This window comes from Chelon labrosus (genome assembly GCF_963514085.1).
Source record: "Chelon labrosus genome assembly, chromosome: 2".
NCBI lineage: Eukaryota > Metazoa > Chordata > Actinopteri > Mugiliformes > Mugilidae > Chelon > Chelon labrosus.
Window position 1 is genome coordinate 7,282,268 of NC_140338.1, and position 72,089 is coordinate 7,354,356.

Below are 72,089 nucleotides of genomic sequence, written 5' to 3' on the forward strand. Positions count from 1 at the left end.
CTCCCGCAATCTAGCTACCTAAAGGGAGGTTGAGGATGAAAGTTGAAAAAGACTGGACGGGGTCGAGACGAGTGACTGTGACATTTGCCAGCGTGCTCACAGGCGCCGCAGTGGTCATAAACGAAGCAGATCATTTGACGGAGCCAAGCGATCATTATGGGACTCCAGGCCAAGACACCAGTGTGTGATTCTGACACAGTTTTGGGCCTGTCAGTCTGAAATAATCTTTTACACAGTGCCTGGCCAAAAAAAAAAAGGTCACACACTCTAATATTTTGTTGGACCACATAATGTTGCTGAACCTAGACCTGAGCAACTGCAGCAACCCCAGATCATAGCACTGCTCCCACAGGCTTGTACAGTAGGCACTAAGCATGATGGGTGCATCACTTCATCAGCCTCTCTTCTTACCCTGATGCCCCCATCACTCTGGAACAGGGTAAATCTAGACTCATCCGACCACATGACCTTCTTCCATTGCTCCAGAGTCCAATCTTTATGCTCCCTAGCAAATTGAAGCCTTTTTTACCGGTTAGCCTCACTGATTAGTGGTTTTCTTAAGGATACACAGCTGTTCAGTCCCGATCCCTTGAGTTCCCTTCACATTGTACATGCAGAAATGCTCTTACTTTCACTGTGGCCATAAGTTTGTCCAACAATTTTCAATTTAGTGGCAGTGTATCGATCAAAGCTCTCAAAACTGCTTCAGGAAACAAGCTGGATGCTGTGCTGTGATAATATTTGGGATTAGTATGTTAAATAACCTGGTCTTATCAAAACTAAATGACTTGTGGTGTATATAGGAAAAAAAAAATAATAATAATTAAATGTGTGAAAAAGTCAAAAATTGTAAGATATTTCATTGAATTAAACAATTGTAAGACAAACATTTGTATTGCTTTTTGAGTTTTCTTTTATTTCATCTATTCAAACAGAATTTACAATAAAAATAGATTTTTACAAAAAAAAGAAATTTTAAATTTTAAATTTCACTTATTGTGTGTCTTGTTCATGACAAGTCTCAGGTTTAAAGACAAATATGTTGTGTGGCTTTCACATTAACATACACCAGTCAGGCATAACATTATGACCACCTTCCTAATATTTTGTAGGTCTCCCTTGCGCTTCCTAAACAGTTGTGACTCATCAGAGAATGGACATGGGCCTTCTGAGGGTGTCCTGTGGTGTCTGGTAAGAGAATGACGGTAGCGCACTGAGCCAAAGTCACAAATCATAGTATAGACAACATACTAAAACACTAAGCATTTTATGTCTGGTTGGGAAGCCTTTTACATTGACAAACAGGGTGCCATTATCACCCCATATGCTACACATTACTCAGGGCATTTAGAAAGCTTTTAAACCAGAATGGGTGAAAAAAAAAAAAGTCTATTACTTCAACATCTGTTTTACTTGAATTGTTTATTGGTTATACAGCTGATTTGGTTTTACTTTGTCTACTCAGAATAGGCTCTGTCTAAAATGCAATGGCATGGCGGAGCAGGGTGGGTCTTTTGGGTGGGCAGTGGTGCTGTATGATGGGGGGATGGAAGCCCTATGGGCAGGCCAACTCCTGTGGATGTACCATCTGGTGCCCGTGGCAAGCAAGGGCAACGGCATGACCTGGACTGTACAGAGCGACATAAGAAACATGACAAGCTCAACACACAGAGAGATGGATAACGGCTACGGGAGTGCACATTCTTCTCTGAAATCAATTTTTATTATAGTGCCAGTGTTGAACTTGAGCATTAAACCAAAGATATGAGGCTGACCTCAGATATGTAAAGAAGACCTATAGCTAAGCGTCTCACATCTGATAGACTTAGCTCATAGATAGATAGATAGATAGATAGATAGATATTCAGTAAAACGGTAAAAATTAAAAGTATGATGAGGTAGAATGTATAAAAAGTATATATGTAAGATATGTCACTTGCAAGATATATAAGTTATTAAATATATAATTCTGTATAATAAGAGCATCCGTCCAAAATTTGTGACTGAAAGAGAAAAGTGTGTTTATCTGAGTCAGGAACAAAAGAGATAGCGTGAAAAAGGATCAAGGACCTGTGTGTGTGCGTGTTTATGTTCTTGTACAGCTATCTTTCTGAGGACCAGTTTGACTTTTACACCTTTGAAGTGAGGACAGTTGTGCAAAGTGAGGACATTTTGGCCGCAATCCTCACTTCTTTACAAGGTTGCTGAGGGTTAAGACTCAGTTTTACGGTGAAGGTTGCAATTAGGTTGTGGTTAGGATCAGGGTAAGGGTTAGGGTTGGTTACTTTGTTGACATGGTTTATGATAGGGGTCATCAACAACATTTGTCCAAGGGCCAGAATTTTTCTCACAGACACTGTGAGGGCCAGATGCTCTCATAAAATAAAATAAAAATAAATGCTGTATCCTGAGTAATATATTATTATTTGATATATTAAGTTTCCTTCCAAATTTATGTTATTCTTTTGTCAGCCTTAAGAGACTCAAATTACCTGTACTGCGGCAAGCCACTAGGGGGCGATTGCAATTATAGGCTTCACATCGGTGAGGCAATCAAACAGTCAATACAACTTTGCATTTTTTGACTTGCCCTCAAGAGTATGATACATGTATGTACTCACCATGTTCGGATCAACATACAGCTGTAAAGCTGCTTTCTCAAAAATGAACTGTATAAAAAGGCATTAGAGGAACCAACTGTCAAACCAGTCTTTGGAGGACTGCTTGCGCATTAAGCATCTGTTAATGCTGATGATTGCTAAAACAATAGTGTCGGAGGGGAAATGTAACTTCTCCCATTAACCTAATGTGAGTATTTCAGTGTTGTGATTTTCTTCGTTTTACTTTATTTGTATTTATTTGTTCACAGGCTACTTTAATTTGATGAAAAGAGTAACATTTCTAATAACTGTTTGCTGATGGGATACACTTGCACTTATGCATGCTCTTCTCTGTTATGTTGATGGTTGTTGCTGAGTATATTGAGTTTTGTCGTCATTTGTGACTGAAGGCACAAGCTACTTTTCAGAGGGCATTTGTTGCATTTGATTAAAAATACAAATAAATATAGTAACATATTCTTGAATTCAGTAATATTCTGGAGGCCGGATGGATTGGAATGCTTTGGCAGGCCGGGTGTGCCCCTCAGGTTCAGTGGTTTATGGTAAGGGGCTAGGGAATGCATTCACGTCAATGAATGTCCTCACAGACATGTGTTGGTGGGGTGTACGAAGTACACCCTCGAGGCTGGTGGCTGTTAAATGCAAAGCAGTGTGCCCATGGAGTGACATCATTACCCTGTCGAGCAAGGTGTCTGATGGACAGGCCCCTCTACTCCAGTGCTGCTGACTGAAAGCTGATTTGCTTCCACACATCTCATTTCAATCAGGATGTAGCGCTTCACTGACCCCTGCTGATCACTGTCAGTAGTGTCACAAATGATCACCTGTCTCCACATGTACAAAATGTCACATATTAATCTTCTTGAGAATGAATCCAATTTAGTAAATTCCCCATCCAGATCACATCGAAATGTGTTATCAACACCTTTTAATTTAGCTGTTTTATTTTATGATTGGCAGAGAGTCAATTAACTAATGCCTAATACTCGAAAGCCATAAATATAATCAAACAATGGGTTTCCTGCTTCGGGATGCATTACCAGGGCCTTCACTTCAGCCGTCAGCTGTTGTTTGTTTGAGTTGTCTTTTCCTGATTTAAGCTTTTTCTTTAGCAAGTAAAACAATCAACTCACTGAAATGATGGAGAATATTCCCCAACTTTACCCCAAAAACTGCTTTCACTATATCATTATATTTGGGTTCATTGTTCTTCTGTACACCCAATGTTCCTCCTGTCTCTCTGATAGAGCTGTTTTGGTTTTGCAGCCTGAGGATAGCCGGTTTCACTCACACTGAGAGTTTCTTTGGAATGCATTTTGTGTGTTCAGCGCAAATGCAAATGTATACACTTGGAATCAACTCAGAACTTTAACCTGTTTAATTGGTTAAGAAATAATGAATAGTAAACACCGGTCCAGTTATATTTGGGTGGAAAACGTAGCAACTACGCAATAAAGAGCTCTAATTTCTCCTCCATTCTGGCAGTTTGAAGGTGTATTTGTTATAAGGTACAAATAATGTGCCTAATGAATGGCCCTTCCCCGCAACTCCTCAGGACTGTTTAGGAGGCACAAGGGAGATGTACACAATATTAGGATAATAGTCCTATAACAATATAGGATTAAAGTGGTGACCGACATAACTTTTGAGAATACCGATTGGATGACAGCCACTTTGGTGAGTTTTCATTTGGTTTCCAACACAACGATGCATCAAAACCAATTAATCTAGGGCTCGTCCGGGATTTGAACCCGGGACCTCTCGCACCCAAAGCGAGAATCATACCCCTAGACCAACGAGCCCTGAACAACAGTTGTCTGTGAAGGAGTCTGGCCACGAGGCATATCCAGGCCACCTTTTCCCAACCCAGGCTTCTAAATTCCAAATTCCCTAGATCCCAAAACCTTTGGACCTGGCATGTTACTTAGACACATCCATCTAGACCAGACCAGGCACCCCCACCCCATAGCACTGACACTCCTTGATGGCAGCAGCCATCCCCAGCAGGATGCAGTCTGACACACAAAAACTCTTTAGGAACAACTCAAAAAAACATGAAGAACAGCACAAGGTGTTGACCTGGCCTCCAAATTCACTAGATCCCAAACTAATCAAGTATCTGTGGAATGATCCACAGAGGCCCCTCCCATCAACCCATAGGCCCCAAAGGCCCCCCACTAACAACATTCTGTTGCCAGACACCACAGGACACATTTTTTGATGGGTCACAACTGTTTTGGAGGCCCAAGGGAGACCTACACAATATTGGGAAGGTCGTCATAATGTTATGCCTGATCGGTGTATATACAAAGAGATTTATTTTAAGGTAGTCCTTTGCATGCTTTACATCTAAAGGCATATATGCGTATATCTGTCTCCATCACTTTGCTACACCCAAGCAGTTAAACTGAATTTCAATAATTAACAAAGTGGAAGCTCACTAATCAATTTTTAACCTCTGCCGTCTGAATTTGAAAATGGGAAAAAAATAACATTTTGACAGTTTGAAGGATTTCATTAAATCACAAATTGCATAATAAAATGTGAGTTGGGAGTTCTGGAACCATTTTTTTTCGAATTCATTTGTTCCTTTAAGTGTCTGAAGGAAAATACTTTCAGCAATCATCAGAGAAAACTTTTTTCTGCGTGGTGTGCTTTCTTGCTTGAGGCTCACAGATTTCTTTGAATTTCATTTGGGCAAAAGGGAAATTGTTGAAAATGGAAACGTTTTTTTTCTACAGCCCCATTTTATGGTTTGGACTGACAATTTGTCTTTTTACAAGCTCGAACAAATCTTTTCAAGGAGAAGAGGCCAAATGAAGACTTCAGTTTTTGTTAATGTGGCGACAGTAGTTATTGGTTGTAATATTTAATGTGGTTTCATCCTACAAATCACAAAATTCTTAGAGCATAAAAACAAACTGCTGTTGTCCATTGGTCACACAGCATGGGTCTGTGAAAAGCAGAACTGAAAATAGTTTGTCTGTCGTCTGCAGCTTTAAAAGTGTTTTAAAGTAAATAACACTGGAGAGGCCCTCTTCAAAATACCAAACACAGTAACTCTAATAAAGTGTTAATATTCCTTCTTGACCTCACCGCAGCCTTTAATAGATCTGAACACTGTCTTGAACTGTGTTCACCTATCCTATTTATGTGAGAGAAAATGTATTTGAGTGCGTGAGAGCACCAGGTTGGTGTGAATTGACCTACAAGCTAACCTAAAAATTAGAACCAAAGGTGCTACACTTGCTACTTATCAGCTGACGTGTCTAGACACAGAGTTCATTGTGTCATAAAACCGTGGCCAGTGGAGCGGGAAACAAGCAATGCAACAACAACAAGGGCTAACAAACTGTTTCTAGCTAGCTAAAAACATTGTACTATCTCAAAGGATCATTTGGACTCCAGATAATAGCTACGTGTAGCAATGATACTTGCAAACTGATTTCTGATTTATCCACATTTGGCATGCTGTCAAAATGCTTCAGCCCCACATATATAAATAGTAAAATCGCCTAAAACTGACATTTGGATGTCTAACTTCACGTGCTTGTTTTCTTTTATTTTTATGGCGCCTTATTTTGGTAAGTAAATGTTTAATAATTGCGGTGTGCTGACGTTAAAGTGTCACCTGTTGATAAACCAACACCCACTCCTTTTTATGAGTCACTTCCTGGTGCAACTCCTACCGGACCAAGAGCGATGTGAGTATCTCTTTCACCTAGTTTAGCTAGTTAGGATCAAATGTGCAACACTTGCTACTTATCAGCTGACGTGTCTAGACACAGAGTTCATTGTGTCATAAAACCATGGCCACTGGAGCAGGAAACAGATAATGTGTTGGCTATTGTACTTAGCCAAGATATAAGTAGTAAAATCGCCTAAAACCAACATTTGATGTTGATATGCTGTCATCCATCCATCCATCCGTTCACTTATCCATAGTCAGGTCACGTATGCAACAGGCTAAGCGTATTCCTGACATCCCTCTCCCTAGCAACGCATTCCACTTCCTCATGAGGAATTCTCCAGACATCTCCAGACAAAGTTATCCACTCCTACCTGAATGCATCATTCTGCAACCTGCCTATGATGCCTCTTATATTCAGTATCTTATAGCAGCCAACTCACCTGTGATAGAACTATTAATGTCACTAATAGTTTTATTTCTATTCTTTATCCATCTCTTGTGTTGCATGCATTACCTAGATCTTCTACTTAAATCACAATTAGACTCTACATGTACACTTTAGCCAGATCTTTTTCTTTCTGTACCCGACCGGCCTCAAGCACATGGGTCCTTCCATGAGTTGGGTTCTGGTCAAGGTTTCTTCCTGTTAAAAGGGAGTTTTTTTGCCACTGTCGCCTTACTGCTTGCTCTAGGGGTTTCACGCCGGGTTTTGTAAAGCATCTTGTTCCATTCAGATTCTGATTCGGAAAGCTTTATTTGTCCCTGGGGGTAGCAATTTAAGGCACATGTGAGCAGCATGACGTGCAAGAACAAGACACTTTTAAGGAACAAAAAATAGAACAATACACAGTATAGGGTTAGGGTTAGGGTTTATACACAAAACTATACCATAAGTGTTTGAAACTTTCGAAATGTCTGTGGAAGACGTAAACATGTCGGTATGAGAAAAGCAAATAAAATGCAAATGCAAACAGGAGTTAGAAGGATTATATATTTAGATCGTATTGGAGAGGTAGTATGGGTAATAAATAACAATAAATATCGCCGGGAGGCAGTTGTAGAAGAAAAGGCGTGTGAAAGGTGCTTAAAAAAGAAAAAGAGGGTTCTTGGGACAACAAAAAACTGTGCAGTGGAGGAGTGTCTGCGTGGGCTGCGACAACTGAGAGAGTTTCTATTGTTATTGAAGCTATTTAAATAAAGTTGAGTTGAATTCCTGAGGGTTAGAACTGATGCCTCACAGCAAGAGGGTTCTGGGTTCAAATCCATTGGCCGACTGGGGTCTTTCTGCGTGGAGTTTGCATGTTCTCCTTGTGTCTGCGTTTGTTCTCTCTTGGTATTCTGGCTTCCTCCCGCCGTCCAAAGACATGTTAGGTTAATCAGTGATCCTAATTTGGTGTGTGAGTGTGAATGGTTGGCTGTCTCTCTGTGTTAGCCCTGCATTGGACTGGCGACCAGTCCAGGGTGTACCCCACCTCTTGCCCGGTGATAGCTGGGATAGGCTCCAGTCCTCCTGCGACCCTCCAGAGGACAAGCGGTTACAGAAAATGAATAAATGAATGAATTCCAGACCAGTCGAGATATGAAAGCACTCCTAAACTGGCAATGCCCGGTAAACGTCCCAGGAGGCATCCTCACAAAATGCCTGAACCATGTCAACTGTCTCCTTTCAACCAAGACAAGCAGCGAATCTACTCTGGCTCCTCACCTTGTCCCTAAGGCTGAGCCCAGCTACCCTACTGATAAAACAGTTGTATCCGTGATAGCATTCTTTCAGTCACTGCCCTAGGCTCTTGGCGAGTGGCAAGGACTGCAATGTGGATCTACTGGTTAATCTTCACCACGATGGTCCAATACAGAACACTAACTCCTTTATTTTTATTTCTGATGTCTGAAATCACGTCTGGATGTCAGTGGATCTCTGCATGAAAACCGATGCACCACTGCATATTAAACTGTTGAGATGTGTTTCATCATTGTTTCACATGGTAGACCCTGAAGATATAGACAGTCAATGCACCAGTGCCTTCAGCAACACTTCTTTTTTTCTGCTGAATTATTCAACTCTGAGGCCTGCCAGGTTGTGTGTGTTTGGGTGCGTGTACATTCCCTTCTACACAAGCCGGAGCTCTGTATTCCTACATCCCTCCACCATCTCCCTGTGTCCCCACCCACTCTGACCGGGACTGTCTCTGTGTCACCCTCCCAGATGAGATGAATATGCATGTTATTAAAATGAGGGCCAGTGTTTGTCATGAGAGGAAATGCATAGGGACTGTTGCCATAGTGATGCGCATTTTATTTAATTGAACAAATAAAGGTTTACCATTAAAACAGACTGCAAACATGCAAAAATGCAAACTGGGATACAAACAGTAGCTAATTACAGTATGTATGTGTCCAGAGCAGAGGCGAGTCCTGTGGTGTCTGTCCTCTTTTTGTCGGCTCGTTGGTCTAGGGGTATGATTCTCGCTTTGGGTGCGAGAGGTCCCGGGTTCAAATCCCGGACGAGCCCTTGACCCCTTCTTTGTTGCATGTTTCTGTTGGAAACCAAATGAAAACTCACCTAAGTCTGCTTTAATCCAGTCGGTACACCCAAAAACCAATGTTATAAATCCTATGAGTTAAGAGGAGGATCATCTCACTCATACTGGATCAGTTCGGGATCTACTAGTGGATTCGAAAGCCAGATCAACACCTTGGGCTGTTCTTCAAGCTTTTTTTCAGTTGTTCCGAAACTGTTTTGTGTTTGTGTCAGGCTGAATCCTGCTGAGGATGGCTGCTGCCAACAAGGAGTGTCATTGCTATGGGGTGGGGGTCCCTCGTCTGGTCTAGGTGGGTGGTACAGGCCTGAGCAACATCCACATGAATGCCAGGTCCAAAAGTTTCCGAGCAGAACATTGTGTTGTCACAAAAAAGTCAATGTGATTTACTTCTTCTGTCAGTAGTTTCAGTGTTGTGGCTTATTGGTATATGTAATAACCAGAAACTAATTTTAGAGTTAAACATCCACAAGGCAGAAAGTCATTTGGAGTGACATACAATGCATTGCTTAAAAAAACAGTAGTCACTGACATTGTGCATCTTTAAGTTCTGTCCCAAGGTCTGTCTTCTCGGTTCGTTCATTCTGCCTCTCTCTTCCACTGCTCCCCCTTGTATGTTTGCCAAAACCTTTTCAGCAAGATGCTTTATGGTCTCCAATTTGTGCCTCTCAGTTTCATACTGGTTATGTTCTGGTATCTATTTGCACAGATCCTGTTCCTATATAATATTTCCTCTATTGGGAAATGGAGCGAAAAGCTTGTTGGGTAATTAATCCTATGTCACGTACACACACGTTGAAGACAGAAGAGTTGCATGATATTTCTAAACTGACTGCAACACACAAGGATGGATGAAGTGGTAATGCCAGTGAGCAGGAGCTGTCGCTAGAAGCTGCCAGAAGCAGCTAACCAGGGCCAGGGTGCAACGTTGAACGAAGCCAGATAACTCCTTCCAGGGTGTCAAACTGAATGAAGGAAAACTCAGTGTCTGGCTGAGCAACAAAATGCTCAGCCAGACGCAGTTTTCCTACATTTGGCTGGGAAACAATTTATTTTTTTTGAGGAGCAGAAGGTGCTTTATGCACTGCTGTACAAGCCCAAGGGTGCAAATGTGAGACCAAAGTTAAATGGCTATGTCAGCGCTTTGACACTGGCAGCCCACGGTCGTACAGAAGCAAAAGACATTCTTGATGAACTGAAGGACCTATTTGTTGCACCTATCTGGCAAAGTTCAGTCTAGTCCCAAAGATCACGTTATCGTAGAACTGCCGTAGACGTGCAGAGTACAGCAAAACCTGCAACAAAGAGGAGGAGAAGGTGGAGAATAGGAATATTGCTGTGGTATGGGATGTTTCGGAGAACAAGATGAGGTGAGCACACAAAGAGCTTTGTGTCATTCTTTATTGTGAACTGCGTCAGAGCTGGAGAGAAGTGAATTTGCTGACTTCAAGTGCTATAAGCCCCACAGTTAATCCACAATGTGGAGGCATATGTGTGTGTTTGAAAGTGACGCCAGAAATCCTCGCAGCTTAGCAAGCGAGCGGCGGAGAGGCCGACGAGCATGTTGTTTTCTGCACCACGTTCGATACGTGCTCAGGGACCTGCAGCCAGTCTCATCACCCCTCTATCCCTTTAAGCGCTTTCAGTAACCTCTGATTTACAAAGTAAGCCCCGGTAGTCCCATTAGTGACACACATTAAGCCCAAAACAGCAGAAAAGCAGCACACACTTCACCAGAAGAAAAACTGAAGTTGGCAACAACGTGAGTATGTTCGATTGGGGGCACTTAATGTGGATGACAGGTTGATTATTGAATCATTCTACTTCTAAGGGAACTTTTTCACTCCTGGTACATTATTGTTATACTTTTATGTTCACAAACTAGCCTTAGGCCTTGTTCTCTCTCCCATTTTTGTCATCCGGAAGACATGGCTCTAATCTTTGGACAGTCCATTTCAGTTTAAGTAAGCAATAAGGTACCACCCATTAGAGGATTATGCAGCAATGTTATCGTTCATCTTACTGTCGTTGAAAATTATTTGATTTTAAGACTTACACATGAAGTTTAGATTGCGACAGCTGGTTCCGATGCATTTTTCTAGAGGATCCTTGGTGGATATACAGTATACACCGATCAGGCATAACATTATGACTGCCTTCCTAATATTGTGTAGGTCTCCCTTGTTGCCTCCAAAACAGTTGTGACTCATCAGAGAATGGACATGGGCCTTCTGAGGGTGTCCTGTGGTGTCTGGTAACATAATGTTGTTAGTGGGGGCCTTTGGGTCCTGTGGAATGAGGGGAGGGGCCTCTACGGATCAGGCTTGTGCCAGTGCATCCCACACAGTTTTGCCAGATATGCGAATAATTATCGTATTTATACAATAGTTTCAGGGCCTATACGATACGAAAGGGTGTTTATTCCTTAGGTTGTTGCAGTGCCATGTGCATAGAATAGCTTTGATTTTAAATGCATTGTCCTATTGTGTGATTTTTTTTTTCAAGTTGTTTTTTCATACGTACAATATTTTGGTTCAGAATATGAAAAATTTAAAGTGACAGTACGCTAGTTATTCGTTTCCTGTCTGGAAACACTGATCCCACAGATACCTGATTGACTGAATTTGGAGGCCAGGTCAACACCTTTTGCTGTTTTTTATGTTTTATGAGTTGTTTTGTGATCCCTGCTGGGGATGGCTGCTGCCATCAAGGAGTGTCATTGCTATGGGGTGGGGGTGTCTGGTTTGGTCTAGGTGGGTGCTACATGTCTAAGGAACATCCACACGAATGAATGCCAGGTCCAAAAGGTTTCCCAGCAGAACCCTGAATTGTCACAAAATGGTCAATGTTATCAGTGGTCATAATGTTGTGGCTGATCAGTGTATCGGTGTACCAATGTGTGTGTGTGTGTGAGAGAGAGAGAGAAGAAAAAGAAGAATGGAGGAACAAGAATGATTTCAAGTTATTTGACTGTTTTGTCAAACAACTCCAAATCATTCTTTTTCGTCTTCTCTCTCTTTTACTCCCTCCCCCTCCCCAGATGTGCTGAGAGGTTCGGGAGAAGTGAGGTAAACAGAATGAAATGTGATGTTTGCTCACAGAATATTTATTACAGATATCAGTCACTCTGCTGTCATATACATCCATCTCGTTCTTGTCTGTGTGCACTCACTCACTCACTCTGCAGATTGTAAAGTCCCTCGATGCCTCAAAGATGCAACTGTCACTGCTGCACAGTTTTAAAGCCCACAAGTCAATGGGCCTCTTAATGCTGAATGGGGGCTCTGCTCTGAGATGGGCCCACCTGTTAAAACTGGATTTTATAAGCTCTGTCATTAAAGTAGAGGGGATATTTCATGGGTTCAGGCCATTAAACACAGCCAATAGTTGGTCAAACACACATACACACACACACAGCATCTTATTTGAATAGTTACAGTTGATCCCTTTTTGTTTCTTTGTTTTTTCTGATCCTTCCTAACAGGCTGCATCACAATAGATGCACGTACATCTGTAGGTCACCTTGGCAACCGCTACCAAGTGGCGAATGGTTCTTTTGGCATTACAACAAGCCAGGCCCGTAAACATCTACAAGGGTACATGGAGTCCATTCATCAGTCCCCTCATGGTGGGAATGCTGATTATTTAGAGCCTGCTTTTCTTTTCTTTTCTTTTTTTTTTTTTTTTTTGCTTTTTTCAAATCACATTTGCTTTTCAGCCCGGTGGCAGGATGAAGTCCCCACCGAACACCACATGGGGATCGGAGCATTCATGGCAGGCCAACCACGGAGACCGACAGAGAGAATCAGAGGGAGCGACAGAGCCAGAAAGGCTGGAGCGTCGGTGGTGGCAGTATTTGCCTGCATCAGCCTGGGCTGCATTTCCACTTACCTGCAGCACTTTGTTTCTGTCTCCCACTCTTATGGCTTTTTGTTTTTTAAAGATTTTTTTGCAAAATTGTGAACTTAGTTGTACTTGAAGGGTGTGATCGTATTCACAGTTTATACAAAACAAGGGATTATTTCCATTTCTAGTCCCTGCAAGTGTTAAGAGTGTTAAGAGTGACCAACACTCAGCTGGAGGAGTTATAAAGTTTGATGGCCACAGGCAGGAACAACCTCATGTGGCGTTCTGTGGTGCATTTGAATAGGATGAGTCTGTTACTGAAGGTACTCCTTAGACCTTTGCAGTGTGTTGTGGAGCGGGCGGAAGGAGCTGTCCAGGATGGTCTTCACAACATCACTGGCCTTGCGGATCAGCTTGTTGAGTCTATTAGTGCCTGATACTCTCAGCCTGCAGCCCCAGCATGCAGTGGCGTGCAGGAGCGCACTGGCCACCACATCCTCAACATTGTCCGGCAGATGTTGAAGGACTACAGTCGCCACAGAAAGTAGAGTAGACTCTGGCCCTTCCCGTAGTGTGTTCTTTGACCAGTCCAGTTTATTGTCAATGTGCACTTCCAGATACTAGTAATCCTGGACAATGTCCACATGGGCCCCCCGGATGGTAACGGGGATCAACGAAGCCTTTTTCATCCTCATGTCCACAACCAGTTCCTTTGTTTTTGTCACATTCAGCTGCAGCAAGTTGTCCTCGCACCACGTGAAAAAGCTTCTCATCACAGTTCTGTACTCAGCCTCCTCACCATCACTGATACATCCTACTACCGCAGAGTCATCAGAAAACTTCTGATGGTGGCAGGGCTCTGTCTGGTAGTTGAAGTCCGTGGTGTAGATGGTAAAGAGGAAGGGGGAGAGGACTGGACTGAGCCCCAGTGCTCCTGACCTGTCAACGATCCAGGACACATAGGGGGAATCAACCTGCATTGCTTTGAGCTTCTCGCCCAGAAGAGTCGGCCTGATGGACGATGGCATCCTCGACTGCAAGTTGTGGAGGTCAGGGCCACAGATCTGTAGTCACTGGGGCTGCTGGGGCATGGTGTTTTTGGCACTGACACAAGGCATGATGTCTTCCACAGCACAGCTACCCTCTGTAGATTCAGGATTCTTCCATATGCACTCAGTCACCCTCCAGACATAGAAGCCCCACAACACATAAAAGATGCAGTTTCCCCTTTTGCAGAATTAACACACACAGTCAAGCACACAATCAGAGTTAATGGGCCCATTAATGCTGAATGGCAGCTCTGCGCCGGGCCGTGTACAAGCGATGCATGAAGCATTAGGAACACATGAAGAAATCACCTCATCGTGTACCTTAAAGATGAACACTGTGACCGTGGAATATCGAGGAAAATATTTTTGCAATATCCACAGTGACTGTGATGTAGTGCTTGACAGACTGACACTTGGAAAGTCACCCAGGGGGTACCGTACCTTGTCACTGATGGATGATCTTTCTTTACAAACAATTCTTGAACAAATCTGTCCATGATAGCTGCATATGCACGGTTATATCAGACATAACATTATAACCACCTTCCTAATATTGTGTAGGTCTCCCTTGAGCCTCCAAAACAGTTGTGACTCATCAGAGAATGGACGTGGGCCTTCTGAGGGTGTCCTGTGGTGTCTGGTGACAGAATATTGTTAGTGGGGGACCTTTGAGGGCCTTTTATGGGGTGGGGGTGTCTGGTCTGGTCTACTAGGGTGCTACATGTCTGAATGCCAGGTCCAAACGTTTCCCAGCAGAATATTGCATTGTGACAAGATGGTCAATGTTATTCGCTTCTCCTATCAGTGGTGTAAATGGCAATGCACAGCAGGTCTGGCTTTCAGATTAGGTCTGAAGACTGAAATATGTCACCAACCAATGGGTGGGTAGGCTCAAAACTGTGTGCAGTTGTTGATGGTTCCCAAACGATGGATCTCAATGGCTTTGGCAATCTCCTGAATTTTCCCTTAACATGAGCTTGACATAAGACCTTGATCTATAAGACCTTAGCTGTACTTTGCATTTACTGCTAATCAGCAAAATTCACAAGAACATTGTGAAAACGACCGACAGATTTTGTTTTAACGATTAGCTTACCAAGCATTTCTAAGAGTTGACTCGGCAGCATCCGTCTCTTCATCCTCCAGATCTTCTGGTTTCGCGTCGTAGTTTAATTCCTGTCAGACAAGACTGCGGCGCCCTTTAAACGGACTGAGACAAATCACTGCGCCCGTCAGTGCAGCGATTTCATGCCACTTGAGTTTGGAGTCATTGCGCTCACCTGCCAAGCCGACCAAATTAAAAGGGTGGCCAGATAACCCTGCAAAAACGTCTGAACAGGCAGCTTCCCACCGCTAAAGCACACTGATTTGGTTCTTAATTTCCAGTATGCAAATGAAAGCACTCAGCAATTAGCAATTATACATATTTATGAGATTACACACCTGAAAAATAATCAGGAGTTACCTTGATTAGCATCTAATGAAGATACTGCTGCTGTTGGCTCGGTATTCATGACGCTACTACAGTATCTATTTAGGGAGTGGTTTTTTGTTTTTTTGGTGTGAGCATGCAATGTGCAGTAAAACAATACTTGTGATATTTAAAGCTATAGTGTGTGAAATATACAGTAAGTTACTGTACACTGCATTCAAGCCCTTACCAAACAATATTCTCACAACAGCGATTAAGCTCATAAATTCCAGGTAAATCTCTTTATTTCGTTCCTGTGGTCAACATTACCACAGTGGAGCACTGCGTAGCGACGCATTTTATGTCAACCAGCAATGACAGATTTAGAAAAAGGGTTGAAAACAGAGTGAGGAGTGTGGTGAAGCGTATTCGGCAGAGGAACGAGGGTTACGGATGTAAACCTGGGTTCTGTGAATTGATTTTCTCTGCCAGTCATGATGAAGTGACTGGAAAGATTCTAGATAAAAAATGAAACTGAGAAAAGATTACAAACTTTAATAAAAGGGAGGCAATCAACAGTGAGGACAAAAGCAGATTACCGTCAGTATAACTTTCTTCTTGTGGCGTGGTGAACGAAGAGAAGGGACTAATTGACTCCTCACCGCCAGAATCAGAGACAAATTAACACATTGTAGGTGTAAGAAATCCTCATTAACATGCTCTGACTCAGTGAATGCACTTGTCTCCTGTTTATTAGACACTGCTTTTTCAAATTGTTGAAGTGAATCCCATGTAAAAAATGATTTTAATTCATGACCTGTAATACGTATCTCTGACATTGTGTAAAGTCAGCGCCTACGACGACCTTTATAGGTTGGGGACAATAGACTAAACGCCTGCAGTATCAGAAACACATCTCAGCAGCCAATACAAAGTAGTTCCCTGCGGTCTGCTGCCATCATGTGGCAAACACAAGACTCAACCCCTAAATCAGGCACTCACACATGCACCACATCTGCTACTGGTGCTAAGCCCATTGCTCAGTTTGTAAAGATTTCAGTGGAATGAATGACAGAGGCATGACTATGAACTGATATTTGTGATAAGAGAGCAATAAGGAGAAAAGAAGCAGTGAGTCCACTGTGACATAAAACAGAATTAGCCTTTTTGTGCCACACCTAGTGTAATAAATACAGGTACTACAGCCTAACAGGTAAATTATGTCTGTGAGCACAGAAACAGAAAGATGCAGCCTTCCAGCCTTGCAAATAACTTCAGAAAACCACAACTCGCAACTGAAGAAATGTTTAATGTGAATTATTACCACACATTCTGAGTCAAATCTTAGTCACTTATAATCAGAAACATAAAGCCTACAGCCTACATGTATGTGGGGGCTTCCCTAACCCTGCAAACCTCTGGGAACTGATATGCTCAATGTTTTTTTGTCCCTAAGTCATCACCACATGCTGCTAAAAACATCACAAAAAAGCATGTTAAAGTTCACTATGTTAGAACTTTTGATTCAGTGCCGTTGCTTTTACCCAGAGCGACACTTTTTGCCCTCCTTCTTCAACTCCTTTATCAACTGAAGGGCTGCTGTCCTTGCTGTTCACGCTTCTCACCTCCGTTCTTTCCTTTAGCCACGACCATCTAATCTCCGGTTGCAGTGACACCCAGGAGGGCCTGATGTCACAGCTCGTGGGGACCGTTCTAATACGAAACCGTCAAAATGCGCCTCGTGGGACTTCTCCATATCTGTCAAATGCATTTTGTCTTTGTTTATGGGTGCTCAAAGGAGGTTGATTTGTTGCTCCTGCTGCTTCAGAGTAGCATTAGCCTACGTTCGGACTTCTATTACCCAGAATCAAATGTAGATTTCCTAATCGTCGTAATAACAACTCGTAATAATAACTCATATTAGCATTTCTGCGAGTAGAACACATGTTAAGCAATAAGATTTCTTGCAGAGGTTTAGTTCGTTACACTTTCCCTCATCCACTGCCTGTCTTTGTTAGTTGATGATTAGTTTTCTTAAGTTCCCTTTTAAGTCTTTGGTTTTGTCTTGTTCTTCTCAGACTGCACCTCTCTCGGCCTATCTCCCTCTGTCACATGACGCCGTCACAACGTTGTGGGCGATAACAAGCTATAATTACTACTATATCTAAACATACAGACGGATATATTTATAGCTATCTGACCCGCGTCACTTCCTCCAGAAGATGCACTCTCATTCTTAGACTCCTTTCTGCTTGGTCTGCCCATAGTACTTGCGACCTCCAGACTGACAGTTTCTTTTCTATTCAGCATTTATCAACTTTTATCCTTATATTTTTTGAGTTGTTCCTAAAGCGTTTTTGTGTGTCAGGCTTCATCCTGCTGGGGATGGCTGCTGCCATCAAGCAGTGTCATTACTATGGGGTGGGGGTGCCTGGTGTGGTCTAGGTGGGTGCTACATGTCTAAGTACAGTCCACACCAATGAATGCCAGGTCCAAAGGTTTCCCAGCAGAACACTGAATTGTCACAAGATGGTCAAGTGATCATAATGTTATGGCTGACCGCTGTAGTTCAACCGTCTCTTCCTATTTACATTCAGTTCCTGTCCACCTTATTGACATCCTGTCTCCTTCTATCTGTCCTGTAGTAGGATCATGGCTGTTTGTTCAAGGACAAAAGATTAACAGGCTTTCTAAATCCCACCATAAGCTTTAGTTTAAAAACCAGCACCGCAGCGACATCAGAGGATGGAGAGATTATCATAAAGAAGAAGCAGAAAGTAAAACACAGGTGTCAAACATATGGCCCGCAGGCCAAAAACAGCCCGCCGAAAAATCTAATCTGGCCCATCTGGGATAATTTTACGTAAAAGTGCAAAAATTACATTGAAGACATTAACTTCAATTTTTCCAATAAGAGTCATGGACATAACACAACACTGAGTCCTAGAACTATGCAGAAATGACATTTCTTTTTCTTAAGAAATGTCCGGTTGTTCATTACATGCGTTGTAATAGTGCAGTTTATTAAACGTAAACACTTCCATAATGTACTTCTTTGCACTAAAACAAAGGGAAACATATGGAGTTGTCGTTATTTATGGATTAATACTGGTCCAGCCCCATTGACATCAAATTGGGTTGTATGTGCCCCCCTGACCTAAAATGAGTTTGACACCCCTGCTGTAGAAGTACTGCAGGTATAATCGGTGCAGTATCTGACATTTTTTTGAAGAAATTGAAAACCTTGATATGAAAGGCAACTCTATCTCCAATCAGAGTCAAACATTCTTGCGGGAAACGCATCAGCAAGTAGGCAAACCTAACAGCTAAACAGGAATGTACACAGACAAGTAAGAGGCCCAAAAAAATCTGCCTGCTCCTCTTCCAACACTTTCGCTTTCCGACCAGCTACCTACCCCAGCACCCACCTAGGCCTTCAGTGACCTCCAACTTTATTTGAAACACGTCTTAATACAGTCGTTATGACGCCACAGCTATCGAAACCATCAACATCGTACGGATATGCAATAAAACGGGACTTGCATTGTAGACAGGTATCTCATATAGGGAGATGAATGCCATTTATAGAACAAGAAACTCACTTAGAACAATTCAAAAAGTCTCCTCTCACTCACTGCAGCCACATTACGTCAAATGGATACGTCAAATGGATACGTCAAATCCAGAAACATTAATGTCGACCCAATAGAACGCCAAAATATATATAAAAGATGTAAATATAATTAATTTTACTTTAAGAAACAATTAAGAGATCTCCTCAGAGCCTGTCAACCAAGGGTAGCGCTCATAGTTGCTGACCTGAAGAAGGCGGACACACGCTTTCCCAGGCTGGGTCAGGCTAGCTAGCTCCAGGATTGGAGGGCCATTCCTCACAATATCCAGCTTTTCCTTCAAAGTCTGCCATGAAAATGAGTTTCTAAGAAGATCTGCATCCAAATCAAGAGCCTCTCCTTTGTCCGTCATTGTTGGTTCAAAAAATAGCTATTAAACCGCTAATGGGGACAATTTGCTTGTGCAGCTCACAACAGATGAACGTGAACAACTAGCTTGGCTTAAACGGAGAGGCTCTCTGACTGTCCAATCAGAGGACGAGAAAACGCTGACGTTGCTGTAGGCCACGGGGAAGGCCTAACAATACGAACTTGAAACTTGATTGGTTAAAAGAACAGCGTCATTACAATGTGTTTCAAGCTTCAGCCGCCTGCAGTTTTAATTGCGAAGGCCCAGGCAGATTTCTTTGACGACAGCAACACGTGACGGCTGAAATATGATTGGATAAAAGCTCGAATGCAAAGTTACACTGCCAGAAGCGCCGCAGCTAAGAGACAGACAAGCTATAACACGAAAAGGATAGGCTACTGGGAATCATTTAATAAGATTAATGGGATAATATTAAAAGTCAGTGATTTTGATAAAGTTTAGGCCAGCGGAGAAGGCTTTGCTGGCCCTGACGGCCCGCCGCTGCCAGCACGTCAACAGGTAATCAACAGCTCTATCTGTGTGCATGTGTTTTAGTGTATACACACTATGACTGTCTTTCTGCTCGGCCCGTTTGACTTTTCACTGTGTGCACAGACTGTGTGTCCATGGATCTGTCATACCTCCTTATTTGCATTACTTTAGACTTTCTACCGCTAAATTTGACATAAAACTGTCAAGAAATCTCTGTCTGTAAGGTACAAAAAGTGATTTCTGACCATCTTGTAAAGGTGAATAATATCTAATTAATGGACTGAATATTCATGAGACTTCCGTCTTGTGACAGAGAGCGTCAGCTGCCATGTCGACTTCAAAAATGAAGACAGACTTGTTGGTTTAGACACACACACGCACACACACAGAGGAATGGTTAATTGTGTTGTGTACTGTTGTTGACTGCTTTCACTTGGTACCAACAGCAGCATGTATTTTCAGTTTCTTAATCAAAACCTGTGACAGTGATGTTATTGAGGGAAACAATCTGCTCTGTGTAGTGGCGGAGTGTGACTCAGGATGAACCAATTTACTGAAGTACCATACAGTTTAAAAAAAAAAAAAGTGTCTCTATTTTGGGCCAAGTGTTCCGTTCACTGCTTGTTACTGTTCGGGTTTAAAGTACTAAGAGCAAATACACATGAACACTTTGGAAAATGTGATGCGATGTCGGACTGAGCTTAACTTGTAGAACATTAAAATGCTGCTTGAACATCAATACACCGATCAGCCGATCACTTCCACAAGAGAAGTAAATAACATTGAGCATCTTGTGATAATTCTGTTGGGAAACTTTTGGACCTGGCATTCCTTCTTGTGGATGTTACTTAGACATGTAGCACCCACCTGGATGCTGCCATCAAGGAGTGCCATTGCTATGGGATGAGGGTGCCTGGTCTGGTCTAGGCTGGTGCTACATGTCTAAGTGACATCCACACGAATGAATGCCAGGTCCAAAAGTTTCCCAGCAGAACACTAAATTGTCACAAGATGCTCATTTGTTGTTCACTTTTCCTGTCAGTGGTCATAATGTTATGCCTGATCGGTGTATATATGTTGATATATGCTCGGCACACATCCATTAGTTCATATGAAGAGTTAAAACTGTGACTAATGCAGATTTATGTGCCCGTATTCAATGGAAGTTCAAAGTACAACAAAGCGTTTGCCAAATTCCTTGAAGCGGATCACGCAGCCTGTTGGCGTGTCATAAACATCAACCTACAGAAACCGTGTCAGTGTATTGTCTGGGCAAGACTGACACACCAACTAGTATAAAATAATAATAAGAAATTCCCAGCAGCCTCACCTGTTTCTGCAGAAACAGCTTCTTACCTTTTGTTGCATTCAAGGACTTGATATAATATATGATATCGCAAATCTTACCGTGCAAATTTATATTTGAAGCTCTTGTGTGTTGGACTTGGGGAATAAATCATAACACGCGGATAAGAGGAGGCAGATTTATCGGAGTATGTGTTTGGGGTTTTATTGCCTATAAAATCAATTAAATAAAACGCGGTGATGGGAAAGTATTCGGTGTTACTGTCAGACTGTCACTATCTCTGTTTTACAACCTTTGACGTGCCAACTTTATTTTCCAGTACTCTTTATTCCGCTGGCACTTGAAGGCAACGCTACATGCGCCCCAGCCACACCTCCGTCCGTCGTCCCGTCAGGTGAGAAGAAGAAGAAGAAGAAGAAGAAGAAGAAGAAGACAGCCCAGCTTTACCTGTGTGGGCAGTGACAGCTCAGCAGAGACTGAGCTTCTTGGTGTCAGAGAGTTTCTGAGCCTTTAGGAGGGCTCGAACCGCGGCCGCAGCCATGGCCGAGTCCCAGCTCATGTGCATGGAGGACGGGCGCATCGGAGCCAAAGTCCCGGAGTCCAAACCGGAGTTTTACTACAGCGAAGAGCAGCGCGTTGCCATCGAGGAACTCCTGAAGAACGGCGACGGCGCCTTCAAGACGAAACTCAAAGAAGACAACGTCAAAGACTTTTTATCCGCCAGGGAGGTCAAACTGCTCCTGAACACTTTCAGAACGTACGACCAGAAGGATGACAGCGGCGGCAGCGGTGGGAAAGCGGCGCCGGCAGCGAGCGCCGGCACCGAGGCGGACTCGGGGGTCCATTCCACCTACTGGCCCCAGATGTCGGACACGGAGGTGCCGCCGCTGGACATCGGCTGGACTAACGGGGGGATGTTCAAAGGGGTGACCCGGGTGGCCGTGCACACACACCCGCCCAAAGACAATGGACCTCACATCAAGGAGGTGGTGCGCCGACTCATCCAGGAGGCCAGTAAGGTGAGGGTCCGAAAAAAAAACTCACTACAGGCCCATTCTAATGGAAACCAGTGATTATTGTTCAGTCCTAAGTTTTGGTGCCATTTGAATATAATGATAACTATCCAGGAAAGTATTTGCTTGTATGTTTACACTAAACACAACACATATCAGTGATGCCCTGTGAGTTTCTTAGACATAAGATTAGATTAGAAGTTCAAATGGTGTGTGTGTGTGTGTGTGTGAGGGGTTGAAATGGGTCAACAACAGTTTTGTTTTCCGTTTCAGCCTCTGTAAGTTATTACACCTTTATTGCCTGTTAGTGGAATTCCACTTGACCTGGTTACATGCACAGTAGAGAGATGGGATTTGCGTCTCTTTGAAGGGAGCCGTATCTTGTGGATCGGTTCCTTTCAAAGAGCCGTTCAAAATACTGTCTCGTTTTGATTTTTGATTATTTTTAAGATAAATAATCCCCGGAAGGAATGATAGGGTGAGAATCGGATCAGAATCACTCAGACTTCAGTATATGTACCAGTTTATATTCTATTGGTGGGATTTCTGAGTTTGATTTATTCTGAAATATTGATTCTTTGGCAAAGACCTTTGTGTTGACTGGGAATCGAAAGCAGGTCAGCTGCTTGTATGGCAGCTATGCTCACCACTATACCACCAACACTTTAATATTTTGGCAAATAATACACTTTAGTCTTCACATTTTGTCTTTTTGAGTTGCCCGCCACTCACTTCAAATGACACGCGTCCTCCAAATTCATGAGTCACCCATCAACTCTGCTGGGCTCCTACCCTTGTGCCTGTTCTCCTTCTTGTGCATACATCTGTGTGAAAAATAATAATAAAATAATAAAACTAATTTTTTTAAAATAGAACCGTTCGCAACTGCGACTCAGTTCCAATCGTTTTAAAGAGCCGGTCAATAGATTCGGTTCGTTAGCAAGCGTCACAACTCTAATTCACAGCGCACTACTGCTAGCATCAGTGGGATATCTAGCATTTTCAGGAAGTCAGGCTGTCATTAGTCGGAGGGGATAAAGAAAGTTTTAAAAGCAGGACGACAAATTGATTGAAAATCAAGAAGAATATGGACCAGTGGTTTATGGAACTAAGCTTGCAGAAGTTTTCCTCCAATTCACCTACAAGGACATCAATGAGGTTGAGCACTAGTGCTGGCCTGAATTCAGCTTTCTCCTGTAGTTACCAAAAAGATTGATGCCCGCAGCTGTCTACAAAGTCGTGGTTTGGCATAGCAACAAGATAAATAGGGAAAAACAGGCCCAGATTGGGTGTGGGGAACCCATATAGTTTGGTACAGCTACACTGTCCAACCACTGTGCGCTCTATTGTGTTGCGCTACACAAGGCTCAGCTGGGGGTGGCGAATGTTTGCGTGATTAAGTCCTCCTTACACAGTAACTGAGGGCCTGTAGTGGGTCGGCGAATCTGAGTCGCCTTTCATACTGTTTACTCATGGACTGCCGGAGCTGCGCTGAGTCATCTGTTCCGTTTGCTCACACCGACAGGCCCCCCTCGGCTCACCCTGGGACGATGACAGGGGCATGTGTCAAACACTTTTTCATTGAATTGTCCTTATTGTGCAAGTTAGTATTTCCTCTTAGAAATCCCTGTCCTGTTTTTTTCCTGCCCTTCCTTTTGCTCGCTCATTTTCTTTCACTCTCTTCTGCCTGATTACAGATCACTTCATGCCATTCAGATGAATTGCAAGTGGCAAAACAGGATCTCTGGCTCTTGTCAGGCTTTTTTCTGTGTGTGTGTGTGTGCGCTTTATGAAGAATGGCATTACAGCTTTCCTTCCTGGTTGTTCCACTTTCCTGTCATTGCCTTGTCATGTTGTGCATACGTCAGGTATTTTGTCAGCTGAGTGCCTGGATTAATTTTTCACTTGTTCTCTGATAGCTCTCGAGAAGGTTTAGGGTTAATCCTAACACTCTCCATGCACTTACTATGTTACTATGTTTTCCTTTATAGTATTTATGCATCCTTCTGGGTGTTCCTACAAAACTGTCAGCTAAAGAAGACAACTTAATATGCAGGAGAGTAAAATTTTTTTTGTGCGTGAGTGAAATGCAGAAAACCTTCCTCCCTGCTTCTTGTTATCAGAGTAGCAAGCAGCTAATAATAAACATGCAAACACACGTAGCTTGAATGTGGAGTAACCAGTCCACCGGGCATGAACACGTTAATCCTTGCACGCTTTCTTCTTTCTCTTTTTTTTTTTTTTTTTTTTTTACACCTCTGTGTCTTTTTTCCCTCACTCCTGCTTGATGTTTACGAGCCTGAGTTCGGACACGTCTCGGCGTGCACCTCTGTTGTTCCTCTCGCAGGCCCGCTCTGCATTTTTTCTCAGTGAGACACCACCAGCGGGGCCTCCCCCAGCCTGACAGTGGAACATTTGTTGCAAACTCGGAAGAGGCACTTTTTCCACCACTTTGCTTTTCAGGGAACAGTGAAACAGCTGAATAACCCACATTTTCCCAAACCTCCACACTGTCTGTGTCCGGCGAACACGCCCCGTTGTGTCTGAAAGGACCCCGTCTTCTATTGTGGTCTGTGCACGTGATCTAGCAACTGGTACTGGTTCTGCATGTCTGCGTGACCAACAGTTTGTCTTGACCTACATATCATGAACTTTAACTGACCAGACTCATATAAATATACTGTACATAGTACTTTCCCATTATCATAAATGTGTAACCTTAATGTTTTATATGTAAATAAAGCCAAAATATCAACTAAATGTATGTAAGAGATGTCAAAACAGTTTTACATGGTTTTCTTTAGCACCACCCTCAGACCTAGGTTTATTTAGGTCTTATTTTGAATAAACAGTGGCAATAAGGTAATAAACCATTCCGTTCTGAATGCGTTCAAAGTTCAAAGATCACTGTAATTGTTCTTATTCCTTATCATTTAAGCTTCCTATGTTCATGGTGTTTATTAACTTCTATTTCTATTTCTTGTAAATCTGTCCATACGCAAATCTTGTAATTTTATATATACATTTATATAACTATCTTACACCTATTTTTCTTTTTACAAGTGTTTTTTAATCGTGTATTTTTTTTTTATGTGCAACTGAGCTACTCAGAAGAAGAATTTATTGTGATTTGGCACTGATGTTCACTTGGCCTCAAAGGCGAGCTGATTTGAATTTGACCTCTCAAAGCGGCATTTTTTGGCCTTTGCGTCGTATGCCAGTCGTGACAAAATTCCCCCACGCGCGCCCAATGGAATACAATGACGGCTTTTTATGTCCAAAGGTTCAAAGCTCAACTGCGCCGTGAGATTTGTTTTTTACTGCCAAACGACAGAGGGTTAAAAAGAAACCTATTCACTGAAATGCCATGAGGCATCTAGGATGACGGGTGTGGGGTAACAATCAGGAAGATGGCGTTTGTCAGAGTTTAGCATCAGCTACAGCTCTGAGAATGATCGGTATGACTTTGTTCCTCCTTTATGAAGTTAGCTTTAATGAAATTTGGTGTTCGCTGCTAAGTTTAGTAGACACTGCTGCTTCTGACTTTCTCTTGTTTTAAGTCTCTGCATGACCTCAATCTTGTTATCCCATTATGGTACGTGGTTATTAATATAGCTACGGCATTGGACGCTGCGTTTGTGTTTTATCAAGCTGGTTTTGTTTTGTTGGAGATGACTTAATAATTAATATAAGTCAATGGGGTTCTTTTTGCTATTGTGTTTTGTCTTGGTACAAAACTAGTCTCTCCCAGACTATTATGGCAAAAGCGAATTATAAACCTCGTCAAATCCCGGTGCTTTGCATGTGGAGAGATCTGTTGTTCTAAGTCTTAAATTCCTCCGCGGATCTTCTTTTGTTGGTGCAAACCTTTATCTGTGATACGTCAGCCTGACTGGAACACAGCAGAACAATAATGGTAGCTGTGACTCTCTTTCATGAGGCCTTTTAAAACCCTCAAGGTCAATGTAATAGCTGGTGCTTAAGCTAGACGGATTAGCCTTACTCCATTGGTTTCTTTGTTTGCAGCCTCAAACAGAGGTGAGGTTTCTGTTTCTGTGACTTTCACTGTACCTGCGTTGTGTGTTCATGCTTTATTTTATCTTGAATTCTGCATTTTTTAAATTAGCCATACAGCAGTAAACAGATAAAGATTGCTACTGTTGCTCTGTGTTTTCATTTGTGCATTTACATCGCTAACGAAGGTTTCTCTTCCAGGTGATAGCAATAGTGATGGACATTATCACGGACATCCAGATCCTGCAGGACCTGATGGATGCAGCTTCGCGCCGGTCCGTGCCCGTTTACATCTTGCTGGACGAGCAAGGTGTGCCACACTTCCTGGATATGTGCTCCAGGCTGCAGATCGGCTCACAGCACCTCCGGGTAAGAGCGCACTTTTACATACGAAATGAATGGCGAATTTACAGATGGGTTTCAGTCGCTTTGCATTTGAAACAACAGGCAAATTCGATTGAATGTCTGTCACTTATGTTCCTGTCACATTCACTGTAGTTTCAGTTCTGGTTAAATTCTGACACTTAATCTGCCAGCTTTAAGACAACTCTCATTCTGTCCTGAAGTGACCAACTGAAGACTCTGAACAAACAGAGGAGGAAGCTTTGCAACCATCTCCTGATGTGCTGTTAAAGGAGATAATTTTGTAAAAGATAAAAAAAAAATCTCTACTACTGCATGACTGTTCAACAACCTTGGCCAGTGAGCTCCCTCTAGTGGTGGGGAAAGGTGCAGCACAGACACATGACAAGTTCAGTCTCACTACTGCACAAGTACCTCAGAGTGGAACATGTTTATCATTAAGGGGTTTTTGCAGGTACAAAATGCTTTGTGGGCCAGTACCTGTATGGGCATACTGGCCCCCATACAGGTACCAGGACTGGGATCTATGTCGTGCTGCTGCAGGATCTGGATGTTTGTGAGAATGTGCATCACTAAAGCTATCACCTGGAAGAGAAACACAGTTCAGCTTTTAAATGCATTGCTGAAAACTAAAACAATTGGGATGTACATTCAATATTTGGGAATCTATGTCCTAAAAGGAAAGTTAAATAGTTTTTGATCTTATACTTTGTGACCTGGCTCAACGCCATTTAAGTAAAGTGGGAAAAACACTTAATTTTATTATGAACTTCGAATAAAATAATCATCAAGTGTAGTGTGCGATGGGTGTAATTAAACGGCACAAAACCCTTGACCAAGCATGCAGGTGGAGGCCTGGGAGAGAGCACAATGAAATGAAGCCACTTAAATAGGATTAGGCTCTATTTGCTCAGGTCAGGTGTGTGCTGTTTCCTTCCCTACACAAACACACTGTGCACAGTGCTGGGGCAACACTGCTGAGCTGTATGATCTGACCCTGATTGCAAGGTTTTAAAAGTCAGCTGTGTCTGTACAGCTGGATTTTCTCTTGCTGGACGTTGTTGTTGTTGTTTTGCGTCCTCGGCCTGACTGTGATCCTCTGTCGTTGCAGAACATCCGAACCAGAACCCTTCAGGGACTCGGCTTCAATTTATCCTTTGGCAAACTCCCCGGTTCACTCTGTAATAAGTACATGCTGGTGGACGGAGATAAGGTCATGTTTGGCTCCTATAGGTGAGGTCTTTTATTCTTGACTTGTGTTTTATTCACTTGAGATGAGAGAGAACATGTGTGCGCCGATCAGCCAAAACATTAAAACCTTTGGTCCTAGTATTCGTGTGGATGTGGACAATTAAACATTGTTGCTGACCACGATTCTCTTGAACAGCAGCAGCCACCCCGAGCAGGACAATGTGGCGAGAAAAAAGCAAAATAACCCAAAGGCGTTGACCTGGCCTCCAAATTCCCTAGATCCCAAACTGATCAAGTATCTGTGGGATGCACAGGAACAAGCCTGATCCACAGAGGCCCCTCCAGTCAACCCACAGGAATGCAAAGGTTCCCACTACTAAAGTCCTGGTACCAGATACCATGGGACACCCTTAGAAGGCCCCGTGTCTAGTCCCCAATGAGTCAGAACTATTTCGGAGTGGCACAAGGGAGACCTACACAATAACGCAGCTGGTTTTAATGTTGTGGCTGATTGGTATACTCAGAGCATTGTCATTAGCCACGCACGTTGAGTGCCAGGGTACTGTAAGCGCACATGACTGGTCGTTCTGGAAAGAAACACCACCTAGAACTGCATTCAACACTTTGGATTAAAAAAGATTGCCCAACTAAGCAATCGACATCATACAACTAATGTCATATTGCTACAACTAATAATAATAATAATGTAAACGATGGCCAAGCAACAAAGATTGTGGATGATGTGTTGAAGTTCATTCTTGTTGTTTATCTTGTCTATCCCAAGTTTCTCCTGGTGTACGTCTCGTATGGACCGAAACATGATCACCGTAATGACGGGACAGGTCGTCGACTTCTTCGACCGGGACTTCCGTGAGATGTATGCCATCTCTGAGAAGCTGGACCTCTACAAGGAGTTTCACGTTAGCGCGCCAGCTTCTCGCGCGGCCGCCGCAGTTCGCCCCAAAGCGGGTTCCATACGCCCGGTGTTGCCAGCAACCACCTCCCGCTTCCAGGTTACCTTAGGGGGTTCACGGAGAGGTGATATCCAGGTGCCTGCTCACAAATACAACAACCCCAAATACTTACTGGCGCTCGGGGATGGTCCACGTCCGTCAGCGTCTCTGCAGGAGAAAGGACCTCTGCCCGGGACACTAGATGACTTGGATAGACCACGGGTGGCTAGCCGCATGATGATGGATTGGGTGAATCAAGTGCCCTCAGAAGTCTCAAATGAAAGCTTCAAGGACGCCAATGGCATCACGCAGGAGAAAAAGGGATGGATGATGAAGTTCTCCAGGCGGAAATCTCCCAGTAAACTTTCTAAGAACAGCAGCCCATGCCCTTCACCCATAGAAACTAAACAAACTGGGAATGAGGATAGTTTTGAGGGGACTGTCATAAAACCAACCAAACAGAGTAAGAAGCAATCTAAACAGAGCCGGAGAACTACATCGCAGCAAGCTGTCGGCACTGCACAGGACAATGAGAGTAAGTCAAAAATAAGGCGCATATAGTGTACATGAAGATCTAAATGATTTAATCCAGTGCTTCCTAACATGCTCATGAGAACAGGTGAATGTGAGAGGTAGGGTTAGGGAGTCAGAAACGTTTGTTTTCTTTCTCTAGTCTTGTAAAACTACTACTACTGCTACTACTACTCATCGGCTTCGTCAGAACCCGTAGAACCTGCGACTTTTAAGGGATCTACTAGGGGTTGTAAAGAGTAGTTGACTTCATTGCTGTGCCATGACACTTGGACAACATGGACGCCTCCTAGTAGACAGGTGAAGAGCCCAGTGGGTCATTGCAGCAAACTACCAGCGGTTTATCAAGTGTGTGGAAATACTCCACTAAAGATGAAGAGCATACTTCCTTGACATGTCAGTCCTTAAATCCAACACAAGTACTACTGCAATGCACGCTCATCTAAAAAGGCATCCGCTAATGCTAGCAGAGGAACGGTCCAAATCCTCTCGACAGCGGCCAGTTGGCAACTTCATCAACGCCCTGCGGTAACAAAAGAGAAGGAGGCTGCAAATCAGCTGTTTGATAAAGTTATTAGATCTTTAGCAGCAGTACATGGTGAAACGGTGATATTTTATCATATCTTATAGCAACATATTGTGGAGTACGATTAAATGCTATTGGCGGTGCTGAGTTGCTGCCTGTTTTTATACAGGCTATACATATCTGCAGTATGTAGCGCATGAGCTGTCTCAACATATGTATTCAGGTCAAGATTTCATTGTTGCAAAGTATTACTATCTACTGTGTTTTTATTAGTGACGTCATCAGAGACTAGTCTCTGTCAGCTTGACTTTCATCACGCAAAAGATTTGGAAAAATTGAGCAAAATTCAGTTTTAACACATTATTTTTAGATCTGTCACCTAATGCCTATCCTCTCCCCTTACCAATTACTTTGTGTAATGGTGTAACTTGAGTTTCTTTTACCGTTAACTTATTTATTTACTTCTTCTTTTTCTCTCAGGTGTCAAGAGCCGACCTCGAGGAAAATGCACAGTCTCCTGAGCTGAGCGCAGTCGCACGTTTGCATTACGAAAATGACTCTTGACGCTGATGTCTCAGTTGATTGTGAAATGTTGCAGATATTGTGCACCCGGCATTGTGACAACAGAAAGACACTATGGTGACATGTGATCACTTTGCGCTCAGTGCCAAATGTAAAATCAAAGTGTTGTGTGATATTCTCTGATCGGCCAAAACATTAAACTGACACGGATGCATACTGCATGTCAAGGGGTGGGGTTAATAAGGCAGCAAGTGAAATGTCAGTTCTTGGAAGTTGATGCTTTGGAAGCAGGACAACTGGTTGTGGGCAAAATATTGGTGGCTAGACGGTGGGTCAGAGGAAACATGTTCTTCTGGGTTCTTTTGGGATGTATACAGTTGCCACTTATCAAAAGTAGTTCAAACAAGATTGACGCTGATGCATGTGAAGACTTTCCTGTTTGGTCCGAGCCCACAGAGGAGCCACTGTTGCAGAAATTGCTTAAAATCCAGTTGGAACGTTGTTAATCGCTGCAGACGGGTGACGGCACACATGCTGAGGCCCGTGACCACAGAAAGCATCTAGAATGGGAACAGTGGCTTCAGAACCAGATCACGGAGCAGTGAAAGGAGGTGGTCTGGCCTGATGATTCACGTTGTTGGTTCTTTTTTCTTTCTTTGTGGTGGTTGGCCTGGTGTGGGTGTGTCTTTTACCTGAGAGAGAGATGGACCGTGGAAGTAGGTGGCAACCGTGTGGTGCTCTGGGCATCATCTTCTTCTGGGAAATTCTGAGCCCTTGAAATTCATGTACATGTTTGACTTGTTCCACCTACCTAAAAACTGTTTCAGGCCAAATACATCCCTTCATGTTGGCAGTATTCAATCCTGGCAGTTGCCTGTCTCAACACCTGGCCATACTCCAAAAGGAAATTTAAGAAATGGTTAGAAGAACATTGCAAATATTTCAAGGTGTTGACTTGGCCAGCGTCTCCAGATCTTAATCCGAGCGTCTTGCAGTTTACAAGACGTCAAGCATCCACTGTTAACGGACTGATGTAAGGTGCTTTCCTCACCAGGTCTGACCTCTTTAGGAGGTACAAAGTGAACAATAAGAGACAGGCAGTGTTAATGTTTTGGTGTTATGTTTCCCTGGTGATGAGCTGTTTGATGCTTCAGGTTCTTCCCTGCTGAACTCTCACTCCACAGTTGCAAGGTGCACAGAACTTCTCTGACATGTTGAAATAAGACAAGCAGCTGCAAATTGTCACTCTTGGTTGAGAGCCAGAGCAAGCTAAAGTGGGTATTTTTTCTCTTGCTGCTCCTCATATAACAAAAGAACAATCTTTGGACATTTGACATGCAACGGAAAATTGTGGTAAAGAAAAAGCAGCCGAATACATATCAACTTGTGTTTAGTCAGGTTAAGTCATTGGGGGCCATTGGATCTGTACGACAATGCACTGTTTTAAATCTTAGTGTTTTTAATATTGTAATTTATCATGCAAATAAATGTTTCCAAAAAGATACCTGTTTGATTCGCATCCAAATAATGAGATATGTTGGTCTTTAATGCTTTTGAAATTGTTTTGTAAAGGTGCAGCACAGATTTATTTTTTTGTAACAGATTTATTTCTCAGGTGTGGATAAAGGAACATCCTGTCACCTAACAGTCCCAGAGACACCAAATAAGCAGCACTTTAGAGATTTAGGTGCCAATTTCCTGAGCGTTCCCTGTGACTCTAATCCCTCATAATGTTAAATGGCAGTGGTGGGATTTGAACCCACGCCTCCTTAGAGACTGGAGCCTTAATCCAGCGCCTTAGACCTCTCGGTCACACTGCCTGCAGACAAAAGAAGGTTCTGGGTTCGAATCGACATGTGGGCTCTTCGTGTACTCCTTGAATTCCAGGCGGTTAGCAGCAAGAAGGAAAGTTGTGGGTTCAAAGCCATTAGCCGACTGGTGCCTCCCTCCACGTACTCCCTGGGTTAACTGGTGATTCTAAATTGGCCGTAGGCATGGGCGTAGTAGTAGGGGGAATAGGGGACCTGACTACCCAGAGCCCGAGTAGGAAGAGGGCCCATGAAAATCCTGAATTTATTTTTATTTTATTTATTTATCTGAATGAATTGAGCCATCCAATTAATTGGTGTCATAATGTATTTCGAATATATTGATAACATCAACTGAGAGAATAAACTTTGTGTCACAGCCCTCCCAACATATTGGACATTCTGTAGGGGCCCCTCTTGGAGACGCAAAATGGTTTAGTCCACCCATAGACAGCGGTCGGTGACAGGTACGTCAGTGAGCACAGGTTGAATGACCTGGAGGCTAGCTGTCATCATGCCGCCCAAAAAACACAAGTCGGGCTACCAGAAAAAGAAATAGGTCAGAATGAGGGGAAGCAATTGTTAACTGTTTTCTTTCCGAAAGGTGAACCGAGTTTACTTGTTCTTTAACTGCATCCAATTAATGTTAACGTTGTCGTAGTCCAGAGTCCGTGGGCATTTACTGGGATGTAAATTACATCTTTACATCTCGTGTAAGGCTTTAGCAAGGCTTTATTTCTTTTTCTGCAAGCTGAATAACAATTTTATTGAAAAATTAGATTTGATTTGATTTCATTCTCTGTGTACAGTTGTTGGCTCCTAATCAAGAATAAATGTATCAAAACGTTAGTACACAAACCAGATGTAGCCCATGTTTATAGGTGTTTGAGCACAAGTAGGCCAAATGCGTCAATTCAGGTGGTGAATGAAAGAACCAGTCATCAATATAATCTGACCTGATTTTAGCTTAAAACTCGATTTATTCTTGTTTATTTAGTGCACGAAGCGCACTGGCATGGTTAGGGGCCCACTGATATTTAGAGTGTACAGGGCCCAGAATGTGGTGCTACGCCCCTGGCCGTAGGTGTGAGTGTGAATGGTTTGTCTGTCTCTCATGTTAGCCCTGTGATAGACTGGAGACCTGTCCAGGGTGTACCCAGCCTCTCGCCCGATGACAGCTGTCATAGGCTCCAGGCCCCCCTGCGACCCTTCACAGGAATAAGCGGTTACAGAAGACGATGAAGTTGGCCATAGGTGTGAGTGTCAATGGTTGTCTGTCTCTGTGTTAGCAGTGTGATAGACTGGTGGTTACAGAAAGTGAATGAATTTTCACAGTAGGTGGGTTTTAATGAGGGTCAAAAGAAATAAGAAAAAATCTTCACAATAATACAGAAAAACTAAAAAACAACAACAAATTGAATTAAAGAAGGCTTAGGTGTTGTGAAATCCTATGTAAGCTCTTAGCACGACTGTCCAAACATAAGTCATCACTTTCCTTCTCATGCTGTATTAAAGTGAAAACACCACGATTGCACTGCACAAACCGGCCGCTAGCTGCCCCCCGCGGCCCTCCCTCTGCTTCTCCTTTCTGGGTGTTTACTCATAGCTCACAGAGCTCAGAGAGAGGAAGCAGAGGCCTGATGGGAACTCGAGGGTTGACTCGAGGGTGGTGGTGTGACAGAGGTGGAGGTTTGTGCGAGTGGGGATGTGGTGCAATTGTGAAACAGGAAGTCAGAGCTGCAGCAGGAAGAGGTGTTCTCACACTAAATTAAAGACTAATTTTACTGACAGGCATTTATTTCCTGTGACACTCGCCCTTCGGTGTTCATCCTAAAACACGTCGACTCATTTGTTTATTTATTAATTTATTTTTGAGCAGGAAATGCACAGGTGCAATTAAAAACGATCTGAGCTGAGATAACCCGAGTTCATTGTTAACACCCGCCCCGCGGAAACAAGTCAAAATAGAAAGAAAGGCCACGTGAAGGAGAAGTTAATTCATGACGAAATATCAAAGTCCAGTCAAAGTCAAAGAGGTTTTTCTTGTCTTTTCAGCCACATATAGAGGGCGCAGAGCATAGTGAGATGAGAGGACGCTCCTCCAGGACCATGGAGCTAAGTGAGTACATAGGACTGAGCGCAGTACAAGGGACTTTAAAGTAGTATGCATGTAGTAGTATGCAAAGTGCATGTGTGCAACCTTACCAACTGTGCAAAGACAAACAATACAATACAGATGATGCAAAACACTTCGGAGACGATGCACCTCTAACTATACCAGAAAACAAGTTGCAGGTGCAGTAATGCAGCTTTAAGACATACAAAAGGAATCCACCAGTGAAAAGAAGACTCCAAACTGCAAAAGATTCAAAATCCATTTGTAAAGTTGGAGGGAGTAATATAAAGAGCATAAGGGTAATAAATACAGAATGCTAAATGCAACCGAGACTGATTGCAACTGGCAATTTGCACCTGAAAACTAATTCAGAGGTAAAATCAGGTCTGGGTTTTGTGCAACCACAGTTTAACTGTTTCTACAGAGCTCCATTCAATAAATACTGTTTTTTACTGTTTTGATTCCGCAGGGGGAAATGATTTCTCTGCATTTAACCCATGCATGCATTCACGCTGTCACCTGTGCAGCACCCAGGGTGGCAGTTTGGGGTCTGGGTGCCTCAGATGCCACGGGTGCAGGCGATACGAACCTTTGAACCCTCATGTCCCAAAGCTGCCCCTCTAACCACTGCGCCGCATCTAGCCGGGCTGCGCAATCAGATCGCCCATGCCGAACGCGCAGTCGCATAATCTAGATTTAGGTCAGGTCTTTACGAGAAACTTCACATTTGCCGGAAAGTCACTGAAGCTTCGTGTGTACGGTTTTAAAATCTAACTTCAACGCAGACAACAGGCCGCTGATGACGCTTGCCGTGCGTGGAAGTGTGTTTAAACGCAGGAAGGCCGGAGGACGTGCATGACCTGCGCTTATTTGACTGAGCTACTATTATAGGGCGGCTCCTGCGAGCGACATCACCCCGAACCGCAAAGGTGGTTGCTTCACCCCAGAGGTACATGCCAAGATACGAACCAATCGTATCAACACACACACACAAACACACACACACACACAGAGGCAGCAGATATGAGGAAGTGGGGTGTGGCCGGATGGCTTCGGAGTGCGTTCAGCTGAAAACACAGCTGTCGACCTTGAACCTTAAAAACAGGATCCAACCTCTACATGTCAACAAGAGTTTTTTTCGTTGTTTTTTAAATTCTTTTATTAAATAATTATTTACGAATCACATAAGAAATCCAACACTTACAGTGAGATAATCTGTAAGGTACTGCATGCAGTAGTTACAGTGTAATCATTTATCAAACATTACAGTTTATAATAAAGTTACAATAAGGAGGATTTAATGCACATTGCACACATTGCACTGTGCTTTCCGGTTAAGTGAAATTCAAAAAATGTCACTTTATAAAGTACAAACGACTTAAAAACAACATATTCCCCGAGATATATGTACATAAACGTCAACCACACGTGACGCTCGACGTGACAGAGCTCGTACCTGAAGACGTGCGCAAAGCTGGTTACTGTTACCTAGGTTTGTCAGTGTCCATTTTCGAGCCGTGTGAGAACTGTTACGAAGCCGTGAAAATAAAAGAGTGTACGCGCCGGGGGAGCCTTTTTATAGCGTCGGTGGAACAGCTGAGCCATCACAAGCTTGATTTAACTTCCTGAGCTGAGAGACGAATTCGGACGAACCGACAAAGCGAACTGTCCGCGGCAGGAGAGAGAGAAGAAAGTGCATAAATACACAACAGCCACTGCAGAAAAATGTAAACAGAATATTTCAGTCCACGACATGTCAAATAGCAAAAGGCGACACGTGTCGGCCGGTGCTTCTGCGGCTCGAGACTGAGACCGACATAAATGAGTCACTGGCTCTTTCGGCTCAGACGCTGCGTTTTTCTTGGCCCGTGAAAAGAGAAGTGGAAAGAGAAGTCCTTCTTTTAGCAAAAGGTGACCTCCGTCGGTGCGTCTCAGTCTTGGCGCCCGGGCCTCCTCGCTTGGCTGTGTTGCAAGGAGTTTAAAACAACTTAAAGAGGGGGCAGCGCCCCCAGGGGTTGTGCAGGGGCTGGGCGCTGCACTGCTCAGTCCTGAGGAGTCTGGTTTATCACCTTCTTCTTACGGACCGAGACCAAGTCGTAGAACGGATCCTTGGTGATGCTCGCTCTGTTTGAAGAAAAGATGTGTGTCATTAGGCCTCGAGAGCAATAGTTGTGTTTTTGTGTACAGGTGTCTGATCGTGCATCTGTGTGCTTGTATGACTCTGGGTCTATAAATCTATTTATACACTTTGTGGGCACCTTTTTTTTTTATCATTTTACAGCGAATGTAGATCAGGGGAAACCAGCTGGCAGCTTTTAGCATGTTATTGCTAAAGGATGTGTGAACTATATTTATTTGAACAACTTTTTTCTTTGTTGGTCAATGCTCCACGTCCATCTTTTGGCTTTGTTTGAGATAAACAGGTAAAATAATTCAAATGTAGCTTTGGATAACCATTCGCAAACCAGTTCTGCACTGGAAACTGTCCCACTGTGGATTTTATGCCACAGTTTATTACAGTGCTCACTTTCATTTGGGGTCTTTGATTTAGACATTAGCGTCATTGCTAACGTTTGACTGTCGGAGCTTTGAGAAGTGTTTGCAGCGCTCACCTACTGTACGTCTGCACTTCCTTCATTTTACCTGCTTTCGGTTCACTATTGTGGCATTTTTCAGCCAGCAGTCTACTCTCCTAATGACTCTTACCACCATCAGCATCATTTCAGAAGATGAGTTTTGTAAAGTCATTGTGTCCCCACACCCACCAGCCACAACATTGAAACCACCGCCATGCCCTAATATTATGTAAGTCTCTCTTGTGCCTCCAAGACAGTAGGTGGAAGAGGCGAAGCCTTTCGGTCCTATGGGTTGAGGGGAGGGGCCTCTATGGGTCATCCCACAGATACTTGATCAGTTTGGATCACCTGTCTCAGCCTGCATCTTGCTGGGGATGGCTGCTGCCATCAAGGAGTGTCATTGCTATGGGGTGGGGGTGCCTGGTCTGGTCTAGGTGGGTGCTACAAGTCTAAGTAACTCACATGAATGAATGCCAGGTACAAAGGTTTCCCAGCAGAACATTGAATTGTCACAAGATGGTCAATGTTATTCACTTCTCCTGTCAGTGGTCGTAATGTTGTGGCTGAATCCACCCAATAATGGCCCTCACAGTTAACACCGACACGAGTAGAGGAACGTGGGCGTGCAGCACATGTATTCTCATGTGTGACGTTTGTGTTTTTGCGGACATCTTCCTATTTGTGTGTATTCCTACGTGGTCTCACCTGATGGCTTCAATCCAGGAGTCTCTCTCTTCGGCGCTGGCGGCGCAGATGGTGTAGGACTGGTGTTTCCCTTCCACCACCCTGCCGTCGGTCTCTGTTTTACACGCCTTGATCTTCTGCCCCCGACTGTTGGGGTTGTACAGCTCCAGGCAGTACTAGACGACACCAGACACATCAACATGAGACTCTGTAAATCCGTGCATCTGCTTCGGTTTAATTCAATTCCCAACTGCGTTGGCGCTGATGGGTAACACAGGTGACTGGATCTTACCGGTTTGCGAGGATATGGCACTTCTCTCACGCAGAGGTTCTCTAGAGGGATGATGCCTCTGGGCTCTTTATCCTGCGGGCAGATCAAAAAGAGGTGGAGTGAGTCAAGGGATGTATACAGACGGCAAGAAGGAAGAGTTGAGAATAAAAATGCCACTGGCGTCAACAACATTAAAAGAAAATGGGGAAGCAGAAGAGATACAGAGACATGACATGGAATATTACAATCTCAGGCACCTTTACTGCAAATGAAAATGCATGTTGCGTTTCAAGGTCTACTTGGACCTAGGATGGGCACTCGCTGAGGTTGTGATCATACATTTTCAAGATTAAAAGCCATTCAAAGTCATCAGGCCGACAAAATTCCTTATAAATGTGCCAAAATCAGCTCAGGATTGTTTCTAAAGTGAAGCACAAGAGAACATCATGGGTGCTGACACTGAAAGAAACCATTGACGGTAGATGGTTTGTTTTGGACCAATCACAGTTATTGCTATGGCATGTTATACAGAGCCACAGTGTTCCTAAAGCGTACCTACAGAATACAGCATATTAATACCAAGCACTATGATCACCTAGTGCATGGTAGGGCTCATAAATACCTTAATTGTCATGTAATATGTTGAACTGTCGCAGTGTTTACGTCATCCCCAGTTGACCTTGTCTTGGCGTTTGGATTGTGTCTGCTTCAAACCTTTGTCAAGACCCGATTTCCTATGTTACTGTTGCTAGGTTAGGCAAACACGGTATGCATGGCATGTGGGCAGGGGTCCATTCCCCCAGAGAAATGTTTAAAGAACCTTCTAACTTAGTTAGAATTAAAACTCATAATTGTGTTTCTTTGAAAATTTGAAATTTGTACGGTACACTTCCGTCAGACTCGCTCACGTTTTCGTTTAATTTAACACTACGCTCTGCTCTGCCTCCACCAGCGACAAGGAAATGTCGGATTACACACTGCCTTGTTTTTACAACGCTCAGAGCGGTTGGCATGGCAACTGGTGGTTCCCATTATGTCACATCCTGTTTCAATAACGTCAAAGGACTAAGACGAAACTGATCCCAAAAAATTGAAACTTGAACAACATTATATTAACTACCTAAAATGACAGAAACTATCCTGGAAAATGTTTATTTGACGTGTATTTTAGTGTTTTAGTTTGGAGCAAGCCCCATTCACTAACATGGAGGGGGCGGAGCTTATGACCTATACTGCAGCCAGTTACAAGGGGGAGCTCTACTTGCTTTGGCTTAAATTTTGAGTAGCAGTTCATGCCGGAGTCCATTCCCATAAAAAAAAAAAAAGTTTAAAAATCCGTAGACCTAGTTAGCATTAAAACTCATAATTGTGTTTATTTAAAAAAATTAAATAAAAAAACATAGGAAGTTTGGACTTGACAAAGGATAGGAGCCATCTTATTGGCGATCAGCAGACCAATCAGAAGGTCAGCTATGGTGCGTACCAACCCCAGGCATACTCAAAAAGAGACTCTATCTTAAAAAGCCTGAATGCCTGACAAGAATTATGAATGACATCAGAAATTATCTCAATGAACGGCCACAACAGTACGTTGTGTGTTTGACGTAGTGACACAATACTTTGGTGATGTGGACTAAAATGAATGCAGGGACTTTAAGGCTGTTCAGACTGAGTTCGAGGTTGTGTGACGATCACTCTTGGACACTTACGGTGGTGAATTCAAAGTAATAGAGGCAGTTGTCAGTCAGAATGAACCATCGCCTCTTCCACGTCTTAACGCGACCGCCTGAAACAGAGACGGAAAAAGTGTCATGTACGCAACCTTCCACGGCCGTTGTGTCATTAGCAAGCAATCACATAAGACAATCTTCCAATATTGGGTCATTTTCTCAGCGCTTCCTCTGTACTTTCCAGTTTTTCACTTTACGTGGCAGCTTAATTGTAACGTAGTGCCAACCGCACGTCACCGTGTTAATGTCTCAAATGCAAAGCTTTCATTTCAGGGAGCTTCTTAGAGAGGCATTTTTACCCAGTTTGAGGAGCCAGCCTTCCCTGTCGGGGTTGAAGAAGGTGTGGGTCAGGTCGTTCCCGTCGTCCTCTGGGATCTTGAAAGGCTCGTTGCGTATGCTTTCGTAAAGTTTCTGAGAAGGACAGAAGGTGAAACGATTAAATAAAAACACAAAAACGTTCGGCGATGAAATTATTTTACAGCTAACTGTGAGGCAGTTAACAAAAAAATTAAGAAAATGCTAGAAGCTAAAATGCTGCCGTCATATTTGCATGTCCCTCTCCATTCAAACCGAAACACCAGAATACATTCAAATGTGTGAGTGACTCATAATGAGGTGTTGTCAGTGAGAGTGGGTTGTGTTCGCACATTTTTTTTAATCGAACGCCACCGTCTGGGAGACATACGATCTCCTGTGACCTATTATTAGCTGCTCCGGGCCTGTTAGCGTTATTATATATTTTATTTTCTCACTTTTTCAGTTTACTGCATGTAATTATGGCATTCATTTCGGATATCTTTCACTTAATTGAAACTTATTTTAACACCTAGCACTATAAACAAAAAAGGCTATTTAAAGGCTGCACCCCAGCGGCGCAGCCTTTAAATAGACCTGTACTCAGGAAACCAAAACTGAATTTATTTTCCGATCAAGGATTATCAGTCAGAGAAATAACCCATCTGTACCACCATGGTTATTATACTAGTACTGCATTAATTGGCTTTCTTTTTGTATCTCTCCATCCTGCAATTTTATTTTATTTTATTTTTCTTCCTCTGAATCTGTCCTTTACCTGCGTCTTAGTATATCTTATATAACACTAAGCCAGTGTGAACAATGCTCCTTCATGACGATGAACACGGACGCTGAGTCAGTCCCAGATACACGCTACAGACATGCTGCCATAAATACCCGCGGTGCCAAATGTGAATGTGATCTGCAGCTGGAAACAGTTTGCTCACTCCTGTTTGGAAAATGACCGCTTCAGTCCACCACGCCTGACCGTATGAGGAAGACATCGAGCCTTTTTAAAAACCTGAAGATGTGTTTTTGTTAGAGTTTTAACATCTCGTACAAGACTGGGCTTTGGGGAAAGTGTAAATTCAAGTGCAAGACAAACCAATTTGGTGTTTTTGTTTGTTAAAGTGACATACAGCACGCTGAAATTTATGAATTTGCATTTTGCGTTGGAAAATAATGAGCAAGAATACTGCACCGTTGATGGTTGCATTCTTGCAATAGATGTTGCATGTTGGTGGCTATTTACTAGAGGCAGGAGTGGAATTGTTTAGCTTCGCTACCGCTGGGCTATCACTTCCTAGTGCATAGTTTGCAAACAGGCATTGGCTGGAATCTCTCACCGACAGCAGATCGTTAGGTAGATCCTCTCCGTTGTTGATGCCTCTGTTCATGGAGATGAAACGCTCCAGAGTGGTCTTGTCCTTCACGTTGGGGTTGTGGAGGCTGGTGTTCAGCATGATGATGGCAAAAGACAGGATGTAGCACGTGTCTGGCGTTGGGAGGGAAGATGCACACACACACACAGAAAACACGAATAAGAGGAAGCACAACGCAGCGATTCCGGTGAAGATTTTTTCGGTGATGTAGTTGACAAGAAAAAAAAAAAAACAGAATTAACAAAGATGAGCGAAAAGGAAGAAAAAAAAAAGAAGAAACGAGAGTCAAAAAGCACAGACGATGCGGTCATTTCCAAACATCCACTGCCAAACACGTGCCTTTCACACACACACACACACAAAGCAAAGACATGAAGAAGAGACTAACCGGTTGACTGGAAGACGTGAGTGTTGCAGTCGCAGTAGCGTGTGGCGAAGGCCTCCATCATACGGTCGATCTTCTGAGCCTCACCAGGCAGACGGAAACTCCACAGAAACTGTCTGTCACATACACACCACAGCAACATGAGACCACTGCGCGCACGCAACCCATGCAGGTGTATATTTAGGTTTGTGACCAGAATGCAAACTATAGTCACAGATGTCAAAGCTGCACTCAAGCCACCTCATGATCGTAATTTGCTGTATTTGCCGTATTTGCCGTATTTATTTGAGCAGCTAGCGAGACATGTGATCAGCCCACAGAGGCCTGTTTACTGGAAATACTTGTGCACTTCTTCAGTGATTTAGACTAACAAGAGACTGATTAGCAGCGCTTGTGCCATCAGCTACTGCCTAAAATGCTCGCGAAGCCAATGCTAGCGCTGTCGTGTGAAGCAGCAGCGATATTTACCCTGTTGTCAATCTCACTTTGGCGTATTAGCACGCTAACGATGGCGCCAAAGGCCAAAATACCTTGTCTCTTCCTTCCTGTGATGACTCACTCTCTACACTCCCAGCGCAAGGTGCAGACTTTCTGATATAGATTTGTAACCACGGCGAGATAGCATCAATATGATGCCAACGACATCGCCTCAGATTTGTCAGAAACCTCTGCGAAACCACAACAAACATGAAATTGTCCTCGTCTCCTTTACATTTTCTACACGTCTCACTTGTGGAGCGCTCTTTGTTTTGGGTCACATTATTGTATATTTTCACTTCCTAATGTTGTCTAGGTCTCCCCTTGTTGCCTCCAAAACAGTTGTGACTCATCAGAGAATGGACGTGGGCCTTCTGAGGGTGTCCTGTGGTGTCTGGCTACAGAATGTTGCTAGTGGAGGGCCTTTGAGGGGAGGGACCTCTGTGGATCATCCCACAGATACTTGATCAGTTTGGGATCTAGGGAATTTGGAGGCCAGATCAACACTTTGTGCTGTTCTTTGTGTTTTTTTGAAGTGTTTTTGTGTGTCTGCATCCTGCTGGGGATGGCTGCTGCCATCGAGGAGTGTCATTGCTATTGAGTGGGGGTGTCTGGTCTGGTCTAGGTGGGTGCTACATGTCTAAGTAACCAAAGGTCCAAAGGTTTCCCAGCAGAACATTGTATTGTCACAAGATGGTCAGTGTTATTTACTTCTCCTCTCAGTGGTTTTAATGTTGTGGCCCATTAGTGTAGACCTACAAATGAATTGTATCTGCCCGATTTCAAAGAATTGCTCATACATAGCACATTTTACTTGTCCTTGAATACATTTTTTTGTTGTTTGTTTCTTTTAAATAACACGCAAAATGGACGGAATAAGCCCTGAAGCATGGGGTGGTCTTGCATCAAGATTACAAAGCAAAAACCACGAACTGCGTCACGACAACACATGAAATGAGTTGTCGATTGACACCGAGCAGGTAACTTAAGTCTGCCGGTCGCCACCACAGGTAGGGTCGTGTATGACTTTTCAGAGCTGCTGACATTTCAGGGTGAGCAGCACACTGCTTGTGGAAACTCACCACAAGTAGGCTGCTGGTAACTTGTACAGTCAGTGTTCAGAAACTCTGACTGGATTATGTGATCATGTTGCACCAACCGGTAGCTGGATAGTGGTGAGACTTGATCGTGCAAAGACCCCGTCATTAAATGTGGTTTTCTTATTCATTTCTGAATGCCTACATGTGACAGTTTCAGTGGACACATTTTGATTGACCTGTGTTTCCAGTGTAATATCAGATTTTGCTTGTCCAAGTCGTGCTTTTTTCTGCACGTGCCACATCGTTTGTAATTGTTAAACACAATTCATGGTATTCTTGTTTATCGCTTTTCCGTCGTCACCTATACAAGGCACTACACATATTACAGGCTCTGGAGTGAAGACAAAAGGGCTCTGACCTGAGGGCCTGCACCAGATTGAGATCGGAGAACTCATGCAGCTCCACGAAAGCCTTCAGGGTCTGGAGGTGGAGCTCCTCTCTGCGGGGTGGAGGTTGGAGACCAATGAAACCAAAGCACGGTCTTCACTTTTTCACAGTGAAACCACTCTTCAAAGCCCCCCCTGCTAATCTTGCTACTACTTTTTTTTTCCTTTCCCCCACTCGCCATCACCGCCTCGCTCTTTCTTCCATAGGTCTCGTTGTCTTTCTCTTTCTTTCTTTCTCACCCTTTCTTGTTAACACCCATCATTATTTCCTTCTTCTCCTCCGCATCCTCACCTTTCTCCAAGGAATTCACCGATGGCCGTCTTGTTGAGTCCTTCCTCCTTGTAGAGGAACTCGGCGATGGACTGGGCGCCTCCGTCCAGGAGCTTGTTCTCCACCAAGTAACTGATGCCCTGCACGCAAACATTGTTGACCAGTGTGAGCTTTGGCAGTATTTTTATTGCTTTTTGTTTCACATGCTATTGCACACATGCAAATAAACAGTTCCGCTTTATGACATAGTGCACAGGAAGCTTGCATTAACGCACAGATGTCCGTAGAGGTAAAAATGTGTTTAGTTTCATGATGATCTCATCTCCAGTTGCACCAACAGTGCGAGCTTGCAGCTTCTGTAATTCCAATTCCTTAAAATCAAATCTCTCTTCCTCTTTCTGCTCCACCTCCGAGCTTAGAGAGGAAAGGGATGTCTAAAAATACATAGCATTTATGCACACACACAACATATACCCTACAACCTTTCTTCCAAATTACTTTAAACCCGACGCCTTCATGTTGCCTTAAAGGGGAAATGACTGTGAAGTCACATCCGAATATTAATTCAATCAACCGAGCTATCTCACCAAACAGAAAATTAGTTCACCCTCAAACAAACGCCACCATGGCGACGCTTTTACTTTTGCTGTTGCAAACATTCGCTCTCTCGACCTTGATAAGTTTAAACCAACAAGCAGAAAACCACAGAAAGCGCTGTGGGCCTGCATTCAGTGTCAGTTCTCAGGCTTGGGTGTTAGAGGAAGTCCACACACGGCGACATACTGCTCGCTGATGGCTGCCGGTTCAAAAAGCCCAAACGGTGACATGTAAGAAGTTTCTTTGAAAACATTCAAGAATAGCATCGGGTCACGTCTTAGTTAGACTTTCACTGGGCAGAGTATTTTAGCTGCAACACGTTAACGCTTTGCTGATATTTGTAGCTCGGCACATACGTGCTTCGAAGCTCACCTTCTTGGGGTCCATGTTGAATTTCTTCTTCCCATTTGAGAATTGTTTGCTCTTCTCTATAGTCTTGCTGAAAGGAAAACAACAAAGAGAGGTGAGTATATTGTGGAGAACTTGTGGTTTGAGGAGCAGCTTTAGGGCTGTGCGGTCGCTGGTTTGATCCCCACTGCGTCCTTGGCTGAGGTGCTTTGAACCACCTTCCTCCCCAAAACTGCTCCCCCGGTGCCTTGCTTGGCTCCCCACTGCTCCAAGTGTGCTCACTCGTATGGGGTAAACGCAGACCACAAAGTCCTTGAATATGGATATGAGCCAAATAAAGCTGAAGTGATCTGACTCACTGAAAATTTACACTGAATACAGTTCCCCAAATGTAAGAAATTACTTTACTGTAGCTGGTTTAAAATTAAATAACCACTAAAAATTAATATTTTAAACATATTTCCGAAAGATTGTCTGGATATTTAAAAAAATGGAGATTCGCCTTGACAACCATAGCCGTTTAACTAGAATTAAAAAGGAAGCAACTCTTGAATGCGTCAGTGCACAGTCATAATCTGCAACTCTAATCAAAAAAGGGACATATCCGGTTAACATGAGGCTAGTTTCGAATGATTTATCCATTGATTAACATGTTTCAGACTAAATACCTAATCCGTGCTTGACGGCCTTGAAAAGGGCTGTCAAACATAAGGCCCGTGGGCCAAAACCGGCTCGCCAGATGGTTCAGTCGGGCCCACTAGGTGAATTTGGAAACTACATAAAAGAAAATTTTCACTCAAAGTAACTGCTGTTCTGACTTTTTATTAGGAGTTGCGGACAGAGCGAAACACTGAGACCTGGAACTAAACAATAGATGGTAGCAATGTGCTGAAACGTTACCTGTTTATCTTAAAAAAATTCAGTTTATTCATTAAATGTTTTGCAAAAGGATAGTTCCTTAAATGTGGACATTGTGATAGTGTACTTGTTCTTCTTTGCACTAAAACGAAGGGAAAGTATGGGTTATTATGCTATTTATTGGTTTGACACCCGTGGCCAAATGTGGCCCGCCAGTGGGTCTAACCTGGCCCGCAGTGTGAATTCGCAAAATTGTGCTCAAATTGCACTAGTTCATTAAATGTAAACATTTAATGTAAACATTTAATGAACTACAATGAGTTTGACACCCCTGGCCTAGACCTTCGGCTACGTAGCAGGATCGCGCGTTTTATCGAGGCTTATTTATCAGTGGAGCGCTGTGAGGAAACGTCCGTTATCTTTGTTATGGATTATCAGGTGTTGGTCCGGAAAAAAAGCGTCGGTTGCGGCCGCTGCCGTGATCATATCTTGCAGTCACCACACAAGTCACTCATTGGAGCTGACGTGCACGCAGCACAGTGCACACTTCACACTTTACACCACAGCGGTATTGGCCGTGCTAATAGCACTAGCACAGTGTGATACAGACATTGACAGATAAAGATTTTCCACTGCACATCAAACATCGCAAAGGGGCTAGTGGCGCTCCTAGTCTCTGGAGGCCCCTTGGCAAAGATGTATCGGTGCTATCCCGCCAGTATGAACTAGTGGAATGTCAATCATTTACACGAACCCAACTGGCATTTTAAATTGGGATAGCAGAACAAACAATGTTTTGGCAGCACACTGTAACATGGGACTGGGAGAAGATTACTGGAAAGTCGCCGTGAAACCGAAACACGCATGACATTTAAGCATCTGTGCAGCAGGAGCATTTAGTGGGCGTTCTAAACAGCGGGATGGTGTATAAAAAGAAATTCTGGTCGGTGAGGTGCGCGTAGGGATTCCCCCCCGCCCCACTGAAACTTACTTTTCTTCTGCAGACTCGAAGCTGAGTATTTCCGCCATGACGTTGTCTATCTCATTCTTTAACTTCTGGATAGGGCAGAAAAGCGAGAGAAAGGTCTTTAGTCGTTTGTATCCTTCGGAGCAACAGGCCGAAGACCAGAGACACATGAACAATACGGGATGTTGTGGTATTTGGCCGAGTGTGTTACCTGGATATCATCCAGAAGGTCTTCCTTATACGTCTTGATGTTCTCGATCTCCATCTTCTCGTCGGCTGTGAAATCTGAGGAAACTGCACGAAGAACAAGGGAGCAGGCACGTCAAACTCGAATTCGTCAGGAATTCTAGTTCCACTTCTCAAAAAATACAATCAATCACCCAACGACTTCCCTTCCTTCAGCACTTTCCTTTGAAATAATGACACAGTTCAGTTTGATGGCGCTCAGTCAGTCAGTCAGTCAGTCAGTCAATGAATCAGGGAGTTCACCTTACATCTCTGTGACGGCGCACAAAGACTCGATCATTTCCATATTCCCCTGTGTGTGTGTGTGTGTTGTTTATTCGCACCGCATAAAAAGAAAAGAGGTTTCACTGGAAAACATGCGAGACAGGTGTTGTGGTTTTCTCGCGAACGATACCTATCACCACGGTGTATTAATATGTTTCCTGAAAAGGCCACACATGCAGCGAGTGCACACAAAACCATGGATGTGTGTTCAAATACGTTCTGTCAAACATTAAGCCCCCCTGTCCCACGTTACAGGAATCAGTTGTTAAGAACACTTTCGGGCTCCGTCGCATCAGCCGTTGCATCACCGGAGAGTTACCTCGACGAGCCACAGTTCCTCTCGCCGTGATGCTGCAGCAACGAGGACTCAGTTCCTGTCGCATTAAACAGTGTGAGGAAGGCGAAATAAATTTAGCAGACGCACTTTCTTTAGCTCTGAACAGCAGCGGTCGAAGGCGATTGAACCACCTTTGTTCAGGTTTGTTTGTTAGAGGTGAGAGACGTTTGTCTGTGAGTCAGCTAGGTGAAAAAGTAAAGGTCCACATACACCCATCAGGCGTAACATTATGACCACCTTCCCACGTTTGTGTAGGTCTCTTGTGACTCATCAGAGAATGGACGTGGGCCTTCTGAGGGCGTCCTGCGGTGTCTGGCAACAGGGTGTTCTTAGTGGGGGGCCTTTGGGTCCTATGGGTTGAGGAGATCATCCCACAGATGTTTTTTTGAGTTGTTCCTAAGGCGTTTTTGTGTGTGTGCTGCTGCCCGGGTCAAGGAGCGTCATTGCTATGGGGTGGGGGTGTCTGGTCTGGTCTAGTCTGGTCTGGTCTAGGTGGGTCAACTACATGTCTAAGTAACACCCATGAACGCATGAATGAATGCCACGTCCAAACGTTTCCCAGCACAACACTGAATTGTCACAAGATGGTCATTGTTATTCACTTCTCCCGTGAGTGGTCATAACGTTGTGGTTGATGTGTGTATTCGCTTAGTGTCATTCTGCGAGCCCACATCTTCAGTTATGACATCAGTGCGGACAGAAGTCATGAGGGGTTTGGCCGAGGATGGACTTCTCTTTTCTTTGACTGCTCACTGAAAAGGGGGGTGACTTCACAACACTGAGTATCCTTCCTAACTGCTGACTCCTCTGATCTTACGGTCTCACGCCCCGAGCCGAGAACCAGCAGATCAGGCGTCTGAAAGCGTGTCACCTGTAACTCTAGCTCCCGCATTGCAACGATGCTCAAGCGCCCATACGCGGCTTGATCGTGAGGCAACATTTGCTGCGCAAACGTTGCCCCTCGGCTCAGTGGTGAGGCAGCATCTCACAAGCAACGCTGACGTTCAAAAGGGAGAATCAGCGATGACTGTCACTGAACTCTGGGCAGGAGTGGGCTGATGAACGTAGCCTATCTATGATGAATCCTAGATTGTTCTACAGTTTTGTTTTAGTAAAAGATGCCTTCAGGATTCATCCCCATACATAAAAAAGAAAACGCAGAGAGTACAAAAAAAATACTGCAAACACTTCCTCTACACATATGTGAGATGTTTGCTGCTAATGATATGACCACAGGACTTCCACTTCCCCACCCTTCCTTTACACATCTTGTGAAACAAAGCTGCTGACAGGCATCACAACCCACCCCCCCATTTAAACAATTTACACTTTGGGTTTAGCCTGAAATATAGAATTAAAGGTTTATCTTATTTTATCTAATCTTAACTAGCTCAATAGAGTGGCTTTAAAGTCTGACTGTTTGGACGTCCAAAGCCGACCAAACATAACTACTTCTGTTTTTATATTATTATCGGTGATGTGCAGTCCTGACGGGTGTGAGCGTATCTTCCCCATTTAGTACCACACTGCGCCTCCTGTGCATTTATCCACCACAGGGTGCAGATGATGTTAAACGGCAGACCAAAAACTTGCACATCACAGCTGACAGTGTGAAAAACTGGAAGCTTCTATGACAAGCAGCTAGGGTGCAATTTAACACCAAATATGCGCTTTCTTTTTTTTTTTTTTTCTAGACAAGACACCCAAATCAGAAGCATACTTGATAGTCAAACACCTCATTGTGACAATTATGCATGTAACTGACAAAACACAGGACATAATATTGCAGTTAAATCCCTGATATCTGTTTTAAAACAATACCATAGAGCATTTTTAGAACACATATTCAAAGTTGAGCATTAACAAAAGTTGAATATCTATAATAAGATATTAAACAATCAATAAAAGGGGAGGAGAATAAAGTAAAGTCTTACCCATTTGGCAATTGGTCATTTATATCCAAGAAGGAAAAAAAGAAAAGAAAATAATAACAGTGTCAGAAACCAAACAGCTGAGTCGTAGAGTCGATTAAGATATCAAGTTGTGCAGCTGCTTGGACTCACAGTGCAGTTAAAAAGCTGCATGAAGCTGATGCCCTCTTTTAAGCCCATCCTCCCCCACCTCTGTCACGACGTCAAAAGCGTACGTGAGCTCACGTCGGGTGGGAGGGAAGGCCTTCAAAATAAAATAGTCAGCGAACTCCTGCAATCACACAAGGGCTGGTTCATGTTTTTGTTTTGTTTTGTTTTTTAATATAGTCAAAGAATTAGGATCTCAACGTGCCTATATTGGTTGTCAGAATAAAAACGAAGAGGATTTTGAGTTCTGAAATTCGGTCGTGCGGGATGTGAATTTTATTTTGAAAGCCGGGTTTATCGTCCCACGTTAATTCAGATTCAGGAAACTTTTATTGCAGAGGTAGTATGGGTAATGACTATAACAATAATAATAATAATAATAATAATAATAATAATAATAATAATAATAAAGACAAAAACTACAATCAAAAAATAATTAATAAATAAATAAAAGCATTTCATTTATAGACACCTTTCAGGACACTCAAGGTCACGCACAAAATTGTTAAAATAAAACACAATTAAAATTACACACATACACACACATATATATATATATATATATATATAACATATAGGTACATAAAAAACGACAGCAGATAAAAGTGAAACTGTAGAACTGGAACTGAGAATAAATAAATTTTAAACTGGGATTTGATGACCTAAGAGTGCGGGCGGGGAATGTTTACGTGGAGGAGTTCAGTGAGGTACTGAGGTTGTTTGTGGCCTTGTGGGTGAGAAGTGGGATTTGGTAGGTGATGCGGAATTTAACTGCAAGTCAGTGGCACTGCTTGCAGGACAGGTGTTATCATGTGACTCATGGGGGGAGGGTTCTGGTGATGAGTTTTGAACCGGTTGCAGTTTATGACTGGATTTGTCCAATAAACCAAATATGAGGGAGTTGCAGTAGTCCAGAATACAATAAACATAAAAATAAAAATAAAAGGTAAGCAGTGAACCATGAATTTATGCTGCTTATTCTGACACCGATATCTTTAATATATAGTGTTCCATTACAATTGGATATATTGGAAGAAAAATAAATGCAATCTGTTTAGTTCTAGGTCTCTGTGTGAACCCTTGGAATAGCAGATTACCTTTATTTGAAAAATTGCAGTTAATGTCTTCAGTGTAATTGAATTCGCAAATTCATTCCGAAGGCCAGATTAGACCCTCTGGCGGGCCGGTTTTGGCCCCCGGGCCGTATGTTAGACACATATGAGCTAATGTAATCTAATCTAATCTAATAACTGAGTTTTGTTCTTTTAACAGCAGTAGACCTTTTTATTTTGAAGGTGGCACCAGTTTCCTTCTTGTCCTGCGCCAACTCAAGCTGACTTGACTGAAACCTTTGCATTAGTGGAAAAAGTCATGAGTTGGTAACGGGGTGGTTTGACAAGCAGCGTCATGTCGCTGCAACTACACGTACAAGGATGTTGCTGAAAGTTTACAGTGCAAGTTACTGTAGCAACACAACAACAGAAGGATTTAGAGGGACGGCATCGTACAAACATAGAAGCATATGTAAGAATCTTAAAAGTGTCCTAATCAAATTGGATGTATCACAAACTACTGGAGTTAACAGTTTTTGGTGTTTCTTTTCTAAAAACTTAAACATTTCCTGCTTTATTTAATTTTAACTGTGATCTGGTCGAAGTGTCATTAAGTTTAATAACTGCACAGAGCTGCTCTAATGGCAAAAAATGATTCTCAGGCGCCCTCTTGTGGTTATAATGAGTATCACAGCTGTATAAATATTTTTGAGTGGCTTAATTTGCATCTATTTTCATTTTACAGTTTAAAACTGAACCCAGTGTAAACTAAATCTTTTCCTGCGTAATCAAGATTTAAATTTAACTGTGATTTCGTCCAAGTGCCGTTTCTTGCTATAGGCGAACTAGGCGAATGTTTAGGGCCCCCAAGCTGCATCAGCCTCACCTGAGGAGAATTAAAATGCCCTGTCTGTTGCCATCGCATGTGTTCATTACATCCCTTATATGCTTAAAAGTAAACGTAGGATATAAATAAAATAAACTGCAGTGATAAACTGTTTTTTTTATATTAAAGCTTTATTCGAACAAGTACATCTAGACAACAATGAGATAATTGTTTTTGTGTGTGTACAACAGTATCATAATAAAGAATAATACGAACAACAACAGAGAGTACGGAAGAGACAAGTTAACAAAGTAAATAACTACATGAAAATGTTGTAAAGCTGTAAAGCTTTTTGGTTAGTGTTTAGTGTCAGATATTGAAGAGATGTATAGTTTGATGCTGTTAGTAAGAAATTTGGTTTCTTTTTAAAAAAAATTGTATCGGTGAATATAATATTTGGTTAAAATAACAAGTAAATTGATAACATAGAATTGTGAGGAGAGTGAAGTGATAAGCTGCGGCATTATCACGTCATATTCGTTGGACCGCACCGTCGCACAGTGAGTGACGTAGCGGGCCGCCGACAGGTATGATGGGAATGATTGACAGCTACCCGTCATTCCCGTTAGCGAGAATATTAAACGAAACAAACACAGTAATGGCATCAAAAAGAAGTTATCTCAGAAAAACGTTAAAAAAAAAAAAAAAAAAGAAAACCGAGGAAGAAAAATGGTCAAATGATAAAAGTGAGGCATTTGTTGGTGATGTGGGCTGGACAGGTGGAGGTGAAACGCTGTTTGTTTGTTTGTTTTTTTAAGCACGTTTATTTATCCTGTTAGCCAGCTAGCTAGCTCTGGATAAATGTTAGCTAGCTGGCTAGGATTTGTTCATCATACTCAGCTTTAGTGTTTGCTTCATGAAAGTTGGCTAATATAAAATGAATATGTCGCATGTGACTGGACAGTTTGTCCTGTCATGGTCATGACTGACTGACTCCAGACCCGTTTATTCATATTATTATTATTTTTATTACAGGGAGAGAGGGCATATGCTGATCAGTGTGAGGCTGTTATGTTAAAGCATTATGTTTAGTGCTGTTTTGTTGGTTTGTTGGATTTTTTTTTTTATGTATATATATCACTGATTCTTGAGAGTCGGGACAAAACATGTCCTTCAGAGAAAAGTCTAATTTATATCAAAAATGAAGAAATTCATCATGATTGACATACTAGCTAAGTTAAATCTAAAGGAATTGTGTATAACTACGTGATTTTTAGAATATACTTTTTATCTTTTGGGGGAAAATTTGTTCAAATGTATGGTCTGTGGTTAGAAGGTCCATGTTATTGCACTTGTCCTCAGCAAGAGGTCACAATATTGACAATCCCAAAAAACTTTAAAAATCTCTAAAATTGTGAAAACATATCAAATAAAAAAGAAGGGCTATAAACATAAAAAACGATGCATGAAGTGAACATCAAACAGTATTTTCCATAAAAATCTGCCTATCAAAGTTGTGTCCTCAGTTTCTGTCAACTCCGTCAGATTTTTTCATAAGCCTCATTAAATCAGGAAATAGCACGGTCAGCTATATCCCTGAGGACCCCTTTTCATCTCCCTGCCTGTGGTGAATGCAACACTACCACACATGCTCTGGTATGTTTTACATTTTTTGATATTTTAGACAAACAGTGTCAGTATTCCTATGGTCACAGCTGGACCATGTCAATACCATCTTTCTGTTAAGATATTTTTTTTAAACCATAGTGGATTGAATTTAAGCATTTTAGTGAGGTTATTGGGACAGCTAGCAACTGAGAAAAAACTAGCTAGCTGCAGTGTACAATACACTTTTTGGAGGGAAAATACATGCCCTTACGTCAACTCCGTCAGACGTCAACTCCGTCAGGTTCTATGTCTGACGGAGTTGATCTGTAAGCTGACAGAGTTGACAAATCCACCAATAACCTCTTAATGTGCTAATATAATATTATTTGTGAATAAAGTAGAGGATTAAAATGTTATTTCAGGATTTTATTTACACATAAATGTACATACATAGCATGCATTACATTATTTAACCATACATATCTGACTTGTAGAGAATGGGCAGTAGTCTGCTTATTATTGTGTAGCCAGACAGACAGACAGACAGACAGACAGAGATAGAGACAGACAGACAGACAGAGATAGAGACAGACAGACAGAGAGAGATAGAGACAGACAGACAGACAGACAGAGATAGAGACAGACAGACAGACAGACAGACAGAGAGAGAGAGATAGAGACAGACAGAGAGAGATAGAGACATACAGACAGACAGAGAGAGATAGAGACATACAGACAGACAGACAGATAGAGACAGACAGATAGACGGCCAGAGAGAGATAGAGACAGACAGACAGAGATAGAGACAGACAGACAGACAGAGATAGAGAGAGAGATGAGAAGCCATTGTGTAGATTTTCACAACATGTGGTTATGAAAACTACATACCACACCTTGAGGATCCATCAATCAATCATGTCAAATAAATGAAAATCTGATTCTATAGTCTTATTCAAGTACATTTTTTCATTATTTCAATTTGTATTGTAGGAAAGCATGGCTAGACAGAAATTGTCAGTTGAGGAGCAAAGGAGAAGAAATAGAGAGTACCAACGAAAGAGAAGAGAAAAAATAAACAGTGACCAAGAGAGCAAACATGCTATGCAAGAGAAGGAAAGACAAAGGTGGGAGAAGAGAGTTAAAGACAAAAAAGTAATACAAATAGACGAAATGGGGGACAGGGCAAAGAGGAATCAGAGAAAGAAATGGAGAGAGGCACAGAAAAGGTCCAGACAGAAAAGGTCCAATGAAGGTGCAGTGCTGGAGGCACACACCCCTCCAGATAGTCCGCAAGATCAGAATATTCAAGAATACAATGCCAGACACAGCAGACAGTCTCTCAGACAGGAAAGGGAGAGAAGTAAAACGAGAAAAAGACATTCAAGAGAAATAAAAACTTTGAAAGAGAAGCTTAAGAAGGTAACAAAGCAACGAAACAAACTGAGAAAAAAAATATGGCGAAGAAGAAAAGCTACATATAAAACGCCACTTGACTCCCCAGGCACAGAAACAAAGAAGATGCTATCAGGAAGCAAAATTAGGAATCCAAAAATCAAGAAAGCCCTTCTATTCCACAACATCCTCAGAAGAGAGCTGAAGAAAAACAAACAAACTCCTGGGCCACGGCGTCAGGAACCAGCACTAAGTGTGTCATCAGGCAAGATTCTCAAAAAGTATCGTCTCCTTCACCAAATCCACCAGTTTGGGATATCCTACAAGTTAATGAGAGGAAAGAAGCAGACAAAGAAAAAGCCAACATTCCTTGAGGGTATAACAGAGACTGTTAAGGATTTCTTCCTGAACTCTGCACGTGTGACCACTGATAAGACTGACACCATCACTAGGAATAAGATGAAGCACCAGAGAATGATCCTGGCAGACTCCATGATCAGCCTCCACACTGATTTCCTCATTAGGAACCCCACTGTGAAGCTGAGCTATTCTTCTTTCTGTGCTCTGAAGCCATTCTATATTACAGCACCAAAAGCCTCTGATCGGAAGACATGTCTGTGTCAAAAGCATGAAAATGCATACTTAATGCTCTAAGTCCTTAGGACGTCTGGTGTTGTGAAGTCAAACAAACTGGATGACAGTTTTCAATTAGTTTGTTGCTCTCCAGCAAGTGAGGCCTGCCTTCTTCGCACCTGCTCACGTTGTCTAAACAAAGGTACGGTTACAACCCAAGAGCAAGACAAAATCCATGTTCAGTGGAAGCAGTGGGAGAGAGTTCAAGACACAGTCAATGGAATCCACATCAACACTAAACTCGTCCAACACAGTGGCAGTCTTTCAGAGCTTATCAAACTCTATGAGAAAATACTCAGAAATGAAACCACAACACGTGTGTTTAGTGCAAAACCAGTCAAAAGTGTACAGAAACACAATTGAGACCTGTGATGAAAGTACGGCAATTGTTCATGTTGACTTTTCAGAATCATGGAGATGCAAATATCAATCTGAAGTTCAGGCCTGCCATTTTGGACAAAATCTGCCACAGATAACGCTACATACTGGAATGTATTATATTAAGGGTGGAAAGGCAGGGTTTTGCACACTCTCAGAGTCAAAGAGACAGGATGCTGCAGCAATTTGGACACACATGGATCCAGTCTTAAAAAATATCAAAACGAGATATCCACAGGTCACCACTGTTCACTTTTGGTCTGATGGTCCAAGTAAACAGTACAAGAACAAGAAGAATTTTTTTCTTCTGTCTTGTATCCCCCCTACACTAGGGTTTGAAAGAGCATCATGGAACGGGACTAAGTTCGGCTGGCACCCAGGCTATACAGTACCCAACTAAACCCAAGAATCTCATTAACTCTTTCTTTGTTGCGGGAGGAGGGTACTGCTCAACTGCCTGCACTTTTGCCCGCAGGGGACGCACTTCACCCTGTCCAACCTGGTGACCGAGGTACGTCACTGTTGCCTGAGCGAACTCACACTTCGCCAAGTTAACAGTAAGACGCGCCTCAGCCAAGCGATCAGATAAAGCTTTTATACGCTCCATGTGGCAAGACCAAGTATCCGAGTAGACAATAATAATAATTGTCTATTATAATAATGATAATATAGTTTTTTTTTTTATCAGTTTAACTTGCCTGAGTGACTCAACTTAAGATGTTTAATTTTAACTGTAGCCTGTTTTGCTCATGAAGTGTAATAGATTGTGGCATCTTAGTGGACCATCTAAGGGTTAGGAATCTGTTCAAACAGCATCTTACTTAGGGCCCCCACGAAGCTAGAAACGGCCCTGTTTTGTTTAATATTTGCGCCAAGAGCTGCTCAAATGATAAAAAAAAAATGATTCTCAGACGCCCTCTAGTGGTTGCTAATGAGTACCACTTCCCCACTTCCATCCATTTTCATTTTATAGTTTAACAGTTGGACCCAGTATAAACATAAATCTAATACAAACAGCAAATAATTGTCTCCGTTATTGTGTACTTTTAATGTGTTAACGTGGCGGGGTCCATAAATCTGTTGACACAATCACACAAGGAGGATATGTTTTGTTTTTGTGGGCGGAAAACAAGTCATAAAACAACAAATAGGATGTAAATCATTAACTTTAAGGTTAAAGGGAGCTGGGTTTAAAGTTAAGGTTGGTAGTGATTCGTTTAAGTCTGCAGGAAATTATTTTTTATTCAGTTTAACATCCTCTGAGGCAACGCAAATATGGCTGTGTGTGTCTTGCTTTTTTTAAGCTAAACAACTTCAGTATTTCAAAATCAAGCCGACTTTAAATTCCAAACATGCGTGTGTGGCCCCCCCGTGCCTGTGCATGATTGCAAAAGTGCCGGTAAACAAAGGAGGAAGTTTTAAACACTGTCATTGTTGCTGCAACACCTTCCCCTCTGTGTTGACGCGGCTCTTATCTCCTGCAACAGTAACATTTCTGACAGCAGTACTTTTTCTTTTCTTTTTTTTTTTTTTATCGTGCCGTGTGCATGTCTAATTTCGAAAAGAAGAAAAAAAAAACAGGAAGGAGAGATGAGTTCAAAATGAAGGAAGAGAGACTGAGCAAGAAACAGAGGCAGTGAAGGGAGGAGGAGGAGGAGGAGGGGAGTGAGGGAGGTGTGCAACAATTTCCTGTAGTTGCATGCTCATCTGCGTCTCTCAACCTTCCTCTCTGAGTCTGTATCTGTCAGAGTGAAGAGCACAGGCGAAGCTGAGCGGAACAGGATGCAGGCTATCAAATGTGTGGTCGTGGGAGATGGGTACGCCATTATTTTTACTTTATCTAACTTGTTACAGCTTAAGGTGGTGGCTTAAAATCTTGGCTCCTGGAGCTTCGGCTCAGCTGATGCCCGACGAGCACATTTGGCCTTAGGCTCTGGATTTTGTGTCAAAGATTTTTGACGTGGTTTCAGTAACAGTCTGATCAACTTCCGCAGTGATGTGTCCGATTGTTATGGCGTAACGAACTTCTTAAGACTTGTGTACTTTTTTTTTTTTTACAAACTTGTTGGAGGAACTCTGTGCAGCCGTACATGTAAATCTTTAGGCGTGTGTTTGACAGCGCCGATTCGGGGTGAGGGCGCAGGGTGAGCGGTGCAGGCCACAACACGCCGGAAAATGCTTCAGAGCAGCAAAACTCAGAGCTAGGACTCCTTCCTCTACATAGAGACCACGAAATGCTGAAATGGCTGTTGGTAAAGACACTGATTACAAGAAACTGACAGATGAAGAAACAGGAAAGACGCATAAGGAGCTCTGTTTAGTTAAAGATTTGGCCTAATTGCAATCTTTACTCTTTGAAAACTTGGTGAATTTATTTGGTCCTAATGTTGAAATGTGTCCTCTTGTAAGAGGATGGGAAAATGTGTCATCTGCCTTGTTAGAAAAGCTAACTTCTACATTTCCTTGAAGGTGGGGCCAAAAGTCCGGCTGAAATGATGCTGGAAACTGTAAAGCGGAAGTATCTGAGTCGTTTCTCCAAGAGAGCAGTAAACACTTATAGCGATATAAAACCATTTAATGGAGGCACACAGGTGCTGGAGCTGCACATCCATGAGTCCACTGCCACTGATTTAAAAAATGTAAAGTCTGTAAAACAAAATTTTTTTAAAAAAAAATTTGTTATTCAGCATACGAAGTTTCACAGAAATCTGTGTCCATGACAAAAAAAAAAAAGTAGTCTTACAGCTTTGACTGGGAAATTGACATGCTTGGTAAAAATTTAAGAAGACTGGTTTTTCAAGAAAAACAAGAGGAAGAGTCAAAGCTTTCTAGTGGCACTTTAAAATGAGTGCAAAGAGAGAGGAGGTCGGTGTAGATGGATGGGTCAACAAAACGTGGGACTTGAACATTAGAGGCCAATGTTTTATTCCTTCCGCCTGTCACTTAACATTTGCTTATCTGTGGCATTTATTCATTTGTTGCCCCCTGTGCATTCAATTTTGATTTTCTTATACAGTACAAAATAATTTTTTTGAACATGCACCCCCAAAACAAAAGAAAATGCGAAAAATGGACTACTGGCCTTTACTCTGTTCTTAAATTAAGGGTGCATACAATACCCTGACGTTTTTTTCAAATGACAAAAAAAAAAAAATAGTTTACCATTTGAAATATATACATGCACATTGCTAGCATACAAAGGGCTAGCATGACGCATTCAACCTATTATTAGACACAGTCTATTTAGAGAATTTGTCTAGGTTGGAGAACTTGAACCTGATTTCAGTCACCACACACCAGCAGTACAAAGGTGCTCTGTTAAGTTTAGGAACTCAGACAGGAGGAAGTAGTGTGAGGAATGTGAAGAAAATAACTCGAGGTGAGCTTGGAGCTCCGCCCAGTTTCACACCTGAGATCACCTGACAGACCGTTACAGGCAACCTGGTGAAAAATGTGTGTGCATGGGGGGGTTTGTCAAATACTTTGTCTTAAAATTAGCTTAACTTATGTTCCAGAGAGCAGAGTACGACATCGGCCTTACAGCAGCCTTGGAGCTGTCAGTTGAGGACGCCAGTGGCGCTATGAGTAAATGGTCGTCTTTTCTGCACAGCCTACAGCAGCGGTTGACTTTGCGACTGGTTTCACAGAAGGTGACATTTGTGCGGGCGAACCTTGTGGAAACCTTTTAAAAAGAGGCAGACCAGCTGCACTGTTTGTGTGACGCGTGGACACGTGCTCATCTACCGGTGTGACTCAAACACACAGAAAAGATATAGGCTTTACTTAACAGACAGAAGAGGAAGTCGGTCTCAGGTTAGGGAAGTCTGCAAGTTTCCGCATACAAGCATACAAGGTCTCAGGCTTCATTTACGATTTGACAGCACTGAACAGTATTTTAAAAACCCCCCTGACAGGCCTCACCAGTTGAATATTAACCCGCATCATGTTACGTAAAACAATTATGGTAAGTGAGAAAGTCATGGTGAGTTTGGACACGCTATTTTTGATGCTTCTCTGGGTTTGTCTTTGAGGGAACCGAAACCCCAAAAGTCCAAAATGGAGGACGCTATTGTAGCTTAGTATCTATGTTGCACCAAAGAGAGATGGTTTGCAGACAGTAGTAAGTCACGATATATGATTTACTACACCGATCAGTCATAACATTATGGCTATTGTGATATCCCAATACTGCGTAGGTTTCCCTTGCACCTCCAAAACAGTTCTGACTGATTAGAGAATGGACATGGGCCTTCTGAGGGTGTCCTGTGGTGTCCTTTGGGTCCCACAGATACTTGATCAGTTCGGGATCTAGTGAATTTGGAAGCCAGGTCAACACCTTGTGCTGTTTTTGTGTTTGTGTGCCTGTATCAGGCTGCATCCTGCTGGGGATGGCTGCTGCCATCAAGGTGTGTCATTGCTATGGGGTGGGGGTGCCTGGTCTGGTCTAGGTGGGTGCTACATGTCTAAGGAACATCCACATGAATGAATGCCAGGTCCAAAAGTTTCCCAGCAGAACACTGAATTGCCACAAGATGGTCAATGTTGTTTACTTCTCCTGTCAGTGGTTTTAATGTTGTGGCTGATTAGTGTACGTCTCTTGAATAAATAATGAGCGCTGTTCTGTAGGCAATGGAAGTAAGATTCTACCTAACCGGTATAGTCATATGGCTAGCTTTTCCCTGACGCTCCAAGCCCACTATCAACATGGTGCATTAGGTTGTAGGAACCATAGTCGTGGGAGATGTTTCTTTGTGGTAAACGTTTGGGGAACTAGTTTGCAACCTTTGTCAATCCACAGTGAACATGTGATTTGATCCAACACTCCCACTGGCTGTCGCAACTGGGCATCATCAATGGTTGTTGTGGCCACATGGCTGCTAGTTCCCTCCTGTCTGTACGGCCCTTTCAACTTTCCATTACTCTGGCATCATTAAAATAATACGTCATATACTTCACTAATGTTTCAAAGCTTAAAAACAGAAAGAGTAGAACCTGAGGCAGCAGGTGGCTGAGGTGTAATACCACAAGCGACCATGAGAAAGAACCTTGTGAGGAAGCTGGATTCCCGTGAGATTTGTGAAAGCACAACAGAACCACATGGGAATCCACCTCGCCAGGCGTCGAGCTTTTCGTGTTTGGCCGATCACCCGCAGTGGAAACCAGTCGGAGTCATATGAGGGGATACCGGCACCTGGTCGTATATTTTCTACCTACGTGCACCAGCTACGCGAACAAACACAGTTAGCTACATGACTCCATGTTGCTTCGATGTGGTCGAGGCCATTGCGCCTTTTATTGCGGCTGTCGGGACTGAACCAAGTGGATGGATTAAGGGGTGTCTTGGACGTTTTAAAAGAAACGGCAAAAAGTATAAAATGTAAAGGAACAAGAGAAATCACACAAATTGAACTCTGAAGAGTTGAGAAAGAGGGAGGTCTGAGTTACAAATCTCTTTCTTTTTTTCTTTATAGCTCAGTTTGTCTGGTTCCTGTTTTCGAGCGCTAACTGATGCTTCTGAAACAGATCAGTTCCTTTTTGACTCACACCCAACCACAAAACACACACGCTTGTTCTTTTATACCCTTGAGAGCAATAATGCATGTGAGGCCACACTGAACCTAAACCGAACAAAGCCTCACTTCAGCTGCTAGCATTTCAGTCGAAAGACACACAGCGACACATTCCTCCAAGCAACCGTAGCACTGACACCGAATCTTAATTAAAAAAAAACCTACGACGGCGCAACGAGCCGACAAAATGTCACCGTGAAAAAAAAAAAAATCAACAAACGTGTCCTCGCAAAGATATAAATGGCCTCCTAGTTGCTATCTGGGTGGCTCATACCACCGCTGAGTCATCTTGTTGGAGTGGCCTTTTTAAAAATGCTAACTCAGTGCAGCGTTATTTTTTGCAGTTCCCATGTGGTTCTTTAGTTTGAAAGTTTTTTCGGCTTCCTGATTATTTTTTTTATTGATTCGTTTGATTACACTTTAGGGTTTCAGTCAAATTGCAGAAGGACATATCATTTTGTTAACCCTTTGCCGGGTAAAGTTGATATAGTGCGTACATCATTAATCTCTAAATTCTGAAGCGTCAGCAGTAAAAGAGACTCATTAAGGTGTACTTTTGTTTACCATCAGGATCTATTTCCTGTCACATAAATCTTTTTATATTCGTGGGACTTTTTCAGTGTTGCACCACATACAAAGTCCCATTAACCTCCATCGTTTGATGTCGCAGCAGAAGTTGTCTGTGGCAGATATTTTTTATTTATTTATTTGGACATGATTGGGAACCTTGTAAAAACTGTGTGGATTTATTTATCTTTTTCGTTGGGACATCTATGATTTCGGTGATCTGACAAGTCCCATCTCATCTTTCTGTTGAATGCAACACACATCCCGCCGAACTTAAACAGCCTTTGGGCTGAACTTCTTTCTCAGTGTACACAGCGACCTCCAAGCAGCCAGGAACCAGGGGGAGGGACAGGGTTACACTTTGTTATAGACCTACGACAAAACAAACCGCTTCGTCGCAGCATGACTTATTGTGGCCGATGCCTAAGAAATGCACAGATAGCTGTGGTTCTCCACGGACTATAATTACCTTTCCGCATCATTGCACCTGAAAACCTGGCCTCGCATCTTTAAATATAGTTTGACAAATCAGTCTAAAGTTGAAGTTTTGCTGTCTGAAGCTTCCAGCATTTCCAGAATCTCTCGTCTGAGAACAAGCTCCCTCACTTTTGTAGCAAAACGAGGACAGTCGAAGAAGCTCCACGACGACCGAGCAAACCCCATCTGCTGTTGACTGAGATACGGTTGTCGAATTTCCATGCTCGGTCTAAGCAGGATCAAGATCAAATAAGGCGGCGACATCTGCTCTGACAGGACTGTGTTTAATCCGGGTCGATCAGATTTGATTTGATTAAAAACATGTGACGCGAAGTCCGAAGGAAAAAAAAACACATGTACAGACACCTTTCTCATGCCATGTATGTTGTTGCACGGTGCTGGCTCAGTGGCATCGCTAGGTCATGCCTTTTTATCGACTTGACGTGAGCAAGAATGTGAGGGCTGACAGATGCGGAGAGGCTGATTACATTATTCAGTATATACAGAGGAGTCTGGGCCCGTATAGAATCCTTGGAGAAAAACAATAGCTAGAGTTTTCAAGACGTGTTTTGGATGAAAGTAACGAGGATGAAACCGTCTGAAGAAGCCTCTCTCATGAGCGGAGAAATGTCTTCAAGAAAAAACATCTATTTGTCTTTGTTTTAGCTCAGATGGCCAAATAAATGTTCATACATGAGGTGCTTCTGTGGATCCAGGGCACCAGGGAATTCTGGTTTTGTGTTCTCGTGAGACTAGCCGTTACTTGTGAGGCCTTTCACTTTCATCACCTATAATGTCGAAGTAAGCTGCCCGCCCAATCCCCCGGTAATGAGTCTCCAAAGTACCGCATTAGTTCCGTACGAACTGAATCACATTTCGTATGTGTCCCAGCAAGAGCTTCTCAGAGACGTTAGCGTGTCTACGGAAAACTTCATATTTTATCTTTTAGTGTGTTTCCGACTGAGCTGTATCGTCTTGCACAACAAACTGAGCGAGCTGCACAAAGTTTGAACCAGTTGCATTGTGAGTCAGATGCCTGTCAGGGTGCATGTTGCATCTTTTCCTTTAATTGCTCATAAACTAACTCTAAACAAAGTGCGTCATGACAATCAGTGAGTAATACGCACAGTAGTCCTGCACTGTACGCTGTTTTGTGAAACTTGCATAGTGTGAAGTTTGGAATGGGCTTTCGAGCTCTCGTACTTATTTATTTAATTTTTTTTTTATTGCCTGAAACTCTGTCTGTGTTTCGTTCCTAACGTCTCTCCGTATGTGTTTTTACTTGTGTTTTTCCAGAGCTGTGGGTAAAACATGTCTTCTCATCAGCTACACAACCAATGCCTTCCCCGGGGAGTACATTCCTACTGTGTGAGTATGACGCACCCACGTGATCCCTCCCTCTATCTCTCTCTCTTTTTTTCTCAGAAGCCACATTAAAAAATTTAAAAAAATAAATAAATAAAACAAAAAGGTACATGCTCATTTATTTAGAGCCACTACACGCATTGCAGTACAAACGGACAAACCTCAGCCTTCGGTATCTTTGTCACAGCGTTGTAAACACGAGCTGCGGCGCACTGGCGCACGCCCAGAAGTGTGCTACTGCACACGGGCAGGTTGAGGCCGGCGGCAGCCCGCAGGATATGAGAACACGTTTCTGCGTAAAAGCTTGCCTGTTCTTATCTCAGCTGGTTGCAGCCAATGGCAGAGGACAAGAGCGGAAAGTGAAGGATAGCCCCCTCAACCTTTATGTTGCTGCAGCCCTGTAACTATTCCAACCACAATTTTATTTTCCGTACCAACTACTTCTGCTTCTGCTCTGCCACGTTACACAAAGAAACACAAGTAATGTGCTCAAGTCATTTAAAAAGATCAGATTTTGGAAAACAAAACATGAAGTACTGATAAAACGCAGCAGCATAGGAGCTGAAATTATTAACTGATTAGCAGAAAATAAATCTATTTCAATAGTCGTGTACTCTTAAGTATTTTTTTAATGCAACAGTTGGACTTTTAGTTAATTTAAAATGTGTAATTGATTGTAAATGTATGAGATTTAGATTAGTGGTTAAAAAACGAACTTGATGATGATGACTGTGGAGTCATTTTGGATATTCCGTAACCGATTTTGACTATTTTGGATCACAAACACAATGAAAAAACAACAAAAATCAACAAATCTAGAAAACAGTCATCAGATTAAACCATTATGGATTAAAAAAATTAAATCATTAGGATCTGAAAGCTTTCTCCACCTCATTGTCCGTGTTCTGACCTTAATGTCTGCTTCAAACGGCCAACGTTAGACAGCACGGCACCTTTTAATATAAACTTGGATGTGATTTTTTTACGTGTAAATCAAGACGAGAGCAAGGCAAAAACAGGCAGTGCAGTAACAATAATAAAAGCCCTAGACAAGGAAACTATTAAGGGGAGTGAAATGTCGTAATATCCTGTAACGGGAGCCAAGACCAACCAAGCAAGCACTTTAAATATTAACAGGGAAAAACTGTTATAAAAAAAAACAAAAAAAACAGTGAACATGTGACTTGATCTGTCACGTTGCGTTGGTTAAATGCCAGTAATAGTTCCGTTCTGAACCGCCCGAAAGCGTGAGGTGGGCAAATTCATGACAGGGAAGTACGACGTTGCTAAAAACAGAGCTGAGGGTTTTTAGGTTGCAGAAGAGAACGCTGAACAAAAAATAAAAGAAGAAAGAAACGACAAAGCTGGAAAAGTGTTTTTTTGTGAACACTTGAGGTTCATTTCTTTTACTTAAGGGATTAATACACTTACAATGAATTTAACAACAACAAAAAAATGCTCATATAAGTGAAAAGAGAAGTTAGGTAATGTAAAATGACCTTGTAGTGTTTCAGAGTGACCACACGAGGGCAGTGTTGCTTAAATATCTGATCACAGTGCTTCTGGTTTACGTCCAACTAAAAAAACTAAATCCTTGTAATTCTTTTAGTCTAACCAAGTCCTTTAAATTTCCAGTTAATGCAACTTGTAAAAAAAAGAAAAAGAAAAGGTAAGTCACTGGACATCCCAAACTCATTACATTCTGCACTACAGTAAAGTTTATTTCCCCTGGTTCCTGTCTAAAGCTTCTCTCAGATCTCTAATACATCTTGTCTCATAACGGGACCTCCCCACAGCACGGTGGCAAGTCTACGGGCCCGTATAAATCAAAAGATTGATTGTTTGAATAATCAGTGAAATGGAAGGCCGACTGATTGACCGCTGACCTTTTCTGCTCCCTCCAACAGATTTGACAACTACTCAGCTAATGTGATGGTGGACAGCAAGCCAGTCAACCTGGGCCTCTGGGATACAGCTGGACAGGAAGATTACGACAGGCTCCGCCCACTGTCCTACCCACAGACGGTACACACAGACAGACACAGACGTACACAGTTAATTAGAAGGAGGAAAAAAAAAAAAACACAAAATCCACTTTGTGTCCAGCTGTGAAAAGCGAGACAGTTTAAATTGCAGCCGCCAAATCCATAAACAATAAGGCAGTCGGACTGAGCTACGGCCTCATTAACTTAAAAGACAGAAACAGAAGGTGGGGAAAAAAAGGGAGACGTTATTGATGGCGGTGCAGCTGTGGGTAGGACACCTAAATCAAATCTGTCGAGAAAAATCTACCCGGAAATTTCTCAAAATTGTTAACCTGAATGTTAACCTGTTGGTGATTACGTACAAATAGAAAATCAATGACACAAATGCAATCTAATAATCAAGGCTGCAATTACCTGCACTGTAATATAGAGGATGATCAAATCCTGGATTGATATCTGGTTGATGTTTGATATTTAGGTTGATAGGAGGAAAAAAATACTTGAATTCCACTTTAGTGAATGGGATTACATTACATTTATTTCATCATTTGAACTGAAGCAGTAATTGAATTATATCGTATTTATAAATCTTTTTAAATACAGACCAGCCTACCTACATTTTGTTAAACTAAACTGAACTTGAATCAGCATTTAAGTTCAAGTCAACACAGTAGTAAGCAGTAAGTAGTAAGTGAGTTACTTGCACAGGTATTGAATAACATATACACCGATCAGGCATAACATTATGACCACTGACAGGGGACGTAAATAACATTGACCATCTTGTGACAATTCAGTGTTCTGCTGGGAAACTTTTGGACCTGGTATTCATTCATGTGGATGTTACTTAGACATGTAGCACCCACCTAGACCAGACCGGGCACCCCCACCCCATAGCAATGACACTCCTTGATGGCAGCAGCAGCCATCCCCAGCAGGATGCAGCCTGACACAGACACACACACAAAAACACTTTAGGAACAACTCAAGAAAAAAAAACAAAAAAACATGAAGAACAGCAAAAGCTCTCTTCAACAATTACAGCATCTAAACCATCAACCTGTCTTCTAGATCCAATCCCAACTAAATTGCTCAAAGAAGTTTTTCCATTAATTAACATCTCCATATTGAACCAGATAAATTTATCTTTATTAACAGGATATGTGCCTCAGTCTTTTAAGATTGCTGTAATTAAGCCCTTACTTAAGAAAGCCACTTTAGATCCAGATGTTTTAGCCAACTATAGACCAATCTCCAACCTTCCCTTTATTTCCAAAATTCTAGAAAAAGTTGTTGCTAATCAGTTGTGTGACCACTTAAACAAGAATGGTCTGTTTGAAGAGTTTCAGTCAGGTTTTAGAGTTCATCATAGTACAGAAACAGCTCTGGTTAAAGTTACCAATGATCTCCTCATGGCTTCAGACAGTGGACTTGTCTCTATACTTGTTCTGCTAGATCTTAGTGCTGCATTTGACACTATTGATCATAATATTTTACTACAGAGACTTGAAAGTGAGGTCAAGATTAAAGGAACTGCATTAGACTGGTTTGAATCCTATCTATCTGACAGATTCCAGTTTGTTCATGTCAATAATGATTCCTCTACTTATACAAAAGTAAGTTATGGAGTTCCTCAGGGTTCTGTGCTAGGACCAATACTCTTCACGTTATACATGTTGCCATTAGGCAAGATTATTAGAAAACATGGCATAAACTTTCATTGCTATGCAGACGACACCCAGCTATATTTATCTATGAAACCAGATGAAACTAATCAGTTGGTTAAACTCCAAGCATGCCTTAAAGACATAAAGGCTTGGATGACCTGTAATTTCCTACTCTTAAACTCAGACAAAACAGAAGTTATTGTATTCGGTCCTAAGCATCTCAGAGATTCATTATCTAATCACATGGTGTCTTTGGATGGCATTACCTTGGCCTCCAGTACTACTGTAAAAAACCTTGGTGTTATATTTGATGAGGATATGTCCTTTAAATGTCACATAAAGCAAGTGACCAGGACTGCCTTCTTTCACCTGCGTAATATCGTCAAAATTAGGAACATCCTGTCTCAGAGTGATGCTGAAAAACTAGTTCATGCATTTGTGTCGTCCAGACTGGATTATTGTAATTCATTACTGTCTGGCTGTCCAAATAGCTCTTTAAAAAGCCTCCAGTTGATTCAAAATGCCGCAGCAAGAGCATTGACAGGAATTAGCAAGAGAGATCATATTACTCCAGTTTTAGCTTCTCTTCACTGGCTCCCTTTAAAGTCTAGAATAGAATTTAAAATCCTCCTCCTTACATACAAGGCCCTTAAAGGCCTAGCTCCATCGTATCTTAAAGACCTTATTGTACCATATCATCCCAGCAGATCACTTCGGTCTGAAAGTGCAGGCCTACTTGTGGTTCCTAGAATTTCAAAAAGTAGAATGGGAGGTAGAGCTTTCAGCTATCAGGCTCCTCTCCTATGGAACCAGCTCCCAGTTTGGGTTCGGGAGGCAGACACTCTCTCTATTTTTAAGGTCAGGCTTAAGACTTTCCTTTTTGATCAGGCTTATAGTTAGGGCTGGACTAAACCATCCCTTAGTTATGCTGCTATAGGTCTAGGCTGCTGGGGGACGATGCACCAAACACATGTCCTCCTTCTTTCTTCTCTCTCCTCTCTCGCATCCTCCACTTTCTTTTCTCTGGCACAGAGCTCTTGCCCTCTAATTTCCTATATACTACTAGTCATACAATTCTGTGCTATTACTATGTAGAATGTTTACTGCTGTGTGTGTCCCACCCCCCTTCCCCCCCCCTTCCCCCCCTTCCCCCCTCTTCCCCCCCTTCCCCCCTCTTCTTGTGAGTATCTCTGGCCTGGAGTGGTGTGTTTCCTGTGGAGCTCTATACTACATCTGTTGTCGTGGTCTCATCAGCCTGCCTAGTCTTCATGGAATCCTGAAGTTATCCACTCCTACCTGAATGAACAATTCTCCAACCTGCCTATGATTCCTCTTACATTTTCAAACTGTCATGTAACATCATCAGTTTGTATCATAAGATTCCACATGTACACTTTAGTCAGATATGTGTATCTATGACAGATGTATGTTTATCTTGCTGTTCTCTTCTCTTCTCTCTTTGCTGTTCTCTTCTCTCTTTCTTCTGTCTGTACCCGGCTGGCCTTAGGCAGATGGGTCCCTCCATATGAGCTGGGTTCTGCTTGAGGTTTCTTCCTGTTAAAAGGGAGTTTTTCCTTGCCACCGTTGCCTTCAGGCTTGCTCTGGGGGTTTCAGGCCGGGTTTTTGTAAAGCGTCTTGAGACGATTTGTATTGTTATTGACGCTATATAAATAAAATTGAATTGAATTGAAGGTGTTGACCTGGCCTCCAAATTCACTAGATCCCAAACTGATCAAGTATCTGTGGGATGATCCACAGAGGCCCCTCCCCTCAAAGGCCCCCCACTAACAACATCCTGTTGCCAGACACCACAGGACACCCTCAGAAGGCCCATGTCCATTCTCTGATGAATCACAGCTGTTTTGGAGACCTGCATAATATTAGGAAGGTGGTCATAATGTTATGCCTGATTGGTGTATATTCACTGTGAACCACATAAACTTGCATTAGTCACATTCCTATTGTCATATAATCTAAACTATCTAATCTAATCCTGTGTTATTTTCCAGGATGTTTTCCTGATCTGTTTCTCCCTGGTGAGTCCAGCATCCTACGAGAACGTCAGAGCTAAGGTGAGCTTCGTCTCTGTGACACACGGTTTGTTTTTTTTTGTTTTTTTTAGATTAAAAACCAACTGTTGTCGCGCTATATTTTAGTAGTTGAGCCATGCGTTTACGGATGGGTTGTTTTATTTCCCTAATGTACAAGTTTGTTCATTCCTCACTGCACTGAGCAGCATTAACTACATTTATGGTGTTTTGTTTTTGGGGGTTGAACAAACTTCTCCCTCATCCCGGGTTTGAGCTGAACAGGGGTACGGTGTTTCCTGAAAATTTAATGCTCTGTCAATTTATTAATCAATCAAATCAGATCAATCAGAATAACATTTTGCTGGGATTTAGTTCCAGCTGTGTCCACAGGGTCATGAGGGTTAAGTTATTCCACCATCCAGTCTCAGTACATTGAAAGGAATCAGTTTGTTGGGTATTGTGAGATAAAGCCTTTCATATATAGCGCCTTCGTTTTAAGTGCCTCTTCAGGGTTCTGTTCTTTTATGCCCCCCGTATCCCGTGCTGCGGTGACGCTAGCAGGACTGCCTTGACAAAGGCCGCCCCTGGAGGAGCGCTCCATTGTGACCACTCTCAAAACCCACTCGGTATTCTTTAACTTCAAAAGATCAGAGTTACTGTATGCAGATACATCTCAGCACCATTGAATTCTGTCTCATCCCGCCTCATCCTAAATCTTGTGTGAGTCTCCGTGGTAACAAGAGGTTAGCATGGACGCACTCTCCTCCTGGAATAATAGGTATGGAGGAAAACTGAAAAGGAAGACGGGGTGATGAGGAGAAGAAAATGTAAAGAGTGAAAAATAAAGCTGCAGCACATACAATTTAAAGAGCAATATACTTAAATACTAGAGCTAGACTGGCAGCATATAGGTAGATATAAGGTGTTAGTCGCCACTATCTGCTTCACATACCACTCTCTTGCCGTCTTTTCACCTGCTCTTCTTTCTTTTCCTTTCTTGTTGCACTCCCAGAGGGACTACTTCTTTTTATCTTAAACTGGTCACACAAAACTACGTCAAAGGGTCACAAAACATCATGTGACAGGACTGAGCGTGCAGAGTTGTGTCGGACAGAGGCTCCTTAGTTCTCCATGGCGTTGTTTTCATTAACTCTGCCCTGTCCCATCACACTCCTTCCTTCACGAATTTCAGAATCAGTCTCATTTGTTTCTATGAGTGGAGGTCAACAGCCATCGACGATGAGGTTCCCGAGCAGCTAAATATCAAGCAGATAAAGGCTCAATGACAGCGGCGTATAGACTGGCCAGCATACCGATCCTTCAGCGTCCACCCATCACCAGTCGGAGAATAGTTACTATTTGCCAGAGAGGGAGAAGAAAGTAAAACTTAACTAGAACCCTAGAGCCACAACATTAAAACCACTGACAGGAGACGTAATTAACATTGACCATCTTGTATCAATCCACAATGTTCTGGTGGGAAACTTTTGGGCCTTGTATTCATGTGGACGTTACTTAGACATGTAGCACCCACCTGGACCAGACCAGGCACCCCCACCCCATAGCAATGACACTCCTTGATGGAAGCAGGATGCAGCCTGACACAGGCACACACACAAAAATGCTTGAGGAACAACAGAAGAACAAGATGTTGACCTGTCCTCCAAATTCACTAGATCCCAAACTGATCCAGTATCTGTGGGATGATCCACAGAGGCCCCTCCCCTCAAAGGCCCCCACTAACAACATTCTGTTGCCAGACACCACAGGACACCCTCAGAAGGCCCATGTCCATTCTCTGATGAGTCTGTTGGAGGCCTACACAATACTAGGCAGGTGGTCATAATGTTATGCCTGCTCGGTGTATAGTCAGATACTGACACATCTGCAGCAAACTATGCAAACTAACCCTGTAGCTGTTTACATATATATCAGATATGTCAGATTGGAGCAGGAGTCTGAGAAAGAGGCCTTGGGTTTGATATGTTAGAAATAGATGCATCTATAAGAAGGATTGTCATGTTGCCACTTTCTTTCCACTCTCCTCATTTTGTTTGCCTTCTACTCTGTGTCCTGCCAGTGGTTCCCAGAGGTTCGTCACCACTGCCCCTCCACGCCCATCATCCTGGTGGGCACCAAGCTGGATCTGAGGGACGAGAAGGACACCATCGAGAAGCTGAAGGAAAAGAAGCTGGCGCCGATCAGCTATCCACAGGGCCTGGCTCTGGCTAAGGATATAGGTCAGTCATGGTGTCTTGTTTTAGGGTTTATAGCCTTAATGAGTAGAGACAACTGAACAGAAGCAGGACTTCATATCACATAGAATACCTTTATCCAAAGTATGTTTAAAAGGTTATTTCAATAAAAAGGTGAAAATATAAAAGTAGTCTTACTTAGAACGAAAAAGCATCCTCTGTATGTAGCAGTGGCTTGTTTATTTATGACTGTAGATTTTTCCTCAAAATTCAAATTTGGAATGACCCATTTTCACCAAAATTCAGTTTAATAACAAAAATAAAGTGTCAACAACAATACAAATCACGATCTGAAGGGTGAGGGAAAGGGAGACGGAGAGAGGGACACACAGGTATTAACATGCTATACAGTAGTAGCACATAAACGCATGAGTAGTAACAGAAAAGAAACGACATAAGAAATTAGAGGATAGGTGCTCGGTGCGAGAGAGAAGAGAGTAGAGGACAGGTGCTCAGTGCATCCAGTGCGTCCCCCAGCAGCCTAGGCCTATAGCAGCAGGAACTGAGGGACGGTTCAGCGTCACCTGAGGCAGCCCTAACTATAAGCTTTATCAAAAAGGAATCAAAAAGGAAAGTCTTGTGGCTGCACAGATGAAATCTTGAAGCTTGGTTGGAACAGTCGTCACGGTAGCAAAAAAACAACTAAAAACGGTGCCGAACGTTAAATGTTTTTTTTGTAAAAAACTCAAATCTATCTAAATTGTATATTTTCCTAAACCTAACCGTAAATGAAAAGATGCCCGAAGGGAACAACAGGTCAAAAGGAAATTGTTGTGTACCTCTGTGAGGGAGCTGCAGATTTGTCGCTTTTAATGCTGCAAATGCTGTTATCGACACGTTTCAAACGCTCTTTCATTATCGTTTTTCTACGTGCAACCTGCTCGTACAAGAAATTCTCCAAAGGGTGCAAACTGTTCCTCACAGCATTATTGATTTTGCTAAAATTGCAGGTTGTTTTCTACAGCCGGCTTCTCTTACTTGGTCTTTATCTGTAGTTTTAATCACATGTGCGTGTTTCCTTTTCCCGTACGTACAGATGCTGTGAAGTACCTGGAGTGC

At 42.6% G+C, this 72,089-nt stretch overlaps 3 protein-coding genes across 4 annotated transcripts in view; 2 read left to right on the forward strand and 1 right to left on the reverse strand.

Moving 5' to 3' along the window:
• Positions 1-18,928: 18,928 nt before the first annotated feature.
• On the forward strand, positions 18,929-31,731 carry fam83fb (family with sequence similarity 83 member Fb). Its single transcript, XM_084565997.1, has 6 exons — positions 18,929-19,658; positions 21,257-21,956; positions 26,166-26,333; positions 27,439-27,560; positions 28,303-29,006; positions 30,009-31,731. The coding sequence occupies exons 2-6, from the start codon at positions 21,477-21,479 to the stop codon at positions 30,047-30,049; spliced, it is 1,515 nt and encodes a 504-aa protein (XP_084422123.1). The 5' UTR covers positions 18,929-19,658; positions 21,257-21,476; the 3' UTR covers positions 30,050-31,731.
• A 3,394-nt stretch (positions 31,732-35,125) lies between these two features.
• Positions 35,126-49,243, reverse strand: cyth4b (cytohesin 4b). Its single transcript, XM_084563351.1, has 13 exons — positions 49,082-49,243; positions 46,512-46,594; positions 46,325-46,389; positions 44,500-44,566; positions 43,552-43,670; positions 43,232-43,312; positions 41,300-41,412; positions 40,876-41,024; positions 39,535-39,646; positions 39,215-39,291; positions 37,527-37,598; positions 37,256-37,410; positions 35,126-36,098 (listed from the first exon to the last, which is right to left on the reverse strand). The coding sequence occupies exons 1-13, from the start codon at positions 49,098-49,100 to the stop codon at positions 36,017-36,019; spliced, it is 1,194 nt and encodes a 397-aa protein (XP_084419477.1). The 5' UTR covers positions 49,101-49,243; the 3' UTR covers positions 35,126-36,016.
• A 7,533-nt stretch (positions 49,244-56,776) lies between these two features.
• Positions 56,777-72,089, forward strand: part of rac2 (Rac family small GTPase 2) — a 16,712-nt gene continuing 1,399 nt past the window's right edge. The window contains exons 1-6 of one of the 2 annotated variants that reach the window (XM_084555558.1): positions 56,777-56,931; positions 63,025-63,096; positions 65,001-65,118; positions 68,755-68,817; positions 70,856-71,015; positions 72,067-72,089. The exon at positions 72,067-72,089 is cut by the window's right edge and continues 111 nt beyond it. In XM_084555558.1, the coding sequence (XP_084411684.1) occupies positions 56,897-56,931; positions 63,025-63,096; positions 65,001-65,118; positions 68,755-68,817; positions 70,856-71,015; positions 72,067-72,089 (471 nt within the window). In that variant the 5' untranslated portion in view covers positions 56,777-56,896. Of the gene's footprint in view, positions 56,932-59,851; positions 59,859-63,023; positions 63,097-65,000; positions 65,119-68,754; positions 68,818-70,855; positions 71,016-72,066 lie in introns of those variants that run through there. The other variant, XM_084555559.1, reaches the window with a different exon arrangement.

Bases quoted from the DNA above. Each gene is read 5' to 3' on its own strand.
- fam83fb (XM_084565997.1), top strand. From the start codon at position 21,477: ATGGCCGAGTCCCAGCTCATGTGCATGGAGGACGGGCGCATCGGAGCC. The intron at 21,957-26,165 runs GTGAGGGTCCGA...TTTCTCTTCCAG, and splicing joins TCATCCAGGAGGCCAGTAAG to GTGATAGCAATAGTGATGGA. The intron at 29,007-30,008 runs GTAAGTCAAAAA...TTTTTCTCTCAG, and splicing joins CACTGCACAGGACAATGAGA to GTGTCAAGAGCCGACCTCGA.
- cyth4b (XM_084563351.1), bottom strand. The intron at 43,671-44,499 runs GTGAGCTTCGAA...GTTTGCGTGCAG, and splicing joins TCAACATGGACCCCAAGAAG to GGCATCAGTTACTTGGTGGA. The intron at 39,292-39,534 runs GTAAAAATGCCT...TCTCTGTTTCAG, and splicing joins AGGCTGGCTCCTCAAACTGG to GCGGTCGCGTTAAGACGTGG.